This window comes from Anabrus simplex, chromosome 1 (assembly GCF_040414725.1).
Source record: "Anabrus simplex isolate iqAnaSimp1 chromosome 1, ASM4041472v1, whole genome shotgun sequence".
Taxonomy (NCBI): Eukaryota; Metazoa; Arthropoda; class Insecta; order Orthoptera; family Tettigoniidae; genus Anabrus; species Anabrus simplex.
In genome coordinates, this window is record NC_090265.1 from 1,200,552,773 (window position 1) to 1,200,624,861 (window position 72,089).

Genomic DNA, 72,089 nt, shown 5'->3' on the forward strand with positions numbered 1-72,089 from the left:
ATCCAGTCACTACTGGAACGATGATAACATTGTTGAGTTTCCACTGGTTTTTATTTCTGTGTCCAGATCTGTGTACTTGGATATCTTCTCTGCATGTGTTGTTTGGAGATTGTGAAGATTAGGGCAGGCTATGTCAATTATGAAGCAGATTTTCTTGTTTTTATCTACAAAAGTTATATCTGGCCCATTGCAGGTAATCGTTTTATCACTGATGATGCTTCTATACCAGTAAATTTTGTAATTTTAACTTTCCAAGACTGATTGGGGTTTGTATTTCCAATATGATGTAGTACAGTTATTATTATTATTATTATTATTATTATTATTATTGAATACATTCCTCACTCTTGTTTTGTTTATCTTTATAGCAACTCCTAGCGTCGGAATCTGTACTGCTGTTAGCTCTGATGTTGGCTATACATCCATGGATTCCTGTCCTCCCGAAGACTACGAATTCATTAAAGGACACGGCTATTATAAGCTCTACACGACAGGTTTGATGTGGGTGCTCATCTAATGGTGATTAATTCAGATGCTGAGGCTGAGGTCTACAAAACATTATTCTCTAGAGCACGAAGTTCTCAGATCAAGGATGTTACAAACAAAAATTATGCTTTCCTGGGATTTCATGATTTGACCACTGAAGGTGTCTACCAGACTGTTCAGGGTGAGTAAGGAAGATCAATTCTACTTACAGTGTAACTAATTCATATTGCAAAAATGTTAAGTAAAATCTCACTTTACACCTTAAAAACGTAATAATAATAATAATAATAATAATAATAATAATAATAATAATAATAATAATAATAATAATAATAATAATAATAATCACCACCACCATTGCCCCCATTCAACCGGGCGAGTTGCCTTGCGGTTGGGGGCGCGCGACTGTGAAGCTTGCATCCAGGAGATAATGGGTTCGAATCGCACTGTCGGCAGTTCTGAAGATGGTTTTCCGTGGTTTCCCATGTTCACACCAGGCAAATGCTGGGGCTGTACCTTAATTAAGGCCACGGCCGCTTCCTTCCAACTCCTAGGCCTTTCCTATCCCATCGTTCCCATCGTCGCCATAAGACCTATGTGTGTCGGTGCGACGTAAAGCCACTAGCAAAAGAAAAGTTCCCATTCAATAAAGCAAACGCGCTGTCAACGCGGCCACAATTTTCTAGGGTTCGGAAAGCTTGTCCGGAATGACACTTGCACGGAATCAACTCCATACCGAGCGTCCTTGACAGAGTCCCAGATAGGGTTGTGATACTTGCCCGAAATAACGTGTGGCAGTGTAAATACTAGATATATGAATGCTCTGTTTAAAGAAGTGGAGCCTTCAAATAGTTATCTATTTTGTGCTCTGAAATACGAATTTTTATGTAGAAACTTTACAACTTATATTTAATTAGGTTAGGTAACAGGAAGTAAACATCAACATACAGTGAAATTTTTACCCACTCTTCTCTTTCTATTTGACAGTTCCATAGTCAAAATAATTTTTCCATTATTTCGAGCCGCTATAAGAGAAATCCTTCACTTTCTTGCAAGTGTCTTAATCATCCAAACCTCGGACTTTCCACGACAGTGATCATTCTGAGAAAGAATCACTACACCATCTCCATGAAAATGTCACAAACTCTCGTCTTCATTTCCACATGTTGCTGATCATGTTTCTCATGTAAGACGTGCTCAGTCACCCTGTGGAATTCTGCTGGGGTATTCTGCTGGAAAATGTGTCTCAGGGGCTGTTCAACTAGCTTCGTTTTCGTCTTCCCTATTTTCATTAACAGTTCCCGCTTGGCTCGTACTTCTCGTCCTTCTTGTAGTACTTTCTCACTGTTCTTGTTTTCCGTTCCAGCTAAAGCAGGGGTTTCCAATTAGTAAGAACTCAAGGGCCACATTGGAAACCTGAAGCATGACCGCGGGCTGCACTTTAATAATAGGCCAATTTTCGTAAAATTCCGCAAATAGAACAGAGGTACCAGTGTGCAAAATAATATGCATAGTTCAATTGAAATGAAGGCTTAATAATTTTAACTGCTTAAAACACTATTTAAAAATTGCATAAAAGAGTGAAATTAAGAATAATCGCTATTAAACCCAAGACGATTGAATTTGGAAGAAGAGTACCCAACAATGTCAGTTCATTTGAATTAATATTTGACAAATGAAAAAGTAAAACAATAGAAAAACTAAAATTAATAATGTAGTCAAAACAAAAAGAAGGAAAATTTAGTGGGAGTAGTGTGAAGAGCACAATGCTACACACTTGTAAGAGCCTAAAATCCCAACAATGTACTTCCAGGAGTACTTCCCTGAAAATTTTCACTGTGTACCAGCCGGTACTGGCAATGAGAGAACGAAGAAATGAAACCGCTTCTTACACCAATGGCTTTTGAAGTATTTCTTCAATCAATCAATCAATCAATCAATCAATCAATCAATCAATCAATCAATCAATCAATCAATCAATCAATCAATCAATCAATCAATCAATCAATCAATCAATCAATCAATCAATCAATCAATCAATCAATCAATCAATCAATCAATCAATCAATCAATCAATCAATCAATCAATCAATCAATCAATCAATCAATCAATCAATCAATCAATCAATCCTGGTCTGCATTTAGGGCAGTCGCCCAGGTGGCAGATTCCCTATCTGTTGTTTTCCTAGCTTCTTCTTAAATGATCGCAAAGAAATTGGAAAATAATTGAACATTTCCCTTGGTAAGTTATTCCAATCCCTAACTCCCCTTCCTATAAATTAATATTTGCCCAATTTGTCCTCTTGAATTCCAACTTTATCTTCATATTGTGATCTTTCCTACTTTTAAAGACACCACTATTCGTATTCGTCTACTGATGTCCTCTCGCGCCATCTTTCCACTGACAGCTCGGAACATACTACTTAAGCGAGCAGCTCGTCTCCTTTCTCCCAAGTCTTCCCAGCCCACACTTAGCAACATTTTTGTAACGCTACTCTTTTGTCGGAAATTCTTGGAATTCATTGCTTACCACGTTGAATAAAAAGAACACAGTGAGGTTGGCATGGAGTTCAAGAATTGGTATTGATCCCATAGCCATTTTTTATAATGGTTAAGGCCTAGAACTGGTATTTGTGAAGACTCATTTTCCTGCGAAGTTTGGATTTTAATTTTATTAAGTGAAAGAATCTATTCAGCACAAGTGAATACTAAAAAAAACAGGAGATAATATTAAAGAATGAATTATTTCTGACTTTGGTCTATACAGGATATAAAAATGAATTCATTTTTGAACAAGCTATGAAATATTTTTTGTAAATTTTCTTCACATTTCTTAAAATACATTTATAAAGCCTTCGCGGGCCGCAAGATATAGCTTCCCGGGCCACATGCGGCCCGCGGGCCGCCATTTGGAAACCCCTGTGCTAAAGTAACGGCAAGAATTTTTAAGAAATTCGAATGTTATGAAATACCACATTGAACTGTGCCGAAAGCCTGCAGTCTAATATCTTGGAACTTGAAAATAGGTGCAATGAGTATGGTATGAAAATTAGCCTCTCGAAGACTAAATTGATGTCCGTAGGTAAGAAATTCAACAGAAATGAATGTCAGATTGGTGATACAAAGCTGGAACAGGTCGATAATTTCAAGTATTTAGGTTGTGTGTTCTCCCAGGATGATAATATAGTAGGTGAGATTGAATCAAGGTGTAGTAAAGTTAATGCAGTGAGCTCGCAGTTGCGTTCAGCAGTATTCTGTAAGAAGGAAGTCAGCTCCATGCCGAAACTATCTTTACATCGGTCTGTTTTCAGACCAACTTTGCTTTACGGGAGCGAAAGCTGGGTGGACTCAGGATATCTTATTCAATAACATAATAAATTCATCATCAGATGACTGAAAGTAAGTACTGGTCTCTTAAACCATTTTATAGTAATTAACACCTACTTCTGATGAAGAAATTAGTTAATTCGAAGTAACAGACATGAAAGTAGCAAGAATGATTGCTGGTACAAACAGGTGGGAACAATGGCAGGAGGGAACTCGGAATGAGGAGATAAAGGCTAATTTAGGAATGAACTCGATGGATGAAGCTGTACGCATAAACCGGCTTCGGTGGTGGGGTCATGTGAGACGAATGGAGGAGGATAGGTTACCTAGGAGAATAATGGACTCTGTTATGGAGGGTAAGAGAAGTAGAGGGAGACCAAGACGACGATGGTTAGACTCTGTTTCTAATGATTTAAAGATAAGAGGTATAGAACTAAATGAGGCCACAACACTAGTTGCAAATCGAGGATTGTGGCGACGTGTAGTAAATTCTCAGAGGCTTGCAGACTGAACGCTGAAAGGCATAACAGTCTATAATGATAATGTATGTATGTATGTATGTATGTATGTATGTATGTATGTATGTATGTATGTATGTATGTATGTATGTATGTATGTATGTATGTATGTATGTATTGTGCCCTTTTCAAGGCAAGAACTGCGGTGATCTCTTCTGTCTTCTGTGCGCCGGCTGCTCCTGTAATAAATGACATGTATATCATACTCACCGCTGCATGTAGACTCTTCTTTCTCGGTCGTGCCCGTCCGTTATCCCCGGAGAGGCCACCCGCTGATAAAGGAGTGAGGGAATGAAAAGAAGGGGTAAACTAACTAAAATGACGGTACCCAAGACTGAATTAAAATTTAAATAAAAGACTAATTTATTCAATAAAAAGCAAAATGCTAAAAAAATGAACGTAAACTGCACTAGTGAAAAAAAATGTAAACAAATGAAATAAGTGATACTAATAAAATATTAAAGAGTAAGGATCTGCCTTACAAAAAATAATCATAATCTGCCTAAATAACTGACTGAAGGTCAAACACATTAATTAAAATGTACCAGACTATCTTGACATTGTCTTCAAGTTAATAAAATGACTCAGTTTAAACTCTGGTCAGAAAGACCACCTTCTTGAAATACAGAATTATAACGGGGAAAAAATATCTCTCAAATATTCAAGTTAATAACATGACTCAATTTAAAATATTTGACTCACAAAAGTAAATTAAATTTGTTATGTCATCAAACCACTGACTCGTAGGAGTTATCCAATGTTCATTACATGTAGGTCATATGGTAAAATACCCAAATTTAAATCATCATGGACTGCACTAAGCAAGTGTATCACTTAAGGAAATAATTCGAAGAAAACAGAACAGCCATGAACATCACGCTTCATTTCCGACATAACCGTTGTCTTATTCAAACACCTCATGGTTAAACAAAATAAGTTATTGAAACATCAAATCTGAGTGTATCCAACCACTCATCTAAATTTTAAAGTTCATTTGCATGTCTGTGATAGACTGGACTTCTTAATAATAAACCAAGATTTAGGCCAAGTGCCTGATGTTAACATTATCGAATGATAGCGATCCTTGTACATTAAAATTTTTATTAAATTTTGCCGCTAGCTGCATTTTATTATTAATTCATATTTGTGGTATCACCACTAGATGGAGGCAGATGCCATCTTAATTACCATTCATTACGGCAGTTTTATACAATTGGTTTATTTAAAGATCGCTTCATTTCAAAATAAAAATGTAGTGGATTTTTAAAAGAAAGTTTGGTAATTACTTAAATGCCTGGTATGAGCATACCACTACTATTGTTTCGACCGTGACATAGTCGATGATCCATAAACCTAACATCTGAAATCTTATTTACATCATTACCTTAATTAACGGAGAAACACTGCTCCGATAAAGAAAATACAGAAATCAAAAAAAAAACTAACCTATCTACCTATTTATTTACGACACATCAAATATAAATAATTCACATACGCTTGCGTCCTACAAATAAACGGTAAAAGTACAATCAGAAAGGAAAACAAAGAAGCAAACTGGATCCCACCATCGCGGCCTACTGGAAATTAATAAGGATAGAATGCGCAAAACAACTCGGAGTCTCCAGAAAAAATATACCCCGCTGCGAGTAGCAAAATATAAATATTGTGAATTTGACGGCAATCTCACATCTCAGACGATAAATGTCTGGACATGATACTATTAAACTTTGATGGACAAATTACTGTTACTTCACGTCATCCGTGACTCTACATAATTATTCAAAACACATTGACTCGTCGCTCTGTTCACATTGTACACTGGCTAGCATTTCTTGCCGAGCATTCACTTTCCCTGGAATTATTTAAACAAATACAGGCTCCTGCCTGTAGTATCGTAACCCATGTCGTACCACATTTAACACCCGTGGTTAAATTCTTCATTCCACACTTCTTATTAACTCATTAATTCGCGACGTCATTATTATTCATTATTCTCACAATACAGCCTCGCTCGTATCCGGCGGGCAAAATAAAATATGTGTCGTGCACTTTACGGCTTCTTACGACAATTCAAGACATGATCCAAATATCATATTTCCATCATCAACGTAGATCATCAGGGATATTAATCATCTAGCTCGATCTCTCGATCATTCACTGTTAACACATCACAAAAATCACAGAGCTGACTCCTCAATGGCGCTCACAATTTCCATATAAAAAAAAAATGACGAGATTGCCTCTCAAAACACAGATGTTGAAACATGCGTAACCGCAACTACACAGAAATAAATACTCGCGTCTACCAAAAATCGTCGCAACAATACGCGGGATCGATACAATCAAAACCGGTCATCTGAAGGATGATTCCCCAACACAAAACAAGCTGAAATGCGCAAAAATAGCAAAATAAACATTGAAATCATCGCGGTGGCGTCTACAAGACCAAAACTCAAACAAAAGTATGACTCTAGTCATCGATCTAAATAAACATGATGAATAAATAAAGATAAACTGGCATTACACACGTAGATCAAATATCATAGCTTCCTAACTGTCAAAATGACATACTACAGAAACAAACCATAAATACACGCAAACAACATCTACCTAACAAAATGCACAAATAAACCTATCTGAAAGTGCAACATTAACATTATTATTATTATTATTATTATTATTATTATTATTATTATTATTATTATTATAATTATAATTAGCAGTATTATAAAACTGTGAATTATTTACAACCCTACCTAGTACTCTAAATTACATTGATCATCGATTTTGCCACGGTCCTACATATTTATTTACATTATTTAATGATGCTCATACCTGTGATGGTGGAGGCAGGTTGGTTCACCCTGCGGTCCCGGTCATGGTGGAAATTAGAATTCCATCTTCAAGCTGATGTGGTATTCCAAATTTTTACACACGCAAATTTGACACATTCTTGCCATGCCGTGACACACGATTATATTAGCATAAAAAAAACTCGCACTTCTCTCACTCCAGTGAAAGTTAGAAGATGCCACTGCAGACTCCTGCCGTTGTGTAGATAGACGATCACCTCGCTATCTACCTGGAAATCCTGCTGGCCTGCTCGCCGATCCCTCAGCTCTGTTTACACTACAGCTTACAGAACATTAACCCCACTGGGACATAACTGTTTCCTCAAGGTTTACTATTGCGGCCTTCATTAAAAAAAAAGTCAATCTCCTTCCTGTCTGTCTTTAATAGTTTCTGCCCGTAAACATCTCGCTTGCCAAACAGTTTATTGAATGTTAGAAACAAGCTAAAATACAGTTTATATTGTGGAGAAAATTTTATACTGATCTCACATGTAACACTCCCCGCTGGTTAGAAATGTCTTTATGTAAATATGCTGAAAACATGGACTTGTTTCCCTCGACTAGTAATGTGAGTTCATTTAAGTTGAAAGTGTAGCTCTTGCCTACTCTCCCTGCATGTACAGTAAAAGTCTGTGAAAATGTTCATTTCTCTGAAATGCTATTCTCCCAAGTAAATAATACAAGGCTTTCTAAAATGCCTACAAGTGTCTAATCGCTTTCTTACCAGCCAAAATAAAGCTGACTAAAAAAAACTTAGCTGACACACTCTGTCACTCTGTCAAAACGTAGATTCACTGAGAATACTGAAGTAACACTAAAAGTACTCAACACAATAACTGAGAACTGAGAACGACTGAGACTTACAGAAACACTGCCAAGACTCAACAAAACAACTGAGAACTCTGAAGACACTGAGACTTCGACCCTCTGGTCGCTGGTTTTTGTAAAGATTCCTCCCACCACCTGGAAAATAGTTCCGTGGAAGGGATGTGGCGTAATGATCTAGTCCTCGGGAGCGCTTTCTCGTACATCCGTAGGTTATGGTTTTCAAAATTCATATGCAAAACTTCCAAAATTTTGTCCGACTCACATGTGATATTGCGCCGCGGGAAATGATCGCAGGATAATCCACACGACGGCGCGCGTCACTGGTGTTATTTTCTTCCGGTGGATGGCCTCATCCTGCCATGACAGCTCCTTCTTCTGGATCCTATTACTCCTCCGTGTGAAGTTGAATTTTATTAATTAGGCACTAATCAACCACAGATTCGCACTGATAATTCACCAAATATTATAAAGAAGTCAGGACACTGTTTTTCACTACCACACCGGGCTTCAAATGCCGAAATACTGACTGTAGATTTCCCGGTATGACAGCTCATTCAAATTTAGAATTTTCTGATTGGCTGAGACTTTCGCGCTCTTCCAAACATGGGTGCCTCCGCTTCCTCCCAAGGATTGGCGGTTATTGTCGTTGTCTTCTATTGTCCTAGCCAAGTAGGTCAGGCTTCAACGCGTGCTTTTCTCGTGAGAACGAAACAGCAAGTCGCCGCTCCTATGCGGTGTCATAAAATTTATTGGAAGGAACCCTAAGGATGGTTTACAAGTGGGTCGTGCTTAGAGAAGAGTTTCATGGATTCTATTTGCCGTCAGGCTGGCGCCAGAAAGTTCCTTTGTGACTGCTAGTTTCACAGCCTCACTGTGGTATCTCATATGCGAAATATTCAATTTGATTGTAAATTAATTTAGGCAAATTCGCTTATGGGTGCAATGCCCCCTTACGACGTTAGAAATCTTACGCGATAGTGGAAGATTTCTCAATTCAACCAATGATATTCTAGACATACTTGCAGCCATAAGCGAATGTATACTCCTGACTATGAAGTATACCTCTGCTTATGTCTGAGTTTTTCTCTGATTTCTCTCTCTAAAAGTTTGTTCTCTTTCTCGAGGTCATCTGCAATCTGCTTCATGACTGCTAGCATCTCGGCTGAGTTCTGTTCGCATTCCGGACAATTCTCTTCTGTCTGTTGACCTGTCTCACTCTCGAAATGACTGTCGTCTCCTGGGTTCGTTGATAGGGTTTCCTGGTCATCTTCTTCTTGTGCTTCGGTACTCGGGTCATCATCATCATCTTCTTCTTCCGTGCCGGAACTTGCGTCTTCTCCTGCGTTTGAGCTCATTGGTTTTTCCACGAGATTCACTTGAGCTGCGCCTGGTGCTATTCTGTACGTTTTAAGATTTACTGCATTCATAACCATTTCATTTTCTCCATCTAAACTTCTAATTTTATATGCATTGTTTTGCATATCTTGAACAATGCGGTAAGGACCGATGTACAATGGTGCGAATTTTGCGTAATACTTCCTTTCAGGATCGGAGATGGCTGGTCTACGGATCAATACCATTTCACCTACCCTTAATGGCTTGTGATATTTTTTTCTCCGAACTCTTCTCAGCCTGCGGTCAGCTTGCTCTCTTAAGCGCTCTTGTACCTGTTGTGTACATAGTTCCGGAGATAATAGGGGTTCAGGCGGACAATTAACGACTGGACTCCACGGCCTGGCCGGTTGTAAGCCATTATGCACAGTAGCCGGGATTTTCGCTGTTGCTTCATGGACAGTATTATTTATGCAGTCAGTGATCAATGGGAGAATATCGACCCATCGCCAATGCTGTTCGGGGATATAAATTCTGCTGAATTTTGCGATGACTTTCATTACTCTTTCTGCCGGGTTCGACTCTGGGTGACGTGTTGAACTCAGAATATGCTGTATTCCTAATTGCCTTAAACCTGTTTTGAACTCTGCGGAGGTGAACTGGGTTCCGTGATCTGTTAATAATTTCTCCGGTTTTCCCATGGCCGGAATTATTTCCCTATTAATGCATCTTAAAACTGACCTAGTATTGGCCTTTTGCATTGGAGAAAGGTTTGTAAATTTGGAAAATACCTCCATGGTGACTAATATGAACTGGTTGCCTCTCCGTGATTTCGGGATTTTTCCATAAATATGGCTGAGCTATTCGATGGAGTCCTTAATTCCAATTCGGAATATATTCTTTCTTCCTAGCACCTGTTTCCTTGTGTACGGGTGCTTCTGGGTTTAGTGGTCTGCTATTCTGGGTTTCTCTTCTGGCTGCCTGCTGGAATTCGTGGCTTCCGTCTCCTGTGATATCCGGGTTCATGTCTTGGGACTCGATCGCCTGTTTCCACGGATCGCGCTGCTGTTTGTTATTCAGGTCATTGATATATCGGCGCCCCTCTTGATACCTCGGGTCCGAGTTCCTATCTCGCTGGTAATTCCTTCTCTCGTTCCACCTCCTTTCAGGGTCGCGATAATAAGGCCTATCTCTTCCTCGATCTTCCCATCGCCTTCTATCACGTGAGAGGTACCTCCTTTGGTATGGCTGCCTGTCTTGGTATCGCGGTCGCCTGTCTGGATAGTTAGGTCTTCTAAACCACGGACGTTGGGTTTCTTCCTCCTGGCGTCTCGTGTTCGTCTCTCGCCGCGGTACAGCGCCTGAATTCGGGCCGTTTACCTGCGCATTGCCTCGTACACTTTCACTGGTGGCATTAGCTAGGTAAGCCCTATGTTCCTGCGTTTGCCTGGTCACTCTCTGCGGTACATTATTAGTGGATGTAGCGTCTAGCTCCCTTAGAATAGCCTCAACTTGAGCTGGATCATCTACCCTCGCTGTAATGAGCATTCTCTGCACGTCCGACGGAAATTGCTTTATTATTGTCTGCACGATTTCTGCGTCAGACACCGGGGAGTCTAATTGTCTAAGTTTCACGAGCTGTGTTAAGAAGAAGTCTAGGTATCGTGTGGGCTGTGTCGACATGTACTTGCGAGTGTACAAGTCCATCCTGAGTGCTTGTTGTGTTGACAAGGACCAGCACCTTTCGAGGAAAGCCTTCTCGAAATCTGCGAACGTTTTAAAAGTATCTACGAAACCATAGTACCAGGTCTTTGCCTGTCCTTCGAGATATTTTTCTACTATGCGTAGTTTCTTGTCTTCTGGGGCTTTAATATCTTGGAAATATTGTTTCAATTCCCTAAGATATACTTTTGGGGTTATTTGTGACTTTCCACTAAATTTCTTCGGTTGGTCGTCACTCGTACGGACAATGTTTATGATCTGCGTGGAAGCTTCAGTTCTTTGTGTACTTTCCGGCATTGTCTTTTCCATGTTAAATATTTGCGTTATCGCTCTGTGTCGGCTCATGCTGCGGCTGTATCCTAATTTCTCTGGCTACCTGGGATTCGGCTTGCTTGTCTACTAGCATCTTGACTAAGGTCGACAGGTTTTCGCCCTGGGTCTTAATTGCCTGGATTTTTCCCTCTATGACCTCGTTAACTTCCTGTCTTACTGACTGCTCACTGAGTGTAATCGCACCCTCAGTTTCCGCTATCTTATCTGACAGTTCGGTTAACCTCTTTGTAATATCCTGGGTTTCCGACTTTAAGGTCATGATTTCGTGGCTCGTTTTCTCCTGAGTCTCTCCAATCTGTACGCATACTTTATTCATTTCTTTTCTAGTCTCATCCTCAATTTTATCTATCCGTTCTTCCAAGAGTATGATACCTCGAGCTAGATCCTTGCCTTGATCTTGCACCATCGCCCTGGTTTCCCTCATACTTTCCTCAACAGTCGCGCTATGGCTGTCTAACTGTTCTTGTATTTGTGCTTGTGCATCGGCTAACTTCTTTATTTCTTCCATCGTCTCCTGCCTGTTCGCATTACACGCCTGCATGAGTTTATCCTGGTTTTCCCGTAACTCTTTCTTCAATTCAACCTGGCTCTTTATAAATTTCGCCTCGAGCTTTATCTCACACTGTTTGAATTCTTCCAAGACCTGTCCGTGTACTGCCTCTACTTTATTCGCAAGTTCGGCTTGGCTACTTTCAATCTTATTTGCAAGTTCAGCTTGACTAGATTTCAATTCACTTTGTGTGGCTTTTAACTCATTGGCTAACTCTACCTGGCTGGATTTTAATTCGCCTTGTGTGTTTTTTAACTCGTTAGCTAACTCTACCTGGCTGGATTTTAATTCGCCTTGTGTGGTTTTTAATTCGTTAGCCAATTCGGCCTGGCTACTTTCTACTTTGTTTACAAGTTCAGCCTGACTGGCTTTCAGTTCGTCAGCTAATTCTGTTTGACTACTTTCGATCTTATTCGATAGTTCGGCCTGACTCGATTTCAACTCACTAGTTGTTACACTTAAATCGTTAATGGTTTTAATCAACATGTCCCACTACTCCTGGCTAATCGACATTTTTATATGCTGAGAGATAACGACTGAGACCATCAGGCTCCCCAACAATACCTTCAACACATGCAAGACACAGTAATCACCAATACAAAACAATTTTATCCTAAATTTGGATAAAATTATACAAAACATATCATTTATAATTAATACCACTACTTGTCAAACAGTACTATCACAGCATTCATATTTATCAATCTCAGTAAATCTATGTTCATGGCTGTTAGTCTGGGTACAAAATAAATTAAATGTAAAGTGCAAAGTCCCGGGGATAAGCAAATCTGGCCCCAAAGGTGGGCGACACGCTTTTCACTCCTCACTCCGGCCCCTGTGCCTTTTCAAGGCAAGAACTGCGGTGATCTCTTCTGTCTTCTGTGCGCCGGCTGCTCCTGTAATAAATGACATGTATATCATACTCACCGCTGCATGTAGACTCTTCTTTCTCGGTCGTGCCCGTCCGTTATCCCCGGAGAGGCCACCCGCTGATAAAGGAGTGAGGGAATGAAAAGAAGGGGTAAACTAACTAAAATGACGGTACCCAAGACTGAATTAAAATTTAAATAAAAGACTAATTTATTCAATAAAAAGCAAAATGCTAAAAAAATGAACGTAAACTGCACTAGTGAAAAAAAATGTAAACAAATGAAATAAGTGATACTAATAAAATATTAAAGAGTAAGGATCTGCCTTACAAAAAATAATCATAATCTGCCTAAATAACTGACTGAAGGTCAAACACATTAATTAAAATGTACCAGACTATCTTGACATTGTCTTCAAGTTAATAAAATGACTCAGTTTAAACTCTGGTCAGAAAGACCACCTTCTTGAAATACAGAATTATAACGGGGAAAAAATATCTCTCAAATATTCAAGTTAATAACATGACTCAATTTAAAATATTTGACTCACAAAAGTAAATTAAATTTGTTATGTCATCAAACCACTGACTCGTAGGAGTTATCCAATGTTCATTACATGTAGGTCATATGGTAAAATACCCAAATTTAAATCATCATGGACTGCACTAAGCAAGTGTATCACTTAAGGAAATAATTCGAAGAAAACAGAACAGCCATGAACATCACGCTTCATTTCCGACATAACCGTTGTCTTATTCAAACACCTCATGGTTAAACAAAATAAGTTATTGAAACATCAAATCTGAGTGTATCCAACCACTCATCTAAATTTTAAAGTTCATTTGCATGTCTGTGATAGACTGGACTTCTTAATAATAAACCAAGATTTAGGCCAAGTGCCTGATGTTAACATTATCGAATGATAGCGATCCTTGTACATTAAAATTTTTATTAAATTTTGCCGCTAGCTGCATTTTATTATTAATTCATATTTGTGGTATCACCACTAGATGGAGGCAGATGCCATCTTAATTACCATTCATTGCGGCAGTTTTATACAATTGGTTTATTTAAAGATCGCTTCATTTCAAAATAAAAATGTAGTGGATTTTTAAAAGAAAGTTTGGTAATTACTTAAATGCCTGGTATGAGCATACCACTACTATTGTTTCGACCGTGACATAGTCGATGATCCATAAACCTAACATCTGAAATCTTATTTACATCATTACCTTAATTAACGGAGAAACACTGCTCCGATAAAGAAAATACAGAAATCAAAAAAAACTAACCTATCTACCTATTTATTTACGACACATCAAATATAAATAATTCACATACGCTTGCGTCCTACAAATAAACGGTAAAAGTACAATCAGAAAGGAAAACAAAGAAGCAAACTGGATCCCACCATCGCGGCCTACTGGAAATTAATAAGGATAGAATGCGCAAAACAACTCGGAGTCTCCAGAAAAAATATACCCCGCTGCGAGTAGCAAAATATAAATATTGTGAATTTGACGGCAATCTCACATCTCAGACGATAAATGTCTGGACATGATACTATTAAACTTTGATGGACAAATTACTGTTACTTCACGTCATCCGTGACTCTACATAATTATTCAAAACACATTGACTCGTCGCTCTGTTCACATTGTACACTGGCTAGCATTTCTTGCCGAGCATTCACTTTCCCTGGAATTATTTAAACAAATACAGGCTCCTGCCTGTAGTATCGTAACCCATGTCGTACCACATTTAACACCCGTGGTTAAATTCTTCATTCCACACTTCTTATTAACTCATTAATTCGCGACGTCATTATTATTCATTATTCTCACAATACAGCCTCGCTCGTATCCGGCGGGCAAAATAAAATATGTGTCGTGCACTTTACGGCTTCTTACGACAATTCAAGACATGATCCAAATATCATATTTCCATCATCAACGTAGATCATCAGGGATATTAATCATCTAGCTTGATCTCTCGATCATTCACTGTTAACACATCACAAAAATCACAGAGCTGACTCCTCAATGGCGCTCACAATTTCCATATAAAAAAAAATGACGAGATTGCCTCTCAAAACACAGATGTTGAAACATGCGTAACCGCAACTACACAGAAATAAATACTCGCGTCTACCAAAAATCGTCGCAACAATACGCGGGATCGATACAATCAAAACCGGTCATCTGAAGGATGATTCCCCAACACAAAACAAGCTGAAATGCGCAAAAATAGCAAAATAAACATTGAAATCATCGCGGTGGCGTCTACAAGACCAAAACTCAAACAAAAGTATGACTCTAGTCATCGATCTAAATAAACATGATGAATAAATAAAGATAAACTGGCATTACACACGTAGATCAAATATCATAGCTTCCTAACTGTCAAAATGACATACTACAGAAACAAACCATAAATACACGCAAACAACATCTACCTAACAAAATGCACAAATAAACCTATCTGAAAGTGCAACATTAACATTATTATTATTATTATTATTATTATTATTATTATTATTATTATTATTATAATTATAATTAGCAGTATTATAAAACTGTGAATTATTTACAACCCTACCTAGTACTCTAAATTACATTGATCATCGATTTTGCCACGGTCCTACATATTTATTTACATTATTTAATGATGCTCATACCTGTGATGGTGGAGGCAGGTTGGTTCACCCTGCGGTCCCGGTCATGGTGGAAATTAGAATTCCATCTTCAAGCTGATGTGGTATTCCAAATTTTTACACACGCAAATTTGACACATTCTTGCCATGCCGTGACACACGATTATATTAGCATAAAAAAAACTCGCACTTCTCTCACTCCAGTGAAAGTTAGAAGATGCCACTGCAGACTCCTGCCGTTGTGTAGATGGACGATCACCTCGCTATCTACCTGGAAATCCTGCTGGCCTGCTCGCCGATCCCTCAGCTCTGTTTACACTACAGCTTACAGAACATTAACCCCACTGGGACATAACTGTTTCCTCAAGGTTTACTATTGCGGCCTTCATTAAAAAAAAAGTCAATCTCCTTCCTGTCTGTCTTTAATAGTTTCTGCCCGTAAACATCTCGCTTGCCAAACAGTTTATTGAATGTTAGAAACAAGCTAAAATACAGTTTATATTGTGGAGAAAATTTTATACTGATCTCACATGTAACACTCCCCGCTGGTTAGAAATGTCTTTATGTAAATATGCTGAAAACATGGACTTGTTTCCCTCGACTAGTAATGTGAGTTCATTTAAGTTGAAAGTGTAGCTCTTGCCTACTCTCCCTGCATGTACAGTAAAAGTCTGTGAAAATGTTCATTTCTCTGAAATGCTATTCTCCCAAGTAAATAATACAAGGCTTTCTAAAATGCCTACAAGTGTCTAATCGCTTTCTTACCAGCCAAAATAAAGCTGACTAAAAAAAACTTAGCTGACACACTCTGTCACTCTGTCAAAACGTAGATTCACTGAGAATACTGAAGTAACACTAAAAGTACTCAACACAATAACTGAGAACTGAGAACGACTGAGACTTACAGAAACACTGCCAAGACTCAACAAAACAACTGAGAACTCTGAAGACACTGAGACTTCGACCCTCTGGTCGCTGGTTTTTGTAAAGATTCCTCCCACCACCTGGAAAATAGTTCCGTGGAAGGGATGTGGCGTAATGATCTAGTCCTCGGGAGCGCTTTCTCGTACATCCGTAGGTTATGGTTTTCAAAATTCATATGCAAAACTTCCAAAATTTTGTCCGACTCACATGTGATATTGCGCCGCGGGAAATGATCGCAGGATAATCCACACGACGGCGCGCGTCACTGGTGTTATTTTCTTCCGGTGGATGGCCTCATCCTGCCATGACAGCTCCTTCTTCTGGATCCTATTACTCCTCCGTGTGAAGTTGAATTTTATTAATTAGGCACTAATCAACCACAGATTCGCACTGATAATTCACCAAATATTATAAAGAAGTCAGGACACTGTTTTTCACTACCACACCGGGCTTCAAATGCCGAAATACTGACTGTAGATTTCCCGGTATGACAGCTCATTCAAATTTAGAATTTTCTGATTGGCTGAGACTTTCGCGCTCTTCCAAACATGGGTGCCTCCGCTTCCTCCCAAGGATTGGCGGTTATTGTCGTTGTCTTCTATTGTCCTAGCCAAGTAGGTCAGGCTTCAACGCGTGCTTTTCTCGTGAGAACGAAACAGCAAGTCGCCGCTCCTATGCGGTGTCATAAAATTTATTGGAAGGAACCCTAAGGATGGTTTACAAGTGGGTCGTGCTTAGAGAAGAGTTTCATGGATTCTATTTGCCGTCAGGCTGGCGCCAGAAAGTTCCTTTGTGACTGCTAGTTTCACAGCCTCACTGTGGTATCTCATATGCGAAATATTCAATTTGATTGTAAATTAATTTAGGCAAATTCGCTTATGGGTGCAGTATGTATGTATGTATGTATGTATGTATGTATGTGTGTATGTATGTATGTATGTATGTATGTATGTATGTATGTATGTATGTATGTATGTATGTATGTATGTACGCAAATGTATAAGCTCAGCATATTTTGTTCTTTCAGTTCGGGCAGGCATTCTAGGAATTTGGAGTTTCGAAGTACTTTAATAGACAACCACTCTAAAAATTCGTCACTTTCAGAGAAGTAATGCATACTAGTTCAAAAATTGATTGAGCACGCAGTATTGTATGTTTGTCGTGAACTGAATGTAACAATAAGGTTCAGGACGCATTCCTCACATGTAGACAATGTGTTATATTGACATGGGTCTTGAAATGCTTTATTTCCATGTTGAAACTCATATTTTACAACTGTATATAGTACATTAATCGTGGGAGACACACAGGAACAGAATATACCAACATACCACATGAAACTCTTTCTTACATGAAATGTTCAAAATGCCTTCCGTCAGCTTCGATACGCAATACTCCACGAATACATCAGTGCATCCGGGATTCAATGCGACGGCGGGTTCATGCATGTATCAGTGTTAAAAGAGGACATTTTGAACATGTATATATTAAAAATGGTTACTAAAAACAGCTTTGTCCACTCAGTCCGTCCATTCTACTGGACCAATTTGCTTTATTATTGTTTTATTTTATCCGGAATTACCTGCCGGTGAATCGTGAGATATTGATAGGTCTCCAATTTCAATAAACTTAGAGTAATCCTAAAATAAAGTCACTTAATGAGCACTCCAGTATTTGCAGACGAAGGCTTACCGTAGCCTGCAATACATTATATACTTAACGGGTTGCATGCACTCAGGGAGCAATATATATATAATATAAGTTTTGTCTAGACATTGCTCAGAATTTTAAAATAATGGTCTTTCTGTAACGGTCGTGTCCACAGTAACAAGGAAATGCACTTTTTTAATTTTCCGTAATTTCTGTCTGTCTGTCTGTCTGTCTGTCTGTCTGTCTGTCTGTCTGTCTGTCTGTCTGTCTGTCTGTCTGTCTGTCTGTCTGTATGTACGCGCATCACGAAAAAACGGCTGAAGAGAATTTGATGACAATCGGTATGTGAAGTCGGGAAATGATCCACTGCAATCTAGACTTTAAATTATTTATTAACGCTGAGTGAAATGGTAGTTTAGGGGAAGGCCTAAAATTTCATTCTCAAATATTTATGTTTTTATTGGCCCTGTCGATAAATACTACATAACTAAAGTTATATAGAATTAAATTTCCGATCATTAATGTCTTATACATTCTTACGGTACCGGCTATGATAAAAGACATATTCATGAATTTGAATTTTTGTTGCTACGTCAATATCACTGCCGAGCCATGAGAAAATAAGTAAACAGAATTTAATGAAAATCGGTATGTAGAGTCGGGGAATATGAAACTATAGTATAGGCTGTAAATAATTTTATTCACCCTGGACAAAACGGTAGTTCAGGGGAAGGTGCCTAAAATTTCATTTTTAAATGCCTATGTTATTGGTGCTATCAAAAACTACTACATAATAAAGAAAATACAATTTCCTATAATTTATGTTTTGTTCAGTTTAACCGTTCTGAATATGATAAAAGAGTGGTATTTCAGAGTCGGAAGAAATCTAAATGTGGACACCTACAATATCAAAAGCTCATAAAACTGATCAACAATAACACTACATTGACCATTGTTTGTTGTGATGTTCATTGTCTCTTATACTTCCACTCATCTCCGACAGATGGGATTACTGCTGCGTGCCGAGTATAGGCTAACTGCCTGCCTGAATATTGGCGGGAAATAGCTGGGGAGTTAGAAAATTCTTTTTTAGCATACCATTCCTCTGGTTCGTAAATTTTTGATACTGCTGGTACGTAACACACTGGTTCATCATAGTATACCAGCTATTCGATTCATACTCTGAGGCGCTAATTGGAATGAACAGTGTGCACACTTACCGCAATAATGGCAGAGTAGTGTCCACGGCTGTCTGCGGCCTGGTCATTCTAGCTCTGGAACTTTGGGCTGTTAGATTGTCAGCATAGTACTGTTTGTTAAAAATGAAATAACGTGTGACTTTTCATTATTGATCGATTATTCCATAAGATAGCATTGCATTTAATTTCGACATTCCTACTGAAATGACCTATGTTGATTTCAGTTGGGAAAACAACTAAGACAGTCTTTGTGAGGATGCAAAATTTCAGGTGGAGAGTGAGTGTGCCATTACAATGAAAAGTCGTCAACTTGATTGCGTCTAAGGGTAGGCAAGAATGAATTTTTCCTAACCCAGTCTTCACAGGAGAAAAGACGTATGAGGAATTCCCCGTCGCGTTTCTCGGGTAACGCCAAGGGCTATACAACTTAATGCAATCTTAATCACAACGTGTACACTACCTAACATATAAATCTGTTTACAATGTAGAATTCCGTAGCGAAGCACGGGTACATCAGCTAGTTTTTACATAACTATATCGGCAAAGCTAAACGATTAAAAATGACGGCGACTACAGACAAAGCTGCAATTGCAACCAATCATTGTACACATGACTTAATACTATCTGCAGAGAAATACCGTGGGGGGCAAGACACACTTAGCACTCCTAGGGGTTGAGTGGGGAGGGAATGACATATAATAATAATAATAATAATAATAATAATAATAATAATAATAATAATAATAATAATAATAATAATAATAATAATAATAATAATAATAATAATAATAATAATAACGGAAAACGACCTGTATTAGTGCTGAATTCATAGATTTCGGAGTCTCTGAGATGAATAGGGACACTCCGGATGACGCTTAAGTACAAGTTCAGCATGAGGGGTGAGAGGGAGTGAGGAGAAATGTCCAAAATGACCGAAATTTATCATTTATTTTTATTATTTACTAGCAAATGTACCCGTGCTTCGCTACGGATATCGAAGTAAATTGCTGTACATGAGGTGAAAATTTTTTTTAAAATTGCATGTCTCTTGGCGTTATCCGAGAAAAAGCATAGGGAGATCCGCAGACGTTGTTTCCAATGTGAAGTGCGAGTTGCAGAGTTGTGATGATAACGACAGTTCCACTTGTCTGCCGCAATTCACTATGCGTAACGTCAGTCACATTTTGATGGGTAAATTTGTTTATAATCGGGGGCACCTATACCTAATGATAAAGGGAATCAGGTAAAAGAGTTTAAAAAAATGCACGCTCCCTTGCCTTCTGCTAGTCAAATCAAGAAGGGAATTATGCATTACAATGGTACACAGGCGTTGGAGAACTACCCCATTCCTATTGCATGTTAAAGTCGATGTGGGGAGTATTGAGTGCAACAGCAGACACCCTCCTGCTGAGAGTCATTATTGATTTCTCTAGTATTAATTACAATGTAAGACACACCCCTTTCTAGATCGCTACAAATCGACTTAAATTAATAAATGTAGATCGACATACGGAAGTATATGCATGTCCACCTTCATTTACAGAAAAACTGCTGCTAAACGGTGCATTCATATTGAAAAATGGATTGTATGAAAAGACGCCTCTGGCCTCATTTAGCGATCTAAATGCCTGGACCTATGATATTTCCCCCGTATCTCATCTATTTAAAGGCAAGATTATTTTAGAAATGTTGAATAGGGTGAAATTTGTGTAAGGTTTTCACACAGTGAATTACTTTTCAGATACTTATGCGACAGCTTCAAACATAGAATTTGGCTGGGTGGACCAATATTCGCGTAGAATTTGATGATCCCATCTTTCCTATACGTGAATCAAACCATCAATTATACGTGCACAAAGTGCAAAATTTAGGTAAATCCAGAAATAGAGCCAAATTTAACATAAGGGATAGAGATACGACAAAAAGTCATAGGACCAAAGTTGTAGATCACTCCAAATTGAACAGAGATTGTGCCATCCGTTTTGTAATACGACTTACCGTTTAGCCACCAAATACCTCGAGAGGAAGGTTTGCACCGTCATTAAAATTGTCTCCATATTTCGATATTTTCTGGGAGTAAAAAATAAAATGTTTAAACATCTCGTAAATTTTCCGTCGGTTACAGGCTAAAAACTATAATTTTGCCAAATTTCAATTTTCTAACTCGTCTTGATATGGGGGAGGGGGTTAAAAATTAGGACTTTCAGCAAACTTTTAAGCCCATGAAACCTATAGGTTATCGTTCAGGATAAATATCACCGACTGTGTTCTTATGCAGATTTGAAACTCCCAATGTGTCCCTCTCAGAGAATATTGAGAATTTCAGATTTTTCTAGGGATGCTGAAGACATCAGGTTGTCTGGTACCAAGTTTTAAGTTTCTAGGATGTCTAGAATGGTCTCACTAATTCACGTCTATTTTCATTTTTATGCCTTAATTTATATATGTATAGTACAGTATATTTATAGATCGCGCCAAACTGACTTCTATTTATTAATATGGATTATATATTTCACCCACTTCCGAAGCGGTTCTAGGGGCGTCTTACTCTCACAGTATGTTTTCCAGGTAGTAAGTCATACTTGAAAGTCATACTGGCATATACACACGTCTATTACCTTGGGCATTCTTGACAATTTATTTTTTTAACCATTTCCCACCCTCTATGCCAAAGGGGGGCATTTTTGACAATTTATTTTTTCACCCTTTCTCAACCTGTATGCCAAAGGGGGCTGAAGCTGGACTTTAAAAATCCGGAATGTTACTATTCATCTCAGCGACCCGGAAAACTATGGATTAGGCAGTATATTCGATTATTATTATATATCACTCCCCTCCCCCCTAAAGGGGGTTAAAATTTGAGTTTTAAAAATCGAGAGTGTTACTATTAATTTCAGCGACCCCGAAAACTATGGCTTCGACACTATTTTCGATTATTTTTAAATCTGAATCCCCTCACACCCCACCAGAAATGGGGATGAACGTGGACTTGTAAAATATCCGGGGTCTCACCATTCATCTCAGCGAACCCGACAACTATGGATTCAACATTATTTTCGTTTATTTTTATATATCACTCTCCAATTGCCACCCACCACGAAGGGGGCTGAAATTTAAAAAAAAATTTGAGTACCATTATTCATCTCAGCTACCCCGAAAAGTATGGATTCTATACTAATTTCGATGATTTTTATATCTCAGCAGCCTCGCCCCCCCGCCCCTAAGGGTTCCTGGGTCGTCCTACCCCCACGTGGTTTGTCTCCTGATACTAAAATTTCGAAGTGTACAATTCACCTATGTATTCGACACTATTTTCCATTAATTTTATATATCATTCCCCCCTCGCCCCTGATCCCAAAGGGGGATGAACTTCGACTTGTAAAATAACCGGAGTCTCACTATTCATCTCAGTGATCGCGACAACTATGGATTCGACAGTATTTTCGACTATTTTTATATATCATTCTCCCATCTCCCCCACTACGAAGGGGGCTGAAATTGGACTTTAAAAAATTCCGGAGTGTCACTATTCATCTCAGCGACCCCAAAAAGTATGGATTCGACACTACATTCGATGATTTGTATATCTCAGCACCTCGCTCCCCGCCCCTAATGTTTCCTGGGGTGTATTACCCCCACGTGGTTTGTTTCCTGATACTAAAATTCCGGAGTGTCACTATTCATCTCAGCGATCCCGAAGACTACGTATTCGACAGTATTTTCTATTATTTCTATATATCACTCCCCCATTCCCCCCCCCCAACGAAGAGGGCTGAACATGGACATTAAAAAATTCTGAAGTATTGCTATTCATCTCAGCGACCCGAAAGGTATGGATTCAACACTATTTTCGTTAATTTGTGTATCTGATCCCCCTCATCCCCCACCCCTAAGGTTTCCTGTGCTGTCTTACCAACACGTGGTTTACCTCCTGATATTAAAAGTCCGAAGTGTACAATTCACCTCGGCGACCCCGAAAACTATGTATTCGACACTGTTTTCGTTTATTTTTATATATCACTCCCTCCTCACCCCCCCCCCCAAAGGGGGCTTAACTTGGACTTTAAAAAACCCGGAATGTCACTATTCATCTCAGCGACCCCGAAAGGTATGGATTCGACACTATTTTCGTTAATTTGTATATCTGACCCCCTTGCCCCCCCGCCCCTAAGGTTTCCTGGGCTGTCTTATCCCCACGTGGTTTGTCTCCTGATACTAAATATCCGGAGTGTACAATTCACCTCGACGTCCCCGAAAACGATGTATTCGACACTATTTTCGTTTAATTTTATATATCAGTCCCCCTCGCCCCCCACACAAATGGGAGAAGAAATGTGACTTTTAAAAAATCGGGAGTGCCACTATTCACCTCAGCGACCCCAGAAACTATGGATTCGACACTATTTTCGATTATGTTTTTAACTGAACCCCCTAACCCCCCACCCCTAAGGGGGCTAGTGGTGGCATACCCCCACAGTGCTCGTCTTCAGATAGCAAATAATAAGTGTTCAAAATGTGATTCAAATTGCTCCAGTGGTTTAGGAGGAGATGTGTCATTTACACACATCTATCCATCATCAGTCCCCCCTCGCCTCCCAGCCAAATGGGAGCAGAAATTTGACTTTTAAAAAATCGGGAATGTCACTATTCACCTCAGCGACCCCAAAAGCTACGGATTCGACACTATTTTCTTTTTTTTTTTACCTGACCCCCTAACCCCCACTCCTAAGGGGGCTAGAGGTAGCTTACCCGCACAGTGCTCGTCTCCGGATAGCAAATAATAAGTGTTCAAAATTTGATTGAAATTTCTCCAGTGGTTTAGGAGGAGATGTGTCATTTACATACATAGATCCATTTTTATATATAGTAAGATAAGATAAGATTTGAAAGGATCGACTACTTCCTAGACAATATGAGCTGCAACAAGGACGAAGTTCCACACGAAACAAAATAATCTAAAACTTTAAATTAAACACACAAAAATAACTTTAAAGCTACAAAATTGTCCGTGATACATCAATCAACGTCACAAAAAAGAAATCTATAAAAAATCACTTGACGTATAAAACAGGTAATACAAATCCTAAAACTGAACATTCAAAAAATTACCCGGGAAGCTAAAGAGCAATTTCATATCAAGACACGTTATCTCTCCTATTTATAACAAATGCTGCGGAGCAGCTCTGGTCGACTAGTTTAATGTACAAGTGTTGCATGTGGTATGCTGGTGTTTATAATTATGCATTTTATCAGAATTACTTTTAATTATTATAAAAATATAAATCACCTCCCATGTAGACACAAATCCTTTGGATACTCATAACATATAATATATCAATAGGTTCAATTTCTTTCCCGAAAACTGTACCTGCGATGAACTCATATAATACCATGACCTGATTCATTTTCTGAGCACCTGCACTTGGCGATGTAAGTCGTTGCATGTACTGCCAACACGTGTTTTGCCAGATGTAGAATTACTTAGAAGAGCCTCTCACTGAGATTAAATGAAATGCTGTACTGTTTTGACATACGAGGTAGGTATATCTTATGGCAGGGGGTCACCTGAAAAACCTGTGCCATGAAATAAACGATACCAAATACAGAATGCGTGACGGATGTTACCTAGCAACCGTGCAGGCTGTGATGTGAGGTATTGATGGATGGCCATGAATGAGGGACATAGAGAAGGCTCTTATATCAAATGTGCCTCATCTCATTATACTTTAGAGAACTGATTATTTAATTTGTGGTAGTTTTATAGGCCTTGTGTTTCATGAGTCCTGAATCAGTTTCCCCCTTTCGATGCATTGAATCTTTCAGTTTTCACCTCCAAATTCCCTACAGATGTGTCTCGAAAACGATTCGTTAGATGAAAATACTTTAATTGTTATCAATTCGAGTTTCATTTATTGGACAACATATTTATGATCTTTTGAATTTCCGAAAGGGAAATTTGACACTGTCTTGTTTGTTTCTTTGCCAGTGCTTCAACATCGCACTAAGAATCGAAAGTTGTTGGCGATGCAAGGATGGTAAGGGACTGAGATTGAAAGTGAGCCCTTCCTGACTGATCTCCTGGTAACTTTGGTACCCTCGCTATGCGATCCTGTAGTTTCCTACGCCGAATACGATATGTTGTTGTGTTAGACCAATCCCATGTTATTTTTCTCGCATGCCCACGGCAGGTCTGGAACGATGAGCACCGAGGAATAAATAGCCGGAAAACACAACACATACACAGGCAGAAAATAACGAAAAATGATAACAAAAATGAAAACCAGTGGAAGTTCAAATCAAACGGAGGCAACGGAGCGATACATAGATACTTACCTATCATGTTCACATGGACCGCGTCGTAAATGACCAGAGACGAAGTTATGAACTGAGCTCGAGCCTATTAAGTCCAAAGCATAACATTTAAAAGGCTACCCCTTCTACTTCTAAAATAATAACGTCGATTAGAGGAACAAAAGAGTTTATTAAAGAATTATTAAATCAAAAAAGTAAATGGCCACACAAACATCAGGAAGAGATAAAATTACAAAAAGGAAAAGAGGCCCAGACGGAATCAGTATATAAACTTAATAAAATATTCACTAACGTCATAGCATCTTGCCTACCGATGACGTGATTCAGCCAACAGGTTCAACCATACATAAAATACAATTAATCAGAAAATAACAAAAGAAATTGCTACCTGGGAACAAAATAGAATGACTCCGTGATGCAGAGCTCAGCCCAAAGTAATAAATTATTAGATATCCATATCAACAGGACGAGTCTTTACAGATCGCGATACACGGCCATTCAGTGAGATGCCACACAACAATGGTTTCCAACGAACTCCAAAAAAGACGAGAGATAAAATACGGCCGAACCAAAGATCAAGGAAAGGAAGGCACGCGCAAGCATGGCGCCAGGGGTCAGGAATAAACAAGGCTTGCTAAGGGAAAATACACACACACAAAAAAGAATACCAGAGCTCATAAATGCAAAAATAAGAACAATAGACACAACAAGGCAATATAATATGTGCCCTACACATCTCACATTCGAACACTCGCACAACAGCATAAAAATGGATCCAAGAAATGGGAAATGCATAAAAGATAACAATTGTCAAAATGATCCCAAAAATGTAAAAGCATGGTTCATAAATAACGTCTCTCGCGGATATTCGAGGCTAAACCCACACAAGATCGGATGCCCAAATCACATAATCAATACGTCTCTCATATACAATTCAAATGCCAAAAACAGCCAAAACATTCCATGTACAGGCCCTTCCGATACACAATAACATAGTGACGATATCGGAGAGCAATTTGGTACATGAATAATAACAAAGAGTTTTCCACACATAAACCGTACAATAAAATCGACGTAACACACATTCTATGTGCAACAGAGCTCATTCACGCAATACCGACACTCAATTACAGTAAGAAGCAAATCAATGTACCGAGTTGTGGCACAAAGAAAAACATAGCTGATATAAATAACGTTACATGGGCAACAACAGAAGGAAGAAGACGGGCCACCAAAGAAATAAATATCAACGGACAGCAAGAAATAGTGGCCAACCACAATGCCACGTGGTGATATAAAACAAACACGATCCACGAGGCCAACTTCAAATAACAGAAAGAAATCGAAAAATAAAAGGTAGTTACATTACCTTAACCAAGCCACATATATATGTGCAAAAAGTACGCTGGAAACCTCCGAGACAAAATGCATTATGTCTCAAAACGTTGAAAATAACGCTTGTAAAAACAAGCCCTTGTGCCGCTCGCCATAACACTTACCAAAATAAAAAAAAAAAAAAATAGAAACTTAGAAAAGGAGCCATAGAGAAAACTAGATAGACAAAATCGGGAACAAACGTCGTAAATTCACAGGACGACAAAGGCGACATCTGTGATCTCTTTGGGCCAAGTTTGCGTGTACAATAAAAGTCAATGACTCGACCATGATACCGAAGTCAGTGAGTGCACATAAGTAACAGAGGGCAAGCAGTTCGTCCGAAAAGCGAACCAGATAAAGATAGATGTGGCCAGGATATGGTACAGAAGGAAGCGTCCATGCCTTAATAAAAGTAGAGCGCCAGCATTTTCCTGGTGTGAAAATGGGAAACCACGGAAGACCATCTTCAGGGCTGCCGACGGTGGGATTTCAACCCATCGTCTCCCGAATGCAAGCTCACAGCTAGGTGACCCTAACTGCAGGGCCAACTCACTCGGTACGCCATTTTCTCTGTGTTTTTCAATAGGTATTTCAAATCTTAGATGAAATGGGCTACTTCTCCTCAACTTTCTCACATTAACCATGTGGTAACTGAGTGAGCGGTTGTAGTGTGCTTCATCCACTGGATAGTTCTAATTTTACTCTGAAGATAGCACGAAAGACTAAGTTCCGTTTCATGGTACTTAGTCTTGGTTGACAGCGGTGCACGACAAGACAATCATAAGTTCTTTGCGAGTACTTTTGGGGAATTGTGTGCTCCAAAATGAAGTGTCAAATATCATTGCCGGGACCACGAAGTGCAATAATCGCATTGAGCGACGACAGAACAGTGAAGTGTGAATAAAATATCTGTTAGGAACGCAATAAGGAAGTAAACGCTATGGATAACGGGGCCTGCGCAGATCCCCCGCACTAAGAATGAACTATTGCCATGATATCTCAACGTCCGGCTCTTTTGCCTTAATGGTCAGCATAGTGGCTGTCTGCTGAGAAGACCCCAGATTCCATTCCCTGAAGGGTCCATTGACTCGGGGACTTTGAAAACGAAATGTGAACTTCGACCCCTTGTATTTCGAAAATAAATTATTTGAATTTAGTTAAGCACGAACTGTTTTAACAAGTAGACTTTTTCATTTCACAGGGCATTTATTTCATTTTGGTATCTTGAAAAAATTGGGGCAGAACACGATTGTCAAAAAATGTCCCACGTGACCTTGCGTCAGAACCTCCTATACTCATGTATGGTAAAATGTATTCTTCATTAAAGTATTCCTCTATCCCTACCGATCTAGTGCTCCTCTTTTACAATTTCACGTGACTAGTGGATCTAGATCTTTTTACAGCTAATCTTCCTATCTCCGTCTTGGTCTACCAGAGGTCGCGTTGTGGTCTTTCCCCAATCCCAGTTTTAAGCATTGCAATTTCGGGTATCTATGCCACATGACCAATGCACTAGATCCCTCTAATCTTCAAGATATTTGTGATTCCGTATCCACCGATCACACCACAGTGCATACCAGGTAGCCCCCAAGCGCTGTGCTTGTTACTTATAAATGTCCCGCATGAACTAGCAATGAATGGGGATGTCTAATAACTAATTTTCACAGCGGTATTACTGCCAGCAGGTTATTTACGTCAGAATATGAAGAGATAACAATCGATGGCCGCTCGCTTAGGGATGGGCCACTCGATCGCCTGCTCGAGCAGGCTCGAGTGCTGACGTCACGAACTGGTGTGTCGAGCGTGGTCGAGCCAGATCGAGCAACACGGAATTCCTTCGTGACGTAGGCTTGCATGTGCGCTAAGCAGGAGTGTGTGTTAGGGCTCGAGCCACAATTCCGTCTGCACTTATTCACGTTGATATTCACCTTCCGGCACTACGCGTAGAGTAGAAGTAGAGTCATTAGCGATAGCGTCCATTCTACAGAAATACATACGTACCGTAAGTCATAGTGGACGCATCAGTTTATTAAATCCATATATGCCCAGATTTTTTTTTTATCAAATGGAAGTGACTGCTCGACATGGCGATGAGCTCTACATAGTGATAGTATTTGTGGGGTTTTCCTTTCGTTACTTGGTCGCTACTTCCATTTTTGGTTCTTCTCAACATTGTATATATCATTTTAATAATATATTCTGTTCAGTTTTATTATAATGCTATATTTACTATTTCTCCTACATAATAAAAAAATGTGAACAGACCTGAAGTCCTGCGTCCGATATAATATAACTGGGTTTTTTGCTATTGGTTTTACGTCGCACCGACACAGATAGGTGTTATGGCGACGATGGGATAGGAAAGGTGTTAGGAGTGGGAATGAAACGGCCGTAGCCTTAATTAAGCTACAGCCCTAGCATTTGCCTGATGTGAAAATAGGAAACCACGGAAAACCACTTCGAGGATGGCTGAGGTGGGAATCGAACCCACCTCTACTCAGTTGACCTCCAGAGGCTGAGTGGACCCCGTTCCAGCCCTCGTACCACTGTTCAAATTGCGTGGCAGAGCCGGGAATCGAACCCAGACCTCCGGGGTGGCGGCTAATCACGCTAACCACTACACCACAGAGGCGGACTTACATATTACGCCGTATCATTTCTCAGGCGATAATATTACTCTAGGATAACAACCATATAATCCATATACTCCTATGTTGTGTAAGGGATTCAATGTATTCCGTTAATAATGTTAAGGCGTTATCATTATAAATATTATTTTCATGGTACGAAATGTAACAAGCTATTTCTGAAATTGCTGGGTGAGGATATTGTTCAGTTGTGTTCCTATACAAACACTGGTTTCATTTCATTAGTATTAAAGGAGCAAAGAAGATTGCCACTCATCTGATTTAGTACAAGGTAATCACTCATAGATGGCAGGCCATACTCCTGCTCGAGTACTGCTCGACCCAGATCGAGCAGTGACGTCATCAGCTCGAGCCGCTCGAGCTGCACTCATGTCCATCCCTACGGCGCTCGCTGCATGTTACTCAGCGCTACCTGTCAAATGCGCCCCCTTACGTTAGTAAGCCTCGGTTTCAAACGCTCAGTTGAAGGCTGATATTTGATACAGCAGCACTGCAGTTGATGTCAACATATCGACAATGACTAATATGATCAGCAACGACGAATATAAAGACGTAATTTTAATCTATGGGGAATCTGGTCGGAATGCAGCCGGAAGTTCGCAGATATTATGCGCAGGAGTTTCCAAATATTTATTTCTTATTTATTTATCTGTTAATTTAATTTATCTGAAGGGTTAAAATGATCTATAGTATTCTGCAAGGGTTAAGAGAAGGTGGAATATTAGTTAGAGATAACGACTCTTTCGCCAGCAACGTCACATCTATCGAAGAAATAAGTAACAACCCATTTTGTGATTGCAGGGACAAACGATTGATCGTTGTTTTTAAGAAGAAATGTATACCTCTAAACCAGTCTCGTACGTTATGTGGTGGCCAGCACTTTTGTTAATTGAGACTGGGAAATGGAACAAATGGAGCTGACCGCTATATTGAATGCCTTTCATTGCCCATCGGAGAACGAGCATTTTACGTTTTTCCTCGTCAGGATGAAGTCTTGTAACAATTGGGAGCAGCTTCCTGATTCTCTCCATGGACTTAAAGTTCGTAAAAACTTCGCAGCTTTATCAATCATATGTCTTCAACAATTAAACTTTCTGAGGTAGTTGTAGATATTGAGGCGAAGAGAAATAGAAGAAACCACATCACGACTGAGTACTCCTCACACCTGATTTAATATCCTTCTTCTAAGCAATAATTTGAAAACCTAGTTATCAGTTATTGATTTCAGTTTCATACATACATACTTCCTCACTATGATTCCAATATAACTGTTCCGTTATTGGACATTATAAATTTTTCAGCCAGGCCTAACTCATTCTCGGTTCTCAGCGTTTCTCCCCAGTGTGCCAATTTAGGCCCTTCAGTTGGTAACTAGCACACTTATCAAGACGTATGGCTAGTGAACTAGTTGGCAACCAAGAATTAATTAGCTGGAAAATTTATAATGCTCAATTACGGACAAATTATATTGGAATTATGAATTTACTCATTCAGAACAAAGATTTCAGGTTCATAACGGGAATCAGTATCTGTATCACTTTCATTATGTTCGGCTCCATAGCTAAGCGGTTAGCGTGCTGACCTTTGGTTAGAGGGTTCCCGAGTTTGATTCCCAGCAAGGTCGGGAATATAAACCATAATTGGTTAATTTCTTTAGCACGGGGACTGGGTGTATATACCGTCTTCATCATCATTTCATCCTCATCACGATGCGCAGGTCGCCTACGGGAGTAAAATAGAAAAAGACCTGCACCAGGCCTCATGACATTTAATTTTATTTTCATTATGATGTGTTGTGCCTTTCAGCGTTCACTCTGCAAATCCGTGTGAGTTATTATACGTTTCACACTTATTCTCTATTTGCAACTAGCTATGTGAAATCGTATAGTTCCACACCTCATACCTTTAAATAATAATTAACTGATGAGTCTGACGATCATTGCGTTGGTCTCCCTTTTCCTTCTTATCCACCATGGTTAAGTCCACTGTTCTCCTAGGTAACCTATCGTCCTCTGTTCATATCAGGTGACCTCACCACTGAAGCTGGTTCATACATACAGTTTCTTCTACTGAGTTCATTTGTAAATTAGCCTTTCTCAACTCAACTCAACTGCCGTTGGTGTCACTTGTTTGTACCAGAAAACATTCTTCCTACTTTCATGTCTGTTACTTCCAACGTATTCTGAGTCCACCCAGCTTTCACTTCCATACAACAAAGTTGGTCTGAGGACAGAGCAATGTAAAGATAATTTGGTTTATTACATGTACATTTTTCGAAAAAAAAACATTGCGAAAATACGTGCAAGAACATTTGAGAACCCCAATCAAGACTTCTCTATTTATAAATAAATAATTCTGATAATGATGATAATGATGACTATTGCTTAAAGGGCCTAATATTTAAGTCATCGGCCTCTAATGGTAGAAAATGAAACTAGTAGGGCCTATATGAAATGATAGATTAAAATTGAAAATATGCCCACTGACAAGGATTAAGAAATGATAATGATGACATTGTTCTTTACCTCAAAGAAAGCTATAGTATCAGTAGGAATATCGGGATTAGGGACTAATGATTGGTGCTAGGGAATTAATTCCGAAATGTTTGGTAGACAGTTTGGAGATACAGAATATTAATATAAATTTAATATCTGACATCTTTGTATAACCGTCTTTTACCTTCACCATTTTCCCCGTCTGATGCTTTGCTTTCTGCTACTGGCCTCTTCAATATCGTCCGCCATTATTCCATGGATTCCTCAGGAAAACAATGTGTGACATCTAGCTATCCCTACGCCTCGCACCTGCGCTGCACGTTTGACGTAAACTCCTACGTCACTCTCATCTTCCAATGGCGGTGGACAACGTGAATCTGGTGTCATTCCGTGAAGCTTCCAGAATTGTGTTAGCCACCATATGAAAGCCTGTGTAATTCTTAGTTCAACGTTCACTACTTCGTTGGAGCTACAACACGGACTATCACCTCATTTCAGTGCAACTGGTATACATGCCTACTCTGTCGCAGTCAAGTTAGGCCATTTTCGAACTGTTATAGTTTTTAAACTATAAAGTTCTTGATGAGTTTCCCTCTGCAGACTTACAATAAGTTCGTTAAAATGTTGGAATTTTCGGGGATTCTTGGACTTGAAATTGGGATTTTGCACCCAAGTATCAGTTTCAGTAATAATAATAATAATAATAATAATAATAATAATAATAATAATAATAATAATAATAATAATAATAATAATAATAATAATAATAAGCGCATTATTCTCCGTGGGGTCGGTGGCCCATCTGCTTAACTTCTATGGCTTTCCAGCCGATGGAAGCGACTATTTCCCTTATGAGTTACAATTAATTGAAAGAGAAATCTATGGGCAAAATCCAGTGGATCATGAATGTGATCTTTAGTGCACAGGTCTTAGAACAACCTTCTTTTTACAGTGATGTCTTCTTATCTTTGTAAGGCGTGTGTGTCAATTTATTTATGGGAACGAATTCATTCAATGGAACGTATTGAAGAAGAGCTCTTTGGATATTTATCTATTCGAAATTGTGATAATTTGTACAGTGTTTAGATGGAGTAATCCTTTTCCTTAAGTCTTTTCCTTGTTTAAAGATATTAATATAAACTTCCAAAATTTACACGCTCAGTGTTTTGGACATTTGAACTTCCTATCATAGTCTTTTTTATTTTCCATCTGTCTGGGAATTAATGCTACTTGTACCTATTTTCACATTATCTGCTGTACCGCTTGAGTTTTATGTTATTTTATTGTTATAACTAGGAAATGTTATAATTTGGCGTTTCCTCTCCCTTAGTTGAAACTTGATCACCCTTGAAAAGTGTCACCTATCTCTGATTGTGGTTTACCTTTATTATTTGTTATATGTTTCTCTGAGTGAAAATATATTGTTCGCAAGTCTCTCTTTGATATATTTGATGGATTAATTCGTTCTACATGTTTTCTTTTCTTAAATTCTATCTTTGTCCGTACATTCTTGGAATGTTGATTTTTTTCTTGGAAAGTAGCTATAAGTTCTAACCTGGCATTAGTTGTTGACCTGTCCTTACTCCCACGTACCTTCTTTGTGTTCGCTGGGCCTTTTTAACTTTCGCTCGCTTATTACTGTTTGTTTGCCTATAACTACATTAAATTTTTAAATTAGATCTAGGAATAGCTTTATACCCATTTTACATATTATTAAATTTTTATGTCCTACATTTTCCGTGACGAGGAGCTCGGATGGTAGAGAATTGGTCTTCTGAACCCAACGTGGCAGGTTCGATCATGACTCAGTCCGGTGGTTTTTGAAGGTGCTCAAATACGTCAGCCTCGTGTCAGTGGATTTACTGGCACGTAAAAGAACTGAGTGATAAATTCCTGGTACATAAGCGTCTCCGAAAACCATACAAATGTAGTTAGAGGGATGTAAAACCATTATTATTATTATCCCACTTATTATTTAAATTAATGCTTACTTTATATTCTTTTATTTTTCTTTGCCGCACATTTTTATGATACATATTGCACCTCCTACTACCAATTTATACCACGACTGCCTCTCAGATGGGGAAGGGGAGGGGGGTTGCAGTCCGCGAGGAAATAAAATCTATTCGAAATTAAGTAAGGTATTGGGAAAATACATAACTAACATGAGAGAGAAGTCAGTAAATAGGGTTAGACAAATTTATTACTCTAAAACGTGGCAAATAGAAAGCATAACGTGAACAAAATCCACTAAAAATTCTATGAATTAACATTCTCAAGCTGCAACTCTGCATCTTTGACAAACTTAGCTGCTATCATTCGGGTCTTGCATCGCTTTATTTTGGAAAATTGAAATACCTACCCGTTCTAAATGTTGGTCTGGGGATCCTAGGATTTGATAATTAACACCGTAGTAAAATAATACCACACTTAACTGAAGTCCCATTGTCATTCAGGGAACGAAAATATACAATAAATAACACAGCACAATATCAAGTGAGATCCAAGACAAATAAACACACTTCCTCAAAGTAACACAGAATGTAAAGTGCGATCGTGCCACACGCAATCCGTCAGATCTGAACCTGCGACATTGCCGTCAGATGTACACAACAAGCATACAGGGAACGAAACCCTCCATCAAAGTCACATGTAAAACAATCAGTACAATGGCAACAAACAAAAGAAACACTCGATGCACGGTAAAAACATGAAAAATAGCATAAAAATAACACAGCATATCGCCGTTCCAGTAGCGATGGTCTAACGAACCCATGTCCGTTCGGTGCTCCACTCGAAGTTCGGACCTGAAAATCCTAGCCAAGCCTGACTTACGTATCCAACGATCTCGTTTCAATTCACAGTATTCCATCTGTAAACCTGGCCGCTAAACGGGACCTTACTAATTAAACATTAATTTGGAAGATTATTGTGGCTAGAATTTCTAGTGCAGATTCGGGGCCTAAACATCGCGGGTGGCTCCCTGCCCCCTTCTGTTTCTCTGGTCTACTAAGACTGCCTCCGACCGCCATAAATCTCATTCCCGTACTTCAGTTGCCAACTGATACACAATGGCCAGCCCTCTTTCCCTTTTCGGCCAATACAGCCTCCTCTAATTTGGACTTCTGAATATACACTGAAGAAAATGGAAATTGCAACACCCAGAAGGAGTAGTGCTACATTGCTGCAATCAAACATGCAGAACGAGTGTTCAGTTGTGATTCGATGATTACACTTTCAGGTCCTTCTGACCGCAAGTTTGGACAACAATCAATACAGGATGTGCCCACCACGAACTAAAATACATTGATGAATTCGTCGAGGCATGGAGTCAATAAGGCCCTGGATCACTTCCTGAAGAATTGTGGCCCATGCTTGCTGCACTGCACGGGTCAGTTGTTCCAGAGTTGTGGGTGGCTGAGGACGGTTGGCCAGTTGTCGACCCATCATGTCCCACACATGCTCAATAGGATTGAGGTCCGGGGATCTGGCGGGCCATTCTAAGGTTGTGATGTCGTGGAGAGCTTCTCTGGAGATGCATGCAGTGTGAACCCGGGCATTGTCCTGCTGAAACATCCCATTAGCAATGTTCGCCATCATAGGGACAACCACTGGATTGAGTACCATATCAACGTACTGTCGAGCAGTCATAGTGCCCTCAACAAGCACTAATTGTGATTTCACATTAAAGCCAATAGCTCCCCAGACCATAAGGCTTGGTGTTGGCCCTGAGTGCCTCTCGATAATAACATCTGGGCGGCCCCTCTCCCCGGTACGTCGGCGCACACGATTCCGGCGATCACTGCGGGAAGACAGGAGCGCGATTCATCACTAAAGACGACCCTATGACATTCGTCGACCCACGTCGATCTTTCTCGACACCAGGCCAGCCTTACACGTCGCTGTTGCAGGGACACGGGCTCGTAAGCCAGCTGCACACAGGCGATCACCAACTTTTTGTTGTGTAACGTGGGGTGCCACACCTGCTCGAATTCGCGCTGCTGTTGCATGGGGTTCCATCCGGGCCATCCGAATGATGCGTCGATCCTCTCTCACAGTTGTCCGTCGCGCTGGGCCTGTGCCAGGTCTACGAGTGTGGGTACCTTCATTTGACCACTGCTGCCATACACGTTGCACCGTAGATGCCTGTCGGCCAACACGTGCAGCGACAGTCCTTAGCGATAATCCAGCCTCACACAGCCCAATTATCCGAGCCCTCTCAAACGGTGACAGTTGTTGATAGCGTGCTCTTCTCTGTCGTCGAGGCATGTTTGACGGGGGACACTTCACCGCACAGACTGCAAGTCAACTACGCTACACCAGAGTCCGTTTACTGGAGTTGATTCCTTCGCGACCAATCACGTGGGGAGACCTGTAGCAACAATCCAATGGGTCTGAAACTTTGATCGTTTACATACCTATTTCCGAGCTTCACTGGTTCTCAAATTGTCAATGTTAACACAATGGACAGTCAACAAATGTCTCTTATGTATTTCGGTCACTTATTATCTCATAATTATCCATATCTCTCGAAGAATCTTAGCCAGTGTGTCACAAAGTAAAATCATAACCACTCCATAAATGTCAGTCAGCTATCCCAATATACCTGGGTTCAACTGACAGTCTACAGAAGAATATAGCTTTTTAATTCCCATGGAAAACAAACCAGCACAACGTACACTATTTAAGGTCCTGGCTAAAATCATGGGTACAGTTGAGTGGGCAAAAAAGTGAACGCTATCACTTTGCTGGCATCTCTTCTCTTCTCACCTGAAAACTACCATACATCAAAATCCTCATGCATCATTTTAATCTACTTTACCGAGTGACTTTCTTGAAGTACGCTTGCGTGGCTTCACACACTTTGATCATAACAAAATCAGGTAAAATCCTTCATAATCACACAAAGAAAAATATACGCAAAACTTCTTACGGTGCCTATATTTACACATCACTATCCTAGTGGTTTAAACCTCCCCCCCTCACTTCCTGTAAGACACTCGACAAGCAAATAAAATAAACAATTTACAATTTATTTTACGTCGCACCAACACAGATAAGTCTTATGGCGGCGATGAGACAGGAAAGGCCTAGGAGTGGGAAGGAATCGGCCGTGGCCTTAACTTGAAGTAGAGCCCCTGCATTTGCCTAGTGTGAAAATGGTGAAACCACAGAAAACCATCTTTAGGGCTGCCGACAATGGGGTTCGAACCCACTATCTCCCGGATGCAAGCACACAGCTGCGCGCCGTTTACCCGCACAGCCATCTCGCCAGGTAAATAATAAAATAAACGTGCACGCAATTAACAAAATCGGTCTCACCCGATTTCCCTATTCTAGCTCAATATCCTGGCTTATTTGATATTTACATTGCGGCGGTACTATTTTAAAGGTTATTATCTTATTTAGAAACAGATACTCATTAGACACCTGCTAGTGGTAGCTCTGGACCAATTTTGGCATTAGACATTTTGTTTGACACTCCTACTCCACCCAGTTTCAATACTTCCTCCTGTCTGTTCAGTGAATCAAAGTTTTGCTATAGATCAATAGCTGTAATACATAACTTACTACCTTTTCTCTGTACTTATCCACAAGCTGATGTACCCGTGGCTCCTTACGAAATTCTACTTTGATAACACATTTCTAGTTAAGTAATGTACACTTGTGAGATTTTATTAAATTGAATAACTCTTAGCGTTACCCCAGAAACACGACGGGGAGGTCGCCAAACATCGCTTCTTATATGAAGACCGGAGTAGGGAGTTTTCATTGTAATGGCAGGCCCCCTTGCCTACTGCTAGTCACAATCGACTAGGTCAGTGTGCATTATAATGAAAGACACTTGCTCTCCACCTGCCGTTTTTTATCCTCCGAAAGACTGTATCTGTGGTTTTCCGAAAGTCATACTGGCAGTGGAGAGAAAACCGACGTAACAGAGGTATTAACGCAGTAAAGCGGGTATTTCAATACGTATCTGCGTTAGTAAACTTTCAAAGGAAACATGTTAAGACTAATAATGGTTTATTATTAGAATATATATGGGATAATCGGCCTGCGTATAGTTATCATGTAAATCGGTTTCCTAAGAACAGTGCGTTTCTAAAACGTGCCGATAAAATTTCTCACAACTTGGAGAAGGCTGTGACTGAGCGAGAAAAAAAAAACCGATATCTGTTGTATTAGTGTAGTGTCTTACAGTGAACCTCCATGCGGTGATAGCTGACCGAGTGTGTTTCTGTTTTTGCTCAGTCGTCTGTTTAATCTTCCTTACCAACAGTGTTGCCAACTTATATTTTCAAAATCCGCTAAATACTACTAAAAATCCGCTAAAATTCCGCCAAGAAATCCGATCTCAAATAATGAGCGTTTTCATGGTTTGTGTCGGGAAATTAACATGAATGTTTGGAAAATAGAAGTGATTTCCAATAGACTGTAGCTTTTCCATGCCGGTGGTGTAAAACTATAAACCTGATATAAAGTGTGCTGATGTTTTGTTTCATTCACAGGTACACCCCTTTCTGAAGCAGGATATACTACTTGGGGTCCTAATGAGCCTGGTGCGAGGGTGAACGAGAATTGTGGTTGTGCAGATGCTTCAGCCCGTCTGTATGACGTTAATTGTGACTGGCAATGTTTCTTCATCTGTGAATTCGATCTGTAACTCTGTGGAGGAAATTTATCCGATATATCGTCTATGAATGAGCCAATAACATATATAATCAGTCATTTGAATGATTCCATCATTATGCAATTCTACTTTCATACCAGCACATGTGTTGCAAGTTGACTCGAAATATTTTGTACTGAGAAGTGTTGCGAATAAAGCACCATCAGTTTTATCGCTCTAATTTGTTTCAGAATGACCCAATAAATCTACTCAATTCTATTCAACCACACTCAATAATTGCTGCTTCTTTTACGCGTTTTTATTCCCCTCACACACTAGGAAGTCTGGCTTGTTGGTATTACCTAAGAGACAGTAATTCTGATTGAAAGGCTCGTCTTTCTTTCACTTCACCTCCAAGTCTATTCAGCCCCACGCAGCATCTGCGTGCAGACAGCTAGGTTTGAACATAGGACTACTGGCTACACCACACACGATGGCTGTTCCTTGGCTGTGATTATTGTTTCAACTGGAAGTACAACTAGGCAACCATCCTCTATATAACACTAATAAGAGAGAAAAAAATGGAAGGGATCCGACACTTCCAAAAATGAAATTATCGGCTAAAGGAATACAAGGACCTTGAAAGGCGTGAAAATGATAGATTCCCTAGCATTCGAAATCTAATACCGTCAGGGTCGAAATGAACAAGAGTTGATCAAGGGAGGTCAGAGAGTATAGATGAAAGTGAGGAGCCTGGCAGAAGTGAGTGCAAGAAATGCCAGGATTCATATAAGGACCCATGGTCACCAACCCTCGCTCCCAAGTTGAGAGCCCCTGGGGCCCCTTTTAGTCGCCTGTTACGACAGGCAAGGGATACCGTGGGTGTTATTCTACCGCCCCCACCCGCAGGCGGATAATTAGAGTGGTGTGTTGATGATTGTTTTCAGAGGAAGTACAACTAGGCCACCGTCCTCTATATAACACTAATCAGAGGTAAAGATAGTGGTGGTGGTGGTGGTGGTGGTGGTGGTGGTGGTGATTATTGTTTTATGAGGAAGTACAACTAGGAAACCATCCTCTACCCATATAACACTATTCGACTCCAGAGACAGCCCAGTAATTCACACAGTCAAACGCAGTGAGTAACTAAACAGCAGCAGCTCAATAGTGTTAAACAGCAGGGCAATACTCCTCACAGCAACGGCAGTTATCACTGCTCCAATTTTACTCACATCACTGTTCTGCTCGCAGACTTTAATCGCCGACCCTACGACGGTCCTCAGTCCTCGGATACACACACACATACACACAGTCTCCCGTTTCGTACGTGACGATACTCTGACTCTGACACTGAAGGCAGCCGACACGACTACAGCTGTCCCAGTCCAGCTACTCTCAACTCTGACAGACTGTTTGTGGCTAGCCTCCTTTTTATAGCTCGGGTGATGAGTTCTGGAATATTCGCGATGCGGCTAGAGACGGAACATTCTCGTTACATCTCCCAGAAAGTCACAGGGAAACCGGACGAAGAGAACAATACACGGAAAGGCCAGCTATGCCCTCCAGGCTGGCTGGGAGCTTTCCGATTGTCTGATTCACTAGTCCCTTCCAGGAAGTACTGAAAGGGCCTCTCACAGGACTGGCACGTAACAAGAGTGTTACTTATTAATAAATGAATAAGATATATTATATATTATTACTTAAAAGAAAGGGTTAGTAGGATCTAGGATGTGAGATCACTCTCTTCTATGTGGTAACATCTGTTTGGAGTCAAAATTTACCGAATAAAAGCTTCATATTTCACGAACAATAATGAGGAAGATGAAATGAAATGAAATGAAATGGCGTATGGCTTTTAGTGTCGGGAGTGTCCGAGGACAAGTTAGGCTCGCCAGATGCAGGTCCTTTGATTTGACACCCATAGGCGACCTGCGGGTCGCGATGAGGATGAAATGATGATGAAGACGACACATAAACACAGCCCCCGTGCCAGCGAAATTAATCAATTATGGTTAGAATTCCTGATCCTGCCGGGAATCGAACCCGGGACCCCTGTGACCAAAGGCCTGCACGCTAACCATTTAGCCATGGAGCCGGACACTGAAGAAAATGAAGTGTTTGGACTTGAAAAGTGAGGTTATGTGATAATGAACGGTAAGGGCTACTAGGAGCAGGGAAATGAAGAATACTCTTAGCTACACACATCTAACATCATCGGGTCAGAGAAGAACAAGAATTGGACTACGAATGTCAGGCTGAAAAGCGTAGCCAGACAGAAATAAGTGAAAACAATGACAAATTAATCAGTAACGCCTTTATTGCCATGTCATGTACGTCTCCATAAATTGAGTCCCTAGAATGCAACAGATGTATGTAAATATTCCCTACAGATCACGCTGCTCATGATTTTGAATAGGTAACATCAGTATTCCCACCTCAGCCATCCTGGAAGTGGTTTTCCGTGGTTTCCCCACTTCTCCTCCAGGCGAATGCCGGGATGGTACCTACCTTAAGGCCACGGCCGCTTCCTTCCCTCTTCCCTGCCTATCCCTTCCAATCTTCCCCATCCCTCCACAAGGCCCCTGTTCAGCATAGCAGGTGAGGCCGCCTGGGCGATGTACTGGTCATACTCCCCAGTTGTATCCCCCGACCAAGAGTCTGAAGCTCCAGGACACTGCTCTTGAGGCGGTAGAGGTGGGATCCCTCGCTAAGCCCGAGGGAAAAACCGAACCTGGAGGGTAAACAGATGATGATGATGATGAACATCAGTACTGGTAGCGGGAATTCGTGTACGCATTTATTTTGACAAACCAATTAACCTAACGTTTCCATTACCATTAAGTTCTTTTCCCGGGTTGGACTATCTTCTTGTTTTATATACCTTATCTACAGGTTACCGGAAATTTGAATACCTTGCAATATTGTTTATCAGGATGACTTATGTCCCCCTGCTCGTTCCGAGACAATCAGTCTCTCTGGGACTAAGGGGTGGGTAGGTCACATTTATTGATTACAAGGCCAATGTTTACCAACCTACATATCGACGGTGTCAATGCAATACCTCGTATCTGACAATCCACTTTATATCCATTATTCTCCCTAAGATTGATCACGCCTCCCAGTCACATATGGATATACAGTTCATCAGTACAATTTTCGTTGGATTCATTTTCCTATGTTAAGTTGCAAAGGAAAATATCGTCCTTACACCTGAGGAAACCGCTATGTGATAATACTGATCCGCAATACATACATTATGAAAAGCGAGAATTGCTTGACAATACTGAACCTTCTAACACAGGCGTCCGTGGCTTAGGCGGCAGCGCGCCGATCTCTCACCACTAGGTTCCGTGGTTCATATCACGGTCGCTCCATGTGAGATTTATGCTGGACAAAGCGGAGGCGGAACAGGTTTTTCTCAGGGTACTCCCTTTTTTCCGCTAATCCTTCTTTCCAGCAACACTCTTCAATATCATTTCATTTCATCTATCATTCATTAATCGTTGCCCCAGAAGAGTGCGACAAGCTCGGCAGCCGGTACAATTGCTATCCTCGCCGCTAGATGGGGGCTTCATTCATTGCATTCCTGACACGGTCAAATGACTGGAAACAGGTGGTGGATTTTCGTATAAGACAGAACTTTTCCGGCCCAAGTTCTAAACTGAAATATTTCACATAGCGATTTCTGCAGGCGCAACGACGATATATCCCCAGAAATTAACGATGTTGAACACAGCTTTCCACTAGCCCCGGATACCCAAAGCATCAGAAAAAAAGAAAATAGGAAAAAGAAGCTGTAGGAAATAACAAAAAGATTAGTATTAAATGGATAAAATTGGAAAACAAAACACACACATGGTAAACAATACACCGAGCTCGATAGCTGCAGTCGCTTAAGTGCGGCCAGTATCCAGTATCCGGGAGATAGTAGGTTCGAACCCCACTGTCGGCAGCCCTGAAAATGGTTTTCTGTGGTTTCCCATTTTCACACCAGCCAAATGATGGGGCTGTACCTTAATTAAGGCCACGGCCACTTACTTTCCACTCCTAGCCCTTTCCTGTCCCATCGACGCCATAAGACCTATCTGTGTCGGTGCGACGTAAAGCAAGTAGCAAAAAAATAAACAATACAACGAATTAAATACGCTTGTTGTTTGCACCAGCGTAGTAGTTAGTATAAATATGAATTTTACAACACAGCAATACAATTTTCTAAAATAACATTAAAATATACGTATCAAAATAAGTTAATTAACTAATTAATACATATTAACTCTACACCATTTCTAACAATATTCAAAACCACACATAAAATACCGACAGATCTACTGGAACTAATTTTGGAGTACATTTTCAGCGTGACTAGCGTGGTAGAGTAGCTGCGTGTAGTTGAGAGGGACTTTACTGGGCTTGTATGTTTACAGAATATGGTAAATATTTGTCTATCGTATTTGTAATAGATAAACATATGAATGATTAAATGCAGCTATTTAAACGACTCCCTCCCGAATTACTAAATTCAATATACATACCCTCCAGCTTCGCATGGTGTGATTATGGAGGGACGTGAACTTGAATGGCGTTTTATAGCAAACATATTAATTCAAAGTAATTAATGAGTGAAATGTATTTTAAATCACGTCTTACTAATGTTTTTCGCGTTTGAGTGAATAAATTGTTACTACGTAAATACACACTCACACATAAAGGGAGGCAGAGCTTTATTTTTCATTCTTATTCCTATTTCTGGTAATTAATTTCATCTTAACATGCATATGGTTAAAATCTGGTTTTTTGTTCCTTAAATGCTGTTTACAGCAAGAAATCACCTTTCATTAATAATTTTAATACGAAGCTATTATCTTTTCGCTATTAAAGACATCTTTGTTCGTTCGTTCGTAATCAGTTTACCCTCCAGGGACGGTTTTTCCCTCGGACTTAGCGAGGGATCCCACCTCTACCGCCTCAAGGGCAGTGTCCTGGAGCTTCAGACTCTGGGTCGGGGATTCAACTGGGGAGGATGACCAGTACCTCGTTCAGGTGGCCTCACCTGCTATGCTGAACAGGGGCCTTGTGGGGGGATGGGGAGTTAGGAAGGGATAGACAGTGAAGAGGGAAGGAAGCGGCCGTGGCCTTATGTTAGGTACCATCAGGGCATTTGTCTGGAGGAGAAGTGGGAAACCACGGAAAACCATTTCCAGGATGGCTGAGAAAGGAATCGAACCTCCCCCCTACTCAGTTGACCTCCCGAGGCTGAGTGGACCCCGTTACAGCCCTCGTACTATTTTCAAATTTCGTGGCAGAGCCGGGAATCGAACCCGGGCCTCTGGGGGTGGCAGCTAATCACACTAACCACTACACCACAGAGGCGGACCAAAGACACCTTTGTACGAAATATTTCTCCTCTTCTTATTTTTCTACTTCTGGTTTCTTTTCTTCGCAGATGAGTAATAATATTATTTTGCTCTTCTCATATCAGGGAAGTTGTAGCGGAGGTTGAACCACTGTCGGAGATTGCACAGACAAAATTGTTATTCGTGTTTTATGAGATAATATTTCATAATAATAATAATAATAATAATAATAATAATAATAATAATAATAATAATAATAATAATAATAATAATAATAACAACAACAATAATGGTTCATGGTGTGGGTTACTCTAGTCACGTCCTAGTTCGTGAACCATGGGCAACGGCTGAGTGGCCTAGTAAGTGGTCCTGAGAGTCGGGATACCAGTTGCTATGGATTGGGAGTGGGCATCTCGGACATATTCTGAGTCATGGCCCTCCTTGTGCTCAGCGGCTAGGACTATACAATTCACCGGTGGTCCATAACCCGTTAGAGGAGAGATCCTCATTTGGACTATGTGTAAGTAGGGTAGCATCCTGTTTCATGAATTTACCGAGCTCAGAACATTTTAAGCAAGCCTCAGACCTATGGGAGTAATGGAGTCCCACTCCCATTTGACCGGCGAGGGACTCCTTGGAAACAACTTGGCGAACGAAATGGAATTGGATGGGGATCTATCAATATTAATGGGGCTTATGGAAGAAAGAAAGTAGAACTGAGTCAGCAAAGAGGATGCATCTGGATGTGCTAAGAGTGATATTCGGGTAAGGGGAGATAACGAGAAAGAGATAGGAGATTATAAAGTGTACTTGACGGGTGTTAGAAAGGGAAGGGCACAGTCTGATGTAGGCCTCTTTATCAGAAATACCATTGCACGCAACATAGTTTCTGTTAGGCACGTAAATGAGCGAATGATGTGGGTAGATTTGGCAGTTGGAGGAATTAGGACTAGAACTGTCTCCGTGTATTCACCATGTGAGGGTGCAGATGAGGATGAAGCTGACAAGTTTTATGAAGCATTAAGTGACATCGTTGTCAGGGTCAACAGCAAGGATAGAATAGTGCTAATGGGCGATTTCAATGCGAGAGTTGGGAATAGAACTGAAGGATACGAAAGGATGATTGGTAAATGTGGGGAAGATATGGAAGCTAATGGGAATGGGAAGCGTTTGCTCGACTTCTGTGCTAGTATGAGTTTAGCAGTTACAAATATATTCTTCAAGCATAAGGCTATTTACCGCTACACATGGGAGGCTAGAGGTACCAGATTCATAATAGACTATATCTTAACCGACTTGGAATTCACGAAACCTGTTAGGAATGTACGAGTTTTCCGGGGATATTTCCATGATACAGACCACTATCTGATCTGTAGTGAACTAAGTATCTCTAGGCCTAGGGTAGAGAACGTGAAATCTGTCTGCAAACGAATAAGGGTAGAAAATCTCCAGGACGAGGAAATTAGACAGAAGTGCATGGATATGAATAGTGAGAAATGTCGAACAGTAGACAGTAAGCAGGTTCAGGATATAGAAAGTGAATGGGCGGCATACAGGGATGCTGTAGTAGAAACAGCAAGGGAGTGCCTAGGAACAAATGTATGTAAAGATGAGAAAAGGCGAACATCTTGGTGGAATGATGAAGTGACAGCAGCTTGTAAACGTAAAAGGATTATCAGGAATGGCTCCAAACAAGGACCGAGGCAGACAGGGATTTGTACGTAGATGAAGGAAACAGAGCGAAACAAATTGTTGTTGAATCCAAAAAAAAAAAAAAAAAAAAAAGTTGTGGGAAGATTTTGGTAATAATCTGGAAAGGCTAGGTCAAGCAGCAGGGAAACCTTTCTGGACAGTAATGAAGAAAGGATGGGAGGAGAAAAGGAAATGAATAGTGTTTTGAGTAATTCAGGTGAACTCATAATAGATCCCAGGGAATCACTGGAGAGGTGGAGGGAATATTTTGAACATCTTCTCAATGTAAAAGGAAATCATTCTGGTGGTGTTGTAAATAGCCAAGCTCATGGGGAAGAGGAAAATTATGTTGGTGAAATTACGCTTGAGGAAGTGGAAAGGATGGTAAATAAACCCATTGTCATAAAGCAGCAGGAATAGATGAAATTAGACCTGAAATGGTGAAGTATAGTGGGAAGGCAGGGATGAAATGGCTTCATAGAGTAGTAAAATTAGCATGGAGTGTTGGTAAGGTTCAGATTGGACAAAAGTAGTAATTGCACCTATCTATAAGCAAGGGAACAGGAAGGATTGCAGCAACTATCGAGGTATCTCATTGATTAGTATACCAGGCAAAGTATTCACTAGCATCTTGGAAGGGAGGGTGCGATCAGTCGTTGAGAGGAAGTTAGATGAAAACCAGTGTGGTTTCAGACCACAGAGAGGCTGTCAGGATCAGATTTTCAGTATGCGCCAGATAATTGAAAAATGCTACGAGAGGAATAGGCAGTTGTGTTTATGTTTCGTAGATCTAGAGAAAGCATATGGCAGGGTACCGAGAGAGATGTTCGCTATACTGGGGGACTATGGAATTAAAGGTAGATTATTAAAATCAATCACAGGCATTAATGCTGACAATTGGGCTACAGTGAGAATTGATGGTAAAATCAGTTCTTGGTTCAGGGTACTTACAGGGGTTAGACAAGGCTGCAGTCTTTCACCTTTGTTTTCGTAGTTTACATGGATCATCTACTGAAAGATATAAAATGGCAGGGAGGGATTCAGTTAGGTGGAAATGTAGTAAGCAGTCTGGCCTATGCTGACGACTTGGTCTTAATGGCAGATTCTGCCAAAAGCCTGCAGTCTAATATGTTGGAACTTGAAAAGAGATGCAATGAATATGGTATGAAAATTAGCCTCTCGAAGACTAAATTGATGTCAGTAGGTAAGAAATTGAACAGAACTGAAAGCTAGAACAGGTCGATAATTTCTAGTATTTATGTTGTGTGTTCTCCCAGGATGGTAATATAGCAAGTGAGATTGAATCAAGGTGTCGTAAAGCTAATGTAGTGAGCTCGCAGTTTCGATCAGCAGCATTCTGTAAGAAGTAAGTCAGCTCCCAGACGAAACTATCCTTTCATCGGTCTGTTTTCAGACCGACTTTGCTTTACGGGAGCGAAAGCTGGGTGGACTCAGGATATCTTGTTCATAAGTTAGAAGTAACCGACATGAAAGTAGCAAGAATGATTGCTGGTACAAACATGTGGGAACAATGACAGGAGGGTACTCGGAATGAGGAGATAAAGGCTAATTTAGGAATGAACTCGATGGATGAAGCTGTATGCATAAGCCGGCTTCGGTGGTAAGGTCATGTGAGGCGAACGGAGGAGGATATGTTACCTAGGAGAATAATGGACTCTGTTATGGAGGGTAAGAGAAGTAGAGGTAGACCAAGACGACGATGGTTAGACTCGATTTCTAACGATTTAAAGAGGTATAGAACTAAGTGAGGCCACAACACTAGTTGCAAATCGAGGATTGTGGCGACGTTTAGTAAATTCACAAAGGCTTGCAGACTAAACGCTGAAAGGCATAACAGTCTATATGATAATGTATGTATGTGTATGAATAATAATAATAATAATAATAATAATGATAATAATGAACGGAAGAAAAACACAGTGAGAGGATGAAGTAATTCTTAGAAGAGAAGAAAACAAATTCACCTCCTAAATAAGTTCAATCGGGTTCCTTATTTGGACACAACGTCGTGAATAATAATATTAATAATAATAATAATAATAATAATACCGGGCGAGTTGGCCGTGCGGTTAGAGGCGCGCGGCTGTGAGCTTGCATCCGGGAGATAGTGGGTTCGAATTCCACTGTCGGCAGCCCTGAAGATGGTTTTCCGTGGTTTCCCATTTTCACACCAGGCAAATGCTGAGGCTGTACCTTAATGAAGGCCACGGCCGCTTCCTTCCAACTCCTAGCCCTTTCCTATCCCATCGTCGCCATAATACCTATCTGTGTTGGTGCGACGTAAAGCAAATGGCAAATAATAATAATAATAATAATAATAATAATAATAATAATAATAATAATAATAATAATAATAATAATAATAATAATAATAATAATAATAATAAATGTTCCGGGTTATCTGTGGAACAGCAGAGGTGAAGGAAGGTGCTGGGATGAATGGCTCTAACTACAAAGTCATAGTTAATTTAAAATTTTAAGAAAAGGTTGTGTTTTCTTTTCTTTTTAAAAAACAAGAACAAATAACAATGTAACAGGTGCCAGTATCAACAAATAGGTCGAGTCAAGAAAAGATAGGTGGCATAAACTGATCTTGGGCTTCAAGCCCTTACTTTACAATTTTGAGCTCCTAGCTCACATTACAACCACAAATTCGTTCAAAGAGCAGAAATACCCTAATAAGCGGAGCCCTTGCTCCTCACTACAAAATTAAGCCTCCCAGAGGCATTCTTACAATACTAGAAAAGAGCTGCCCCGCTCTCAGAATTCCGAACCTCTTAAAGGCAATACTAGACTTTACAATTAATTGCCATCAAGGCACAACTTACAACAATGACACGGGGGTATCTTGTACCCAATCTACTGGGCCTTAGCAGAAAACGAACAGGTTAAGTAAATGGCCCGAAGTACAAAATGAATGGAGGCGTGTACTTGCACTCCTAAATACTCATCTTAAAACCTAAAAGGCACTAGACAGATGAAACAGGGGCTATTCCCAAACTATGGAGGTGACCCGTACAAGAATAATTTGAGACATTACAGAAAGCAAGAAAACCAGTTACCAAAACGCAGTCACCTCAAACCAATATGAAGGGGAGCTCGAGAGAGTAAATCACTCTCTATCCCCGAATTACAGTTGCAGATTTCATGAAGTCTTTACATAAGCCGGCAGAAAATTACATGTTTAGAAGATTAGGTTACATATTAAAGTTTAGGACCTTTCCCGCGGGTTAACCTGCTGAGCTAGCAAGAAATAAGATGTTAAACGGCCATTACCTTACTGAAGAGCTGCTGGCTGTTGAAAGAGGCACCACCCGCCTCCTGCTACACGTCCACACACTTAGTTAGATATTGAACAAGTGGCCAAGATACGAGAAAATCAACAGTATATAAACCCTCGGGGAAAGTTCGAGACCTTTCATGAATAATTAAGCCACACCCTCTCTCTTTTATTGGTAGATGAAAGGTTACACACAAAATCGAAGAAGCCCGTGATTGGTTAGAAATTAATTACAGAAATTATGGATTGGCTAAATTCAAAACTGGCGGAAAGAAAGCTAAATATTGCCAACCCATAACTGAATGAACGAAATTTAGTAAAGAACAAACTTATGAATACAAAATTTCTTCAAATAAAGTTCCTTCACTTCGCACCAGGGTGCATGATCATAGTTTTTTAGTAGATACATCTATGAGAGAGTGTCCACACTTCTTGAGGAACAGAAAACCAAAAAAAGTTGAAATTCACACAGTACTGGCAACTTCACAATCACAAAATTAAGGTAGTGACATCTTGTGAGCAAAAGTTTAAAGAGGTCTAGTTTTAAGTTCAGAGTTTCTCCTGTAGGGGAGTTTTATTGGCGCAAGATTTAAACGTGCGGCGTAGAGGTGTACCTCCCGGTACAGTAATAATAATAATAATAATAATAATAATAATAATAATAATAATAATAACATCATCAAAGAAAAGGCATCAATTGAAGAAGGGGCGAGAAAGATGGAGATGGCATTCGGACTATGTCAGAACACTTACAAATCGAAATCACTCTCGTAAGAGGCCAAATTCAGGCACTGAAGTACTGCAGTCAAACTTGAATGCTTAGGCCTATATGTAACTGAGACAATAGATAACAAGGGACTCTTAAACATGGAAAAGAAAGAAAGGAAATTCCACAGAAATGTTCTTGGACGCAGAAAACCAACAGATGAATTTACATTCCGCTCAAGACCAAACCAATAACTATACCAACGTTTTGAATATATAACAACCACAATAAAGAAAAGGAGATTGGCTTTCTATGGACATATTAATGGATGGAACCAGAAAGACTCGCCAACAAGATTCTCAATTTCCAGAAGAAGAATAATAAAACGCAAGTCCCATGGGTGAAAGAAGTCCATGGGATTGTAATAAAGTGTGGCATCAGGGAAGAAGACGTACCAAACGGAGGTCTTCAGAAGAAAATTTGGTTCGAACCCAACTGTGGGCATCTCTAAAGATGGTTTTCTGTGGTTTCCCATTTTCACACCAAGCAAATGCTTTCACATCCTTGGGTCGCCGAAAACCTTCGATGTGTTAGTGCGACATTAAACCACTACCATAAAATATTATTATTATTAATAATATTGCGAGACGCAGATAGTGACGTTGTTTCATCCTTTTAGACATCTTTCAACACCACAACCAAACACAGTGACAACTGTTCCTGAGGCACAGTCGAAGGTTCATCGATGTGTTTGTAGCGAATGACTGAATTATGCAAAACATAATTGAGTCGTAATGGATCTCTCGTACATGTGCCAATTTTTCGGGTCATTTACTATCTCCGGCTCATATGCTGCTGTAACGAACACACCGCACAGTATGAGTGCTATCAACTCACGTATTTACGTATTATGACACGCATGCAGTTTCCTCCCCTCACCGCTTACACAAGCACATACACACACACAACATACCGAACACGCAACATACTAAACCTGTCGGGACCATACAGGAAACCGCAAGTGCCATTGTTACGGAGGGGGTTACACTCATAAATAACATCACAAACAATCGCTTTTTCCATAACGTTGTTCCTGTTGCCCACGAGGAGGACTTATAATGCCCACCAGTAAATTTTCCCCTTACATGCTCCACAAACAGATTTTAGAATGTTCACATATACAGGATAGTATTTTTAAAATATTAAAATGAACGTTAATATTGTCGGCCCCGTGGTGTAGGGGCAGCGTGCCTGCCTCTTACCCGGAGGTCCCGGGTTCGATTCCAGGCCAGGCCAGGGATTTTTACCTGGACCTGAGGGCTGGTTCGTGGGCTACTTAGCCTACATGATTAAAATTGAGGAGCTATCTGAGGGTGAGATAGCGGCCCCGGTCTAGAAAACCAAGAATAAAGGCCGAGAGGATCCGTCGTACTGACCACACGACACCTCGTAATCTGCAGACCTTCGGGCTGAGCAGCGGTCGCTTGGTAGGCCAAAGTTCTTCAAGAGCTGTATGCCATGGGGTTTGGTTTGGTTTGGTTTGGTTGGAACGTTAATATTGTCGTCATAATGTGTTTGTAATTAAGGGACATGAACCCATGAGCAGTAAGATAACCCAGAACACGATAAAATATCAGTTCTTTTTTTTTCAATAAATAGAAGTACTATTGAATTATTTTACCGGGTTGCACAGCGCCGTTCATATATATACAAGTGGTCAACTTTTCGAGTAACTTGCAATTTTACTTTATCAAGGTTTCTGAAGTACTCTTGGTGATCCGAGGTAATCAGTCTCCTCAGAGAGCTAAAAGCAACTAGGAAGTGGTCTCTATGTCTCGTCTTCCCTATTAGCGACCGGCGTATTACGTGCTCTGTGGTCAGCACTTAGGCGTACTGAGCACTATGTAGGCAGTGAAGGACTGGTAAATGGGCATCTTCACGGAGCTAGTCTACGAGTTGCAAGTTTTTGCAGTTTGTGAACTTTCTCAGTGTAAACATACTCCCTAGTTGGATTCTAGCTTACCGGGCTAGTGGCAAGCGGAGTTGAACTCCAGGCTACTTCACAGTCCACTTACCGATAACGTGAGAAGCCTACAGCTCGTACTTGCAGCGTACAAACAGAGAGTTAATCAGTTAGTAATAATTGGCCTAATGGTATTTCGCTTTACATCCCAGTAACTACTTTTACGATTTTTGAAGACACCGAGCTGCCAGAATTAAGTCCCTCAGGAGTTCCGTTACGTGTCAGTAAATCTACCGACACGAGGCTGACGTATCTGATCACCTTCACATAACACCGGACTGAACTAGCATTGAACCTGCCAAGTTACTCAGTTACTGGCTAGCGAAGACGGAACCAAGATGAGTGTGCGGACATTTGCGGTCATCACAAAATCACGGACATTTGCGGTCACTGAGATAACCTTGTGCCCACTCACAGAAATTCCCCAGTTGCCACAGGACATTTGCGGTCACTGCAGCAGAGGGTGGGCCTCATTAGCTTAATCTCGCGGTATGCCCGCTAACCTGCCTGAGCTCCTGTTCGTTCCTTGCATATCAACATTTTTCTCTCGCGGGCATTACTTAGAGACTGATACCTTTAGACACAAACACAATTCTATATCGAAACTTCCTGGTGTAAGTATTTGCTGCTGTGTGCTGTAATGAATTTGACAGCTATTACTAATAAGGCAAATGGTTATATGTACAGAAAGTATAGGGAAAGTCAACATGAAATCGTTACCTGGGTGTGTCTGAAGGAGAAGAATAAGTCATTTCATGTTTTTGGCAACTCTTGGTCAACTCTTGTTCTCTTCCGACCCCCACGGTGCGATGTTTGCCGAGCGTAGGCAATCTTATATTTTCACGTCCTTTGTGGCCTTTCCCTCCTTTTTGTCTAAAAGAAAGTAAGACCTGTTCGACTCTTTTTCTGGTTAGTTTTAAGAGAGGATGGCGGCACCGTTCTACTTTCTCACAAAAACAGTAATCACCACCATCACGAAAAGGTCAGGTGACTACCACGATATAAACAGTCACGCAGATATACAAGCTCGTATATTTGATATTTAAACTCTAATACACCACAAAGTGAATTTTTATATACAAACATCAGAGGCTAATTCAAAAAATAACTTTCCTAATTATTTATCATGGAATAATTAAAGGTAGACTAAGGTAAAAGACACTGTTTTATTCCGCATCCGTTCTTCATTTTTAGAAAAATAACATGAATCCATCGTTAATTAATTAAATAATTAATTAACTAATTTTATATTTGTTTGTGGTAGTCTAACGTCATGCTAACATATTTTTCGGAGAAAATGGGATGGGAAAGAATTAGAAATGCTTGACTCAGTGGCTCACACGGTAAAGGTGCTGGCCTTCTGGCCCCAATTTGGCAGGTTCGATTCTGCCAACCCACGCTCGCAAGTTGTGAGCCCTCGGGGCCCCATTTAGTCGCCTGTTACGACAGGCAGGGGATGCCGTGGATGTATTCTTCGTCTGAGTCCCCCACCCACAGGGATTAACAACCTCCCAACTCGAGCACATACAATAATTTGGTGGACAGTAAATTACATGTTTTAAAATGCTGAATCCCATCACACTTTATCCAGGATTTGGGCTGGCATAATGTTTGTATTACAATCATTTTGACGTGTTTGAAATCAGCTTTAACTAAGATTCATCAATTATTTTTGTCGGCTTTAGGTAAGCGTCGTTATAATTTTGTTCCTTTGTATATACGTATTTACATTGGGAATACCTGAAGCACTGAAGCAGGAAGAAGTTTACGCTAGGTTTTTCTAGGCCTTTAAGCATGTCCTTATGTCGCTGGTTTCCTCATATTTCGTAAGGGTTCTTTCAGCATCTTTCTTCACATACATCCTGTGACAATAAAGTTCGGTGAATAGTTCTGTACTATCAACATAGATGAATAATGCACGACAGTGACCTTACTGTCCTTCGAAATAGTCCCCTCCCATATCTATGCACTGCTGTGATCGGCGATACATGTCCTGGAATATTTGCAAGAAGTCTTCTTTTGGGATAGTGTTCAAAAGTCTCGTAACGTTTCATTGGATAATGCCTTGACTATCAAAAAAGGTGATGAGCATCGTTTTAGTGCGTGACTTTTCGGCTCTGATCTTTTTCCGACGAGGGGATCCCGGAGAACGTCATTCCATGCTTTGCCGTTTCGTTTCGGAGTCTTACCTGAGACACCAGGTTTCATCCTCAGAGACAATACAGTTCAAGAAATTTAGTGTCGCATCCGCCGTTTCGACAATATCCTGTGAAGCCTCTAAACGTGCCTGCTTCTGATCGTCAGTCAAGTGATGTGGTACAATACGAGAACACGTTTTCCCCTTCCATAACTTCTGGGTAATGATTTGTCGCACGCATTCACGGTTAATCTGTAGTTCATCCGCTATCATGCTCACAGTTAATCGCCAATCGTTCGTGATTGATGTCTTCACTTTCTCAATGTTTTCGTCACTGACGGCGGTCGCCGGTCTTCCGCTACGGGAGTTGTCAGAAACACTTTTCCGGCCTCCTCGAAAACGGGTGAACCACTCGTACACACACTTCAAAGACAGTGCTTCATCTTCATAAACACGTACCAGCATCGCATGCGTTTCTTTCTGTGTCTTGCCAATCTTAAAATAAAACTGTACATTAATATTTTGTTCGTTCATGTTCCTGTTCGCAGTTCAGAACCAACGCACTAAACACGCACTATGTCATACAGGTCTTACACGGCACACACACGATGCTGAACTGAACAACGTTGGGAGTAGGTGGTGAAAACCTGCTACTACGTAGGTGAAGCGTTACGTGTCGTCAGTATTGCCGGATCGCCCGTTCTGACTTAATTCGCTGAACTTTATTGACACAGGTTGTATTTCGTCTTCCCCCTCTTATCTTCAGGATTGAGCTTCAGTTTCAGGTACATGCAGTTCGTCGCTTCTGCTTCCTTGTTTAAACAAACCACCAAATTGTCGAATCGAGGATGTGGATTCAAACTAAAGAGTTGATCTTGTGATGCCATCCCTCTACAGAATTTGTTGTTCGATGTCGCTTTTTGTAACAGCTCTACATAGTGATTGCTATCTCGCTGTTATCAAGACATACGTCTACAAAATAGTCGAAGAAGCCTGTAATTTTTTCTGTAGAAGGAGCCTGAGAATGTATCACCAGCCATCCCTCATCTGGCTTCAAAAATGCCAGAGCAGCGCACATTTGGATGTGGAGACGTATATATTCGTTCTCCTTGTCGTCACTCGTTAGGCCAAGTTCCTGTACTTTTCTCCACAGACATTGCTTCATGTAAAAAAACTGCTACTTAACTCTACTGACGGAAATACTTCTCGTAGGGCTGATATCGTAGCTGCTTCGAAGTCAATAGTGATTTTCTTGGGATTCCATTGGGGAACCGCTTCCAAGATAAGGTGAAAGAAATGAATATAAGTTTCTTTCTTTTTATTGGGTAAGAACGCAAATACAACTGAATAAACGTTACTTTCATCACTCCGGCTTCCACGGTCTGCGTGAGTGGTGTATACCTGGGTGAACTCTTTGCTGAAACTCTTGAAAGTGCCATCCATAAAAAAATTGCGCACAATGCCTCAGACTTTCTCTAACTTTTTTGGCACTAAAAATTGTAAATCTTTCTCCCATGCCGTCGCCATCTAAAATAAACGGGCTGACATTTTACAACCTTAACGCCTCTTCAATAAGGATTATCTGAGCAGTTGATTTTGGCTCGAAGTCCGCTTGCATGATTTCGTTTCCGACGCATTGTTCTTTTTAAAGTTTCTTGAGCTGGCAAATCAGCGACAAAGTCGTAGCTCCTGTTATGCAAATCACCCAACTCCTGCCCGTAAATCTGTGATAGTAGAGTCACTTCTTCTCTTGCTCTCTTCTTTGCCTCTTGAACCTGCTTTTGCACCGTTAAGGCCACACCTTCAGGTGGTCCACATTGATGAACGACGGTATGAAGTATTTCTTCACCTCTTGTCCTCAGACGTCCATTTCACTTGCCCTTCTCCTTCAGACACGCCCAGGTGACGACACCAGGCTGACTCTCCCTATACCTTCTGTACATATAACCTTTGTAAAGTGCACAACGATTTCCCTGATTAGTAACTGTATACTCCATTACAGAACACAATAGTAAATACAGTACTCACACCAGGAAGTTTCAGTATAGAATAGTGTTTGTGGCTGAAGGTATCAATCTCTAAATAATGCTCGCGAGAGAAAAATATTGATCTGCAATGAGCGAGCAGGTGCTCAGGAAGGTTAGCGGGGATACCCTGAGATTACAGTGAGCTAATGAGGCCCACCCCCTTCTGCAGTGACCACAATAATGTCCTGTGACAACTGGGGAATTTCTGTGGGTGGGCACAAGTTTATCTCATTGACCGTAAATGTCCTTGACCGCAATTGTCCGGCAACCCCAAGATGTCACCGAAGTGGAATTGTGATGAAATGAAATAGAAATTTTTGATATCTATGAGCAATATGGGTGCCTTTAGAATATATCACATTTTGGTTATTGCAATAAAAATGAACGGGATACCACCAGGATTAAATTAATGAGAACACTCGCGAAAGAGAACATTTGCGTTGATATAATAGAGAACATACGTAAGAAGATCAAAGTAATAAGGAACATTTATCGCCAAGAACTACCGGTACTCAAGATAGAGGAGTCTAACAGAAGTGGAGCTGGTGTAGATGATATTTATCATCCGAAACTGATGTGGTTTAAGAGAGCGGACGCTTTCCTGACGATTTTTAATTACTTGTCGATAAAGCACACCAAATTTCTGATAATAATAATAATAATAATAATAATAATAATAATAATAATAATAATAATAATAATAATGTTACCTCATGGTAATGTTTGGTGGGACAGATTACTCTGCCCGTGGTTAGAACTACGGTTGTTAGCCGTAGAACCAGTTCTTCCGCCCTCTCAGCCGTTGGGAAATATCCTTTTCCGCAATCGTGACCGTCGACTGCAGTCCTAAATAATATTATGCTGTGAAGAAGGCTTCCAGAAACAAGCAACTGTTACCTTTTTTATTTTTTTTTGCTAGTTGCTTTACGTCGCACCAACACATTTAGGTCTTATGGCGACGATGGGACAGGAAAGGGCTAGGAGTGGGAAGGAGGCGGCCTTGGCCTTAATTAAGGTACAGCCTCAGCATTTGCTTGGTGTGAAAATGGGAAACCACGAAAAACCATTTTCAGGGCTGCCGACGGTGGGGTTCGAACTTAACGTGGTCTCTAATTGCCGTAAACGAATCTATATAATAATAATAATGATAATATTAATAACGATAATAATAATAATAATAATAATGATAATAATATACCTTTTTACAATTAGCCTTATATCGCACTAAAGCAAAAAAGGTCTTATGGTGACAATGGGATAGGAAAAGGCTAGGAGTGGGAAGGAAGCGGCCGTGGCTTTAATTAATGTACAGTCCCGGCATTTACCTGGTGTGAAAATGGGAAACCAAAGAAAACCAACTCCAGGGCTGCCGATAGTGGGATTCGAACCCTTTCTCTCCCGAATGGAAGCTGATAGCTACGCAACATATTTTTTCTATCGCCTTCCCTACAGTGACGATGTCGTCGGTGCGCACTGTGTCACAAATGTGAGTCTGATGCGGTTTCACGGCTAGATGCCCTTCCTCCCTCCAACCCTACACGGAGGGATGTATTCACCGTCGCTTGTTTTGCGGGTGTTGCTTGAATATGAATAGAGGTGTGTTGGGACAAACACAAACATCCAGTCCCCGAGCCGCAGATGTTAACTAAATACAGTTAAAATCTCCGGTCCTCCCGCGAATCGAACCCAAAGCCCTCTGAACCGATATCCAGTACGCTGACAATTCAGCCAAGGGAAATGACTTTCTTCAGCTCATACTAGCAATTTCTGTGGTCGCTGGAGCCATCGAGGTTTATTTTGGTGTTGGCCGGATGCTTTACGAGACGCAATGTACTTTTTAAGGTGAAAATTTCTACCCAGTACGACTGGGATTCAAACCCCATTCTTCTAGGTAAGAAGCCAGAAGCTAAGCGGCTGAGATAATCGCGGCTTCCCTATGGCAATATATTTCCAATCCTGGTTATTGCAATACAAATAGACGGGATTCTGCTCTGATTAATTTTTTTTTTTTTTGCTAGGGGCTTTACGTCGCACCGACACAGATAGGTCTTATGGCGACGATGGGATAGGAAAGGCCTAGGAGTTGGAAGGAAGCGGCCGTGGCCTTAATTAAGGTACAGCCCCAGCATTTGCCTGGTGTGAAAATGGGAAACCACGGAAAACCATCTTCAGGGCTGCCGATAGTGGGATTCGAACCTACTATCTCCCGGATGCAAACTCACAGCCGCGCGCCTCTACGCGCACGGCCAACTCGCCCGGTCTCTGATTAAATTAATGAGAACATTCGCGAAAGAAAACATTTGCGTTGGTAATATATAGAACTTACGAAACAAGTTCAGTAGTAATACAAAATTAAAATACTTCATCTGTAAATCAATGCAACAAAACATTTCCTTCTATACTTATCTTTTAATATACTGACACTACTAAGGAATATTTATAACTGTAAAAACATTCTCTCAGATACAGTCTTAACATTTCCAACTAATATACTTTAAGTAGTATTATAATAACATATTATGCGTTCAAACTTGAGCACAGACTAAATTTCTGCATTACTATTATTATTATTATCATCATCAAACACGCCTCAATTCACATTTCTCAACTTATTCAGTTCTCTTGTACTACTACAATGGTCTTCACTGTACCGCACGCGTTTGCAGTTACTCGCCTCCCCAGCTCTCACTACAGTATTCAATCGCAGAGACCAGAGGCAGACAGTTCCAAACCGCGTGACGTGTCGGAACGGAGAGCAAACCTGTCAGTTCGTGTGACGTCAGGTGAGAGCTGTGTAATGTAATGTTGCCTATACAAATGGCGCTGTGAGTGAGGAATACGATGGGCCAGTCAGCTGAAGGGCTCTCGATGATAATAACGCGCGTACTCCAGATATTAGTCTCTCTGAGGAAACTGTGCAAATTCTACAACAACTTCCTCAACAGTTTGAATCCAGATTTCAAGGTATAGAAACATTTTCTACTACGTTTCCGCTTTTTGCAACTCCCGTATTCAGTCGATGGCAACAATGTTCCTAAAAGGTACTAAATGGAATTTTCAAATTTACAACGTGACAGTTCGTTGAACGTCAAATATAAATACAAGGAGGACTTGAATGGTTTTTACAATAATGTTCCCCGAACCAGATTTCCGAGATTGTATGCAGTTGCTGCATGGATATTATGTATGTTTGGTTCGACATACTTGTGTGAATATTTCTTTTCTGTTATAACATTTGCTAAGTTCAAATCCAGAAGTACTTTGTCAGATCACAACCTAACGTGCAGTCTTCGATTAAAATTTGCCCAGACGTGACGTCCTAACATTAATAAACTAAAAGAAAAACGAAACAGGAAATGAAGAAAAATGTCCACGATTTCTTTAGTATGGCTCCCTTCTAAATTGCAGAGGAAATTGTACTATGTTCTGTTCATGTTCGACTCCGCGGCGTAGGGGGCAACGCGTCCGCCTGTCACCCGGCGGCACCGGGTTCGATTACCGGCCGGGTCAGGGGTTTTTAATTGTAAATGATTAATATCCCTGGTCTGGGGACTGGTTCTTTGTATCATCCTTAACGTTCCTTTCCTCACATTCAACATTCTACACTTCCGCAATTCCACTTACACGCAGGTTCCTAGCATATGGTGAAAGTAGTAGCAAAAGATCTATAGACTGAAAGAATGGAAGTCGCGCTTCGTAGTACGGTACCTGACGACAGTGGAGTCCTCAGGCGAATGATGATGATGATGATGCTTATTGTTTAAAGGGGACTAACATCGATGGTCATCGACCCCAAATCCGGGAGTAAGCGATATGGAAGAGGATATTAATTCCAGTACTACGGGATGGGACGTGGACGGGGAATAAAGAAACAAATTCTGGTGAACTAAATAAACCGTCAGCTGCTTTGTATAGCAGCTTTAGGTCGGGTACTTTCCTACGGGCAGAAAGAGTTTTGAGGTTTAGTTTCCCAAGCAGTTGGTTAGTGCTCAAGTTGCGAAAGACGGGGACCCTGGTTCTGACGATTGCATAAAAGGAAGATTGTACACAGTCAAGGTGGCTGAGATTTGAAGAAGACGAACGGACCATACTGGAGCGGCTTATTTGCCAATCGGTAAGATACAGGAAACGTAGATTGCTCTGAGGGCATTTACATCTGTAACGTCAGAAAACCTATATAGTAAACGAGGGAGTGACATAGTACATAGAGTGACCCCTGTTTATGAGTGAGACAAACACCAATTTACTGCCAAAATGCACTCCCAAGTCTTTTTGATTATCATCACTTGAAATCGATTGGTTCAGCAGGTGATATTCGTGAAGATCGAAGGCTTACGAAGTATGAATGAAATGGTAGAACACTTGGAGGGATATGGTTTAAGACGCCATGTAATACACGAACGTGACAGTGAATCAAGTACATTTTGCAAGTGGGTGGTTCCAGAGATAGAGTTAGTTAGGAATATGTATCTTACACAAACAAACTTTTCCTAGCAGGTCCAGTTATTCAGGGAATCAATCCGACTAGGCACTGCTGTAACCAGACCGGGGTGTTGCCGGCTGTCAAACCACACCACGAGAAATCGTACGATATGCGACACAACCCAGCCTCCTCGAGGTATTTGGTACCTAGTCTCGGCGGTGGCGGCATCGGGTGCCGACAGCCTTATGTGGTCTCCGTTCTGATGGTCACAGTCGCAAGCCTGGGAGGCTGTGAGAGCAGGGCAGCTGTCTCGAAATGCCAAGGGGCTTCAACTTCGGCGTTCAAGCTGCCGACCACTGTCCTGGTTGCCATTGTGCCATACGTTTGAATGATAGGACCTTCCTGAGTGGTCGTTCCTAGTGGTGGACGTTACTGATTTTGCAATGGTAGGATAAACCCACGTTCATATCAGCTGTGCTTGCGTTGGAGGCTTCCACAAAAGACGAGGGCACGGGTCGGTACCAACCAACTTGTGCTGCAACCCGTCGTCCCTCCTGGCGGCCTTGATGGTGGTCATCGTCTTCTTCTCCTTCTCCTCTAGCCTGGTGAAAACTGGTGTATCTGGTTCGCTGCCTATACCGGGTAGGTGAGCCGCTTGCTGATGTCCTCCGTCGTGGGTCCCATGTCAGGCAGTCGGATCGCCTGAAAGAAGGAAGTCGCACTTCGTAGTACGGTACATTATGGCAGTGGAGTCCTCATGGCGAATGATCGCTGCTCTGAGCAGGAAGGCTCGATGTCCTGGGATGGGCCACTGCTGTTGTAGAACTTGAACAGTGCGCTCATGTGGCGGATTCCTTATCTTCTCCTGCCGTACTCTCCTCGCGATAGTACATCAATAGGTCCGGGTTACGTGGGTCAACGAAGCCGGCACAGAGCTTAGAGTGGTTCCACATGCATCGCCTAAGATAAGATAAGATAAGATAAGATAAGATAAGATAAGATAAGATAAGATAAGATAAGATAAGATAAGATAAGATAAGATAAGATAAGATCCGTCTCCCATAATATCGGAAACCAAAAATCAGGGAGAGGCTATTGTTTATTGTAATATTTTCTTATTCTTGATACGTGCAGTATACAAAAGTTGATCTCCTTTAACATAATTAGAAAGCACAAGAAATCAGAAATAAATCAGTGTCCGGTAAACATCATAAACCAGTTTTAACACATAAATGATTTGGGAATTTAACAGAGAAAGAATAGCCTGGAATGAACGTTAGAAACATTATGTTAATAAATGGAAATGGAAAAAACACACAAACAAAAAAGAAAACACGAGACTTCTTGGACATGCCATAGAGGTCCATCGCATACTCCGGAAACGTAACCCCTCAAAGTGAGGGTCACCACAGTAGTCATCTGAAGTCCCTGCATACCACGTCCAACATCTCCACTGAATATTAAAATAAAAATTTAAATAGAATATGGTGGTTCATTATTTATATGCTATAAATATAATCTACGTGCCTAATAGCTCTAGACTTCAACAAATTTATATAGTCTAGGTTACCTTAGGCATAATTACGTCAATAACTAGCATGCATCTATTCTTATCAGTATCAATTTATTTCTCCACATTCCCTTAACAATGTTGTATAATTCAGCAATTCTTTCCGGGTGAATCTACTCTCTGTTCAATAACTTTACAACGGTATAAAATTGAGTTTCATTATCAATTTTCCTCCTATCCTGAAAATGAAAATCCACAGCCTGTTTCCAGTCATATGACCGGGTCAGGGATGGAATGAATGAAACCCCTATCTAGCGGCGAGGATTGGAAATGTGCCGGCTGCTGAAGCCTGACGCACTCCTCTGGGGCAATGATAAATGACTGATAGATGAAATGAAATGTGAATGGAGAGTGTTGCTGGAATGAAAGATGACAGGGAAAACCGGAGTACCCGGAGGAAAACCTGCCCCGCCTCCGCTTTGTCCAGCACAAATCTCACATGGAGTGACCGGGATTTGAACCACGGTATCCAGCGGTAAGAGACCGGCGCGCTGCCGCCTGAGCCACGGAGGCTATTCCTCCTATCCTCCTTGTTCATAAATTTCTCCCTTATTTCACTTTTCTCTAAACAATCTTTTATAAGGTGTGCCCATCCCATTTACTTAGAACATAATAAACATATGTTATCCTCCTTATTCTGTATGTTCCCATTAACCACGATATTATTCCCCTCGTTTCCCTTTTTGTTATATTATTTAGATTTATCCTCACTTACGCAATTACATTACACAATTCTGATAATGACCTTTTATTTTTACACTGCGAAGTAATTTGTTACTTTTCAATGTCCTTGACTTTTAGGATTTTTTTTACACATTCCTTGCTGCTGTAAACAATCCCTTTCCCAGTAGTACCCCGTTCCTACCGTTTCCAAAATATTCCTTATCCCGTCCACCCAGTATGCTTGGTTCTGATATTTCATTTTGTGTTGATAGGCTATCTGTAACACTTCGCCTCCTGCTCCGAACTCCAATCATAACCAATACTTAATTATCATTTTAACAATATCTGCCTGTAGACTTACATCATTGCACATCATTCTTACACCAGAATTGGCTGTACAGTTGGGTAGTCCAATTATTAATTTGGCAAATTTACTTGTGATTACCTCAAGTGTAGAAACTTTTTCTTCAACTCCCCAGATCTCTGCTCCGTACAATACCTTTGATTTAACTACTGCATTAAATACACTGACTGACAGAGCAAATGCAACACCAAGAAGGAGTGGTCAGAACTTTATGCCAATTGCAGGGTAGACTGACGTCACTGAGGTATGCTCATGATGTGAAATGCGCCGCTGTGCTGCGCACGTAGCAAACGATAAATGGGACACGGCGTTGGCGAATGGCCCACTTCGTACCGTGATTTCTCAGCCGACAGTCATTGTAGAACGTGTTGTCGTGTGCCATAGGACACGTGTATAGCTAAGAATGCCAAGCCGCCGTCAACGGAGGCATTTCCAGCAGACAGACGACTTTACGAGGGGTATGGTGATCGGGCTGAGAAGGGCAGGTTGGTCGCTTCGTCAAATCGCAGCCGATACCCATAGGGATGTGTCCACGGTGCAGCGCCTGTGGCGAAGATAGTTGGCGCAGGGACATGTGGCACGTGCGAGGGGTCCAGGCGCAGCCCGAGTGACGTCAGCACGCGAGGATCGGCGCATCCGCCGATAAGCGGTGGCAGCCCCGCACGCCATGTCAACCGCCATTCTTCAGCATGTGCAAGACACCCTGGCTGTTCCAATATCGACCAGAACAATTTCCCGTCGATTGGTTGAAGGAGGCCTGCACTCCCGGCGTCCGCTCAGAAGACTACCATTGACTCCACAGCATAGACGTGCACGCCTGGCATGGTGCCGGGCTAGAGTGACTTGGATGAGGGAATGGCGGAACGTCGTGTTCTCCGATGAGTCACGCTTCTGTTCTGTCAGTGATAGTCACCGCAGACGAGTGTGGCGTCGGCGTGGAGAAAGGTCAAATCCGGCAGTAACTGTGGAGCGCCCTACCGCTAGACAACGCGCCATCATGGTTTGGGGCGCTATTGCGTATGATTCCACGTCACCTCTAGTGCGTATTCAAGGCACGTTAAATGCCCACCGCTACGTGCAGCATGTGCTGCGGCCGGTGGCACTCCCGTACCTTCAGGGGCTGCCCAATGCTCTGTTTCAGCAGGATAATGCCCGCCCACACAGTGCTCGCATCTCTCAACAGGCTCTACGAGGTGTACAGATGCTTCCGTGGCCAGCGTACTCTCCGGATCTCTCACCAATCGAACACGTGTGGGATCTCATTGGACGCCGTTTGCAAACTCTGCCCCAGCCTCGTACGGACGACCAACTGTGGCAAATGGTTGACAGAGAATGGAGAACCATCCCTCAGGACACCATCCGCACTCTTATTGACTCTGTACCTCGACGTGTTTCTGCGTGCATCGCCGCTCGCGGTGGTCCTACATCCTACTGAGTCGATGCCGTGCGCATTGTGTAACCTGCATATCGGTTTGAAATAAACATCAATTATTCGTCCGTGCCGTCTCTGTTTTTTCCCCAACCTTCATCCCTTTCGAACCACTCCTCCTTGGTGTTGCAGTGTCACTGTCAGCCAGTGTACATTTGTATGTACCCTGTAATCAGTGTTTGGCATCTCTTCGTCTAACATGTTAATAGCTGACAGTGAACCTACACCCTTCAGTTTTGCTCCTTTTATTTGTTCAGGCTATTTCCCATTTCCGATTATTATTATACCCAGGTACTCTATTTCCTTAACAACTTCTACTTTGCCTCACCCATTCATAATTTTTCATTCTTTGATAATGCATAGCCTTTTATACACACCATTACCTTTGCTTTCTATGTATTACTTTTTAAATTCCAATCTTTGCAGTAAATTATCACTTCATTTATACTACTCTGCATACTAGCAGGAGTCCGTGTGAGTGGGAGGATGTCATCTGAAAAAGTGAGACCCGGAATATCCTGATTATCAAGGCTTGGGTAAACCCCCGACGTAAAGCATTTCGATTGAAATATATTATTTATGAAGAGTAAAGACAGTATAGGGGACAACTTACATCCCTGTTTCAGCCTTATTTGGGAGAGTATCTCCCCAATTACTTTACCCTCCTTAACTTTTATTGAGCACTTAACTCCTGAGTATATGCTTTCCACCGCTCTGCGCATCTTGTGTGACATCCCTATTCTTCCCATCTTTGTCACAACAGACCCTCTACTCACAGAATCAAATGTTTTCTTCGAAATCAATAGTAGTGATGTACAATTTTTCTCCTTTTTTTTTTTTACATATTTATCTATTATTGTCAGATGTTCTCATCCCTTCTCTGAAGCCCGACTGTAGTCTCTTCAATATTGAGCCCCCTTCGCCCATTTCATAACCCTTTTTGTCAGCTCCACTGTCTATATTTTACTTAAAGTATCTAGCAATATTATACCTCTATAACTATTTAAGAAATTACCCCCTTCAAATATTTTATTAAATAATTTAACAAAGCTTTCTTGCATATGTCTGTTCTTCGCCACTTATTTCTAAAATTCGTTTGATATTCCCAAAATAGCTCCTGCTTTCCCTTTCTTAGCTTACTCTAAGACCTCTCTTACTTCTACCGATATTTTCTTAACTAACGAAGGAACAGTACATCCCAACCCTCATGATGGTCCACTCACTTCTATTTTCGGTAACCATTTGTCTTCACTTCCTAATAATTTCTTATAGTACCCCACCCAGTCAGCACGACTTATTTCAGTTTGGCGAGCAGCTTCTTGCTTGCCACATATCCACCTGATTGTACTCCACACTTTCCTACTTTCATTATGTTTAGAATTTCCAATCAGCTCAGCAACCCTTTGCCGCTGCCATTTAAATTTTGCTATATACAACAATTCTCTATACTCTTTCCTATTAGTGCAGAATTCCATTCTTTGATTGTCTCCCCCCCCCCCCTGTTTCTAGTACTCCTTTGGTGTTTTCATTACACCGAACTTTTTATGTCTACAGTCATGATTTTACTCCATTTTACTCTTCACATCCTTTAACTGCATCTTCTCTCCCGCCACCTTAATGGTGTGTTCTAGTAATTTTACTGCCCTGCCCGTCTGATTATTCTCAATCATTATGTCTATTCCAATTTTCACTATTTTACACTTTTCTCCTTCATAATAATTCATAAACTCCTTCCCTAGCTCCTCCTTCAACCTGTGTTTTGCAGTTGGTCTTTCTTTACAATTTCTCGTGCAATTCGTTAGAGCATTACTCTCTATTTATTCTATTGTGATAATAATTGGTAAATGGTGTGACTCTTCCCAGTCCTGGACGCATCCTGGTAACGGATTCCGTGAACATACTACCGTATCAATCACACTGCCCCCTGTCTCTGTTATACATCTCAGGTTCCCCATTTCATCACTGCACCACCACCCATTTAAAATATAATAGTTCTTCAATACGACACAACTCTAATATTTTTTCACCATTTTTATTAAGTCTCTTATCTTGAAGTCCTCTTATGAATATATATTTCCTCTACATCTTTGTCATACAACGGCCTCTCATCCGCAACCCTAGCATGGAAGTCTCCCATCGATGCAATGCCTACGTCCTCAAAAATATTTTGTAACCTATTGATTTTCAGTGCTAACTTATCAAAAAAGTCTGTTTTCGCAAATGGAGAGGCTTCAGGTGGGTTGTAAACGGAACCAATGTACACATCTCGCTCAATCTCTTCAGACATTTTTTAACCATATCATTGTCTCTTTTCCTGATTCAATGTATTCTATTTTTTTCGTTTACCTCCTCCCTCAACAAAGCCATTAGACCACCAGGATATCTACCTGTTCGAACCCTCTTTTGTTTTTCCTTGGAATATACTGTAAATTCTTCTACTGCTATTTTACTTTCCGGAGCCATCCAGATATCTACCCAAGCAAGTACCTGCAAGCCTCCCATCAATTCTCTAAAAGATTCAATCCCTAATTTAGTCATAAAACCTCCGATATTCACACACACCATAGTTTCAGTTTTAGTTATTACTTTCTCCCTTGCATTTCACTCTGAGTGTCAGTCTTACTTTTCGTAACCCTGGTTACTCCTAGTTCACTAAAACTCTCCTTTAGTGCACTCACCCTTTCTCAGTCATAAACTGTCCGACTCGTTGGCTGAATGGTCAACGTACTGGCCTTCGCTTCAGAGGGTCCCTACTTTGATTCCCGGCCGGGTCTGGGATTTTAACCTACATTGGTTAATTCCAATGGCCCGGGGGCCGGGTGTTTGTGGTGTTCCCAACATCCCTGCAACTCACACACCACACCCAACACTATCCTCCACCACAATAACACGCAGTTACCTACACATGGCAGATGCCTCCCACCCTCATCGGAGGGTCTGCCTTACAAGGGCTGCACTCGGATAGAAATAGTCACACGAAATTATAAATTATTATTATGTCACAAACTTCCTCATTTGAATTACCTTTCTTAGGCCAGAAGTCCTTCAGGCTCACCCGTCTACATTTGGGCGATGCTTCCTTACTTCCAGTTTCTGTCCTCCCCTCCCGCTGAAGGTCGAAACGGCTGTTCTCCCTGCTGGTGTCCTCCGAGTCAGCAGTTTGATTCACTTCCTCATTCGACGTACGTCCCGCTGCTATACTCGCTCAGCTCAGCCGTCCGATACGTTCGCATTCTTCCTCGGCCATCGCTCTCTCAGCGTTGCAGCCCATCTCCTTTAGCTGATCCACCGACAGTGTACGACTCCAATTTTTATCAGCCACCACAAATTGATTTCCTCTTGTGTAGGCAAAGAGACCAGAACGCCTAGCTTTATCCATATGGAACCGGAGCAGTTTTTGGTTCTTAAATACTTCTCTCTCCATTTCCTGTTTTATCCATATTCTCCCGCCTTTCAAGTGCCACGTGCTGTCCAAGAACTTCTTCCCCATTATGGTTGAAACAAGCCTCACACTCACTGGACGCTTACCAATTCTCTTTCCCAGTCGCTGACCATCGCCTATATCAGCTTCCCTGCTGCTTGTCTTCAGACATCTACTTATCGGATCGAGTACTTTAGATACTATATCTTCTTTGGGATACTCCGGTAACCCGTATATACAGATGCTTTTCTTACGGGTTTCCTGCTGGAGCTTTTACTCTTTCCATCTCAATTCTCTTATCTCTTCCTCTATTCTCTTCACCTTATCCTTCAAACTTGCTATTTCCTTATTGTTCTGGACCACCATTTCTGTTACTTATTTTAGCTCCTCTTTCATAACGTCCTGTATTACTCTCAGTTCACTAGCTTGTTCCCGTAGGATCACTCTTGTTTGTTCTGCTTGGTCCTTGACAATTTCTCTTATCTTCTCCATCTCTCCCCCTCCTACTGCACCAGCAGGACCAGGTACAAGGCTCATCTGCATCCCTACAATGACCAGCAGCACTGCCATCATTGAAGATGCCATCAGAGTCAAAACAAGTCACATTTGCTGTCCGGCACTGTATTCCATGTTACTCCTCGCTGGGCTGCCTCTACCGTGCCAACGACTATCGTCACCCGGTACTGTTCAGTTGAAATTCCTACGTCAGCGCTAACTGAATGCACAACCTTCCTTTTCGCTTGAACGATTACTCCTGGGCTCGTTCTGACTGCCACCCCTAGATCTTCCGTGAATGAGTCGTCTGTCATCTCTCCTGAAATACGAAAGCCTGAAAGAGAGAATGTAGTACTTAAAACAATTTGACAACTATTCCTGATTGTAATCAAAAGTACACTGACAAAAGAGCTCCATCTGCATCTCCTCTTGGTCAGCAGCAGTGACTGACGATCGCTGTTTTATATCATATCTTCATCTGTAGGTTCCTACGATCCAATCTTATTGCCGGATGAGAGATGCCTTCTATATGTTCAAAGATATCCTTTGTGATCGCGGGAGTTTAGCGGTAAAGGTACGACAAAAAGCGACGCACAAATACCATTTTCGCAGTTGATTCTAAGAGAGTAAGATTACTTCGGATCGAATAGGGATACGTCATTAGCTCTGATAAAGAAAACTGCAATGAATTTGATACATCAGCAACCTGTATGGAAGACACATAAAACAATGACATGCAGTAATTTACGTGGTCGTGGAAGCTAACTAGTATTGTCAACGGTGTATGAAAATTCGTGTACTGAGTAAGTTGACTACATAGTTCGGATCGAGTAGCGGGAATTTTTGCGTTCTGGAGATGGTGGGTTCGAACTCCACTGTCAGTGGTCTTGAGATGTCTCTTCATGGTTTATTCTTTCCTTAGTAGGCAAATTCCAGAGCTTTACTAAACTCGTTAACTTATTTGCGTCAACCTGTTGAACCGTTCCGTACATGCTTGTCGTTGACCATAACCCGACGTATGAAACTGTTCCTTGTGAAACTTTAAACACATGTAGTTCAAACGAAAGAACGGATATGCGTCAAGCTAAAATACTTACTCAAAACAGTTTTAAAAGTTTTCCAAAATCTTCAAGTGCAATAGCTAAGATCTGTACGAAATGATTGCGTATGCTTGGATATTTTACAACTGAATGTTTATTCTATATTCGATATCGTTTGTCACAGACCAAAGCTCGAATTGCCTGAAAATGAATCATTTTTCCTGTGGTCATATTCTCCACATGATTAATTCGCTAGGCCTAAGCCACACAGGAAGTCTGAATGGTGAGGTTCCGAAGACTATGCTGTTAAAGACAAACTTTCTTCAGTTCATTATAGGCAGTTATTGGATGCTGGAGCTAGTCTCACTCATTTTGGTTTATAGTTGGGGGGATTCAAGTAAGTAATCACTTCCTGACGTCATGTGATTTTTCAAGTGAAAATATACTTTTGTCAGTTTATCTCACGTTTGTCTGTGTCACTCGAGTAATTCATCCTGCCTTTTGGACGTTGGGTTAGTGACGGATGCCCTAGCTAACGTAACATGACATTCCAGGTGAAAATTTCGGCTTGAAATCTACTGAAATTCGAGTCTTGGCTGTCCAATTAGAAAGCGAGCAGTCCATAGCTAAATGGTTAGCGTGCTGGCGTTTGGTTAGAGGGGTCGCGGGTTCGATTCCCGGCAGGGTGGGGAATTTTAACCATCATTGGTTAATTTCGCTGGCACGGGGGCTGTGTGTATGTGTCGTCCTCATCATCATTTCATCCTCCTCATGACGAGCTGGTCGCCTTTGGGCTTCAAATCAAAAGGCCTGCACCTGGCGAGCCGAACATGTCCTCGGAAACTCCCGGCACTAAAAGCCATACGCCATTTTTTTTACTGGTAAGTTACTACAGTAATCACGTCATCCAAATCGTTCCTATGCAATTATTTTTAAGATTCAGTGGAGAGAAGTGATAAACTTCCGTTAATGAAATGCGTCTTAGAATTGTTGAATTACTTCTTATATATAAATTATGTATTGTGCAGTAGCAGTTCTCGCTAATGAGTTCTTTTCTTATCCGTTAATTAGGATCTTGGAGGAGCGTATAATGATTAAAAGAACGATGTGTTTTCAATGCGCATTCTTAAGATGTGTCTCTAGACGTTAATTTATTTTGTACAAAGAGAGTCTCTTCGATGTATCGCTAAGAAAGCTGTTCTTATTGGGAACTCTCTTGTGCTGCACTTAAATCCTTTTTCATTGCAAAGAACATATTTAGCTAGGTATAATGATATTTACACCGTTCTTTTTTAAAGTGGAACACAAATACACTGACTGACAGAGCAAATGCAACACCAAGAAGGAGTGGTTCGAAAGGGATGAAAGTTGGGGAAAAAACAGAGACGGCACGGACGAATAATTGATGTTTATTTCAAACCGATATGCAGGTTACACAATGCGCACGGCATCGACTCAGTAGGATGTAGGACCACCGCGAGCGGCGATGCACGCAGAAACACGTCGAGGTACAGAGTCAATAAGAGTGCGGATGGTGTCCTGAGGGATGGTTCTCCATTCTCTGTCAACCATTTGCCACAGTTGGTCGTCCGTACGAGGCTGGGGCAGAGTTTGCAAACGGCGTCCAATGAGATCCCACACGTGTTCGATTGGTGAGAGATCCGGAGAGTACGCTGGCCACGGAAGCATCTGTACACCTTGTAGAGCCTATTGGGAGATGCGAGCAGTGTGTAGGCGGGCATTATCCTGCTGAAACAGAGCATTGGGCAGCCCCTGAAGGTACGGGAGTGCCACCGGCCGCAGCACATGCTGCACGTAGCGGTGGGCATTTAACGTGCCTTGAATACGCACTAGAGGTGACGTGGAATCATACGCAATAGCGCCCCAAACCATGATGCCGCGTTGTCTAGCGGTAGGGCGCTCCACAGTTACTGCCGGATTTGACCTTTCTCCACGCCGACGCCACACTCGTCTGCGGTAACTATCACTGACAGAACAGAAGCGTGACTCATCGGAGAACACGACGTTCTGCCATTCCCTCATCCAAGTCGCTCTAGCCCGGCACCATGCCAGGCGTGCACGTCTATGCTGTGGAGTCAATGGTAGTCTTCTGAGCGGACGCCGGGAGTGCAGGCCTCCTTCAACCAATCGACGGGAAATTGTTCTGGTCGATATTGGAACAGCCAGGGTGTCTTGAACATGCTGAAGAATGGCGGTTGACGTGGCGTGCGGGGCTGCCACCGCTTGGCGGCGGATGCGCCGATCCTCGCGTGCTGACGTCACTCGGGCTGCGCCTGGACCCCTCGCACGTGCCACATGTCCCTGCGCCAACCATCTTCGCCACAGGCGCTGCGCCGTGGACACATCCCTATGGTTATCGGGTGCGATTTGACGAAGCGACCAACCTGCCCTTCTCAGCCCGATCACCATACCCCTCGTAAAGTCGTCTGTCTGCTGGAAATGCCTCCGTTGACGGCGGCCTGGCATTCTTAGCTATACACGTGTCCTGTGGCACACGACAACACGTTCTACAATGACTGTCGGCTGAGAAATCACGGTACGAAGTGGGCCATGCGCCAACGCCGTGTCCCATTTATCGTTCGCTACGTGCGCAGCACAGCGGCGCATTTCACATCATGAGCATACCTCAGTGACGTCAGTCTACCCTGCAATTGGCATAAAGTTCTGACCACTCCTTCTTGGTGTTGCATTTGCTCTGTCAGTCAGTGTAGTAATGCAGAAAGCGTTAGCACAATTTA

At 41.2% G+C, this 72,089-nt stretch overlaps 1 non-coding gene across 1 annotated transcript; it reads left to right on the plus strand.

Annotated features, from left to right (window-relative positions):
• Positions 1 to 509: 509 nt before the first annotated feature.
• LOC136877489 (uncharacterized) lies at positions 510 to 38,917 on the plus strand. Its single transcript, XR_011018609.1, has 2 exons — positions 510 to 667; positions 38,585 to 38,917. It is a non-coding gene; the product is annotated as an uncharacterized protein (transcript).
• Positions 38,918 to 72,089: the final 33,172 nt, after the last annotated feature.